Source organism: Phoenix dactylifera, chromosome 1 (assembly GCF_009389715.1).
Source record: "Phoenix dactylifera cultivar Barhee BC4 chromosome 1, palm_55x_up_171113_PBpolish2nd_filt_p, whole genome shotgun sequence".
Lineage (NCBI taxonomy): Eukaryota > Viridiplantae > Streptophyta > Magnoliopsida > Arecales > Arecaceae > Phoenix > Phoenix dactylifera.
Genome location: NC_052392.1, coordinates 1,751,789 through 1,807,300, shown reverse-complemented (window position 1 = coordinate 1,807,300; position 55,512 = coordinate 1,751,789). Strand labels below are relative to the sequence as shown.

General features: G+C 38.7%; 5 protein-coding genes across 9 annotated transcripts; all 5 read left to right on the top strand.

Annotated features, from left to right (window-relative positions):
- Positions 1-6,047: 6,047 nt before the first annotated feature.
- On the top strand, positions 6,048-7,027 carry LOC103695780 (heavy metal-associated isoprenylated plant protein 43-like). Its single transcript, XM_008777191.3, has 3 exons — positions 6,048-6,141; positions 6,261-6,339; positions 6,409-7,027. Exons 1-3 carry the CDS (start codon positions 6,139-6,141, stop codon positions 6,852-6,854), a joined length of 528 nt encoding a protein of 175 aa, XP_008775413.2. The 5' UTR covers positions 6,048-6,138; the 3' UTR covers positions 6,855-7,027.
- A 1,510-nt stretch (positions 7,028-8,537) lies between these two features.
- Positions 8,538-21,256, top strand: LOC103695782 (flap endonuclease 1). 4 transcript variants are annotated; one of them, XR_602293.4, is made up of 18 exons: positions 8,538-8,613; positions 8,719-8,835; positions 9,065-9,123; positions 9,255-9,314; positions 9,425-9,478; positions 9,575-9,623; positions 9,739-9,786; positions 10,996-11,061; positions 11,679-11,729; positions 11,809-11,928; positions 12,002-12,086; positions 12,959-13,040; positions 15,266-15,374; positions 15,462-15,518; positions 15,615-15,661; positions 15,741-15,794; positions 20,869-21,060; positions 21,145-21,256. XR_602293.4 is itself a non-coding variant. In XM_008777194.4 (17 exons), exons 1-16 carry the CDS (start codon positions 8,602-8,604, stop codon positions 15,766-15,768), a joined length of 1,044 nt encoding a protein of 347 aa, XP_008775416.2. In that variant the 5' UTR covers positions 8,538-8,601; the 3' UTR covers positions 15,769-15,794; positions 20,869-21,221. The 4 variants fall into 4 exon arrangements, 3 of the variants coding, with proteins under 3 accessions (XP_008775416.2, XP_008775414.2, XP_008775415.2); XM_008777194.4 differs by having other exon boundaries at positions 20,869-21,221; XM_008777192.4 differs by lacking the exons at positions 20,869-21,060; positions 21,145-21,256 and adding an exon at positions 18,119-18,489.
- Positions 21,257-23,409: 2,153 nt separating this feature from the next.
- Positions 23,410-26,106, top strand: LOC103695783. Of its 2 annotated transcripts, XM_008777195.3 has the most exons (8): positions 23,410-23,546; positions 24,018-24,078; positions 24,270-24,335; positions 24,572-24,669; positions 24,759-24,884; positions 25,100-25,450; positions 25,534-25,599; positions 25,829-26,106. In XM_008777195.3, exons 2-8 carry the CDS (start codon positions 24,033-24,035, stop codon positions 25,976-25,978), a joined length of 903 nt encoding a protein of 300 aa, XP_008775417.2. In that variant the 5' UTR covers positions 23,410-23,546; positions 24,018-24,032; the 3' UTR covers positions 25,979-26,106. The 2 variants fall into 2 exon arrangements, with proteins under 2 accessions (XP_008775417.2, XP_008775418.2); XM_008777196.4 differs by lacking the exon at positions 24,018-24,078 and having other exon boundaries at positions 23,499-23,546.
- Positions 26,107-28,151: 2,045 nt separating this feature from the next.
- LOC103695784 (pentatricopeptide repeat-containing protein At3g56550) lies at positions 28,152-30,668 on the top strand. The gene is made up of 2 exons (XM_039123502.1): positions 28,152-30,331; positions 30,455-30,668. Exon 1 carries the CDS (start codon positions 28,320-28,322, stop codon positions 30,069-30,071), a length of 1,752 nt encoding a protein of 583 aa, XP_038979430.1. The 5' UTR covers positions 28,152-28,319; the 3' UTR covers positions 30,072-30,331; positions 30,455-30,668.
- A 9,045-nt stretch (positions 30,669-39,713) lies between these two features.
- On the top strand, positions 39,714-43,061 carry LOC120109890 (nuclear pore complex protein NUP62-like). The gene is made up of 2 exons (XM_039123500.1): positions 39,714-39,940; positions 40,634-43,061. Exon 2 carries the CDS (start codon positions 41,048-41,050, stop codon positions 42,890-42,892), a length of 1,845 nt encoding a protein of 614 aa, XP_038979428.1. The 5' UTR covers positions 39,714-39,940; positions 40,634-41,047; the 3' UTR covers positions 42,893-43,061.
- The last annotated feature ends 12,451 nt before the right edge of the window (positions 43,062-55,512 follow it).

Genomic DNA, 55,512 nt, shown 5'->3' with positions numbered 1-55,512 from the left:
AAAATTGGACCCGATTCGGATCCGAACCCGACTCGGACCCGAGTCGGGTCTGGGAAGGGATTCTTCTGAAGTCAAATTTGTACTCAATGTGCATTTTATCTCTAATTTATGATAATCTGTGTCAAACCCAAATATAATATTAATCTAGTGAATTTATTATTATCGGTTAGCAATAACACTAATTTTAGTGACATGTAGGTCGCACTTTTGTGCTCTCATCAGAAAACATTAACACTTCTCAAACCCCTAGCCAAAAGAAAAATCTTCTCAATCATTTTTCGAAAAAAAAGGAACTATAGTCTCATTGATGAAGGAAGGACACAGACTGATGATGCGAATGTAAAGAAATGACAACTTCTTCTAAAGTCCAACCTCATTAATAAACAATTTGATGCAGGAGCAGGAGCCCGAGTCATCCTAGATGTGCGTCGTATTTGGATTGTCGCTTGGGTGTGCCCGAAACATAATGGGTCCAGTATTTTCAGCACATAGTTACATTGGGTCCTTTATTTAGGTTTGTAATTTGCTGATTTGTGTTTGATGATTGAGTCCATGTAATTGAGTATCAAGTGGCAATTAGATGGCGTAAAGATCAAAGCATGATGTAGAGACTTTGACTTGGTTGAAGTTGAGTTCTCCTAGGAGTCCTAGATTCTATCTATTGTCAAGAGATTAGGAGGCGTCAATAGTCCATGAAGAGAAGGACTTTTCCACGTCAAGGAAGTAAATTAATCTCCTCAACTGTGCAGGGAATATGCTGAGGAGTCCTTCTTAGAGAAGGATTTCCAATGATGCGTAGGAAAGAATTGCGTGAAGAATTTTGAAGAGAAGCCTTGGCGCATGAAGACTCCTTCCGCTAGGAGACCTTATGTTTGCTGATTTTTAGGATCCTTTGATGTGGCGCTATCCTTGAGGAATCCCATGTTGAAGGAGGACTCCTCAACGTCAATCCAAAAGGGTTTAATGCATGAAGTGCCAACGCATGGAATTACTTTGCGTGAAGGAGTTCCAACGCCTCAAATAAGTTTCAACGCCATCACATGGAGTTTACCCAACGGTGGAGAATTTTTGCTGATTCATTCATCACGTGAAGATATGAATTCCTTGCCACCATGGAGTGCTTTGAAGACCTTTTGATTTGCTTCAATAGGCGTGTGGAGTTTCTTTTGACTTGGTCCACTCCTACTTTGGTTACGAGTCTTATGTATTCATCTTGACTTAGTCAAATCCTACTTTGGTTAGGAGTCCTAATAAGTCCTTAGTATTTGAGTTTAGTCATAAGTCTAATATGAATTTTTGTCACGTTTTGAAGTCCCTAATTTGTGCCAATGCCACATCTATTTAAAGGGTGGACGTTGAAGAATAAAGCAGAAAACTATTTGGCTTTTACTTGCCCTTGAGATCTAGAGGCGTATGGCTTCTTCTTCCTCCTTTGGTAAGACTCCAAAGGCTCCTTCTTTCTCGGTGAGATGTTGGAAAAACCCTTTGGTTAGGATAAAGGTGAGACTTTTCTATTCATCCCATAGTTATCATATACTACCCAAACTGCAGCACCTTCCATTGATCATTCTTCCATCCGCCCACCTTCTTCACACGATAGCCCTAAATCCTTTGATGCTCTATTCATCACAAAGTTCTTTAGGTTTTAGATCTAAACAGCAGGTTTAAACTCTTCCTCCCACGTCCTAAACCAAATTAGCTTTGGGTCTAACCAATTTCAGCCGCCACCTCTAATTAAAGCCCAAACCATTCAATCGGCCACCACTCATTGAACCCAATTTGATTCAACTGGCAACCCTCCTCCTTTCCCCTCTCTTCCATCCACGTAGAACCCTAGCTGCAATTGCCAAAGAAAAAAGAGAAGAAAAATAAAAAGAAAACAGAGTTATCAACCGCCATCATCCTAAATTTTAGTAACCATTTCACCCCCATCTGCCTCACAATTCTTTCCACTCCTTCCATAATAATGATTTGTTAGGTGATGCCCGGTTGGTAAGGAGTAAGAAAGAACAATAAGCAAGCTAATGAATGTTGCACGGTCACTCATTTGCTCTCGAGATACAACCATTTAGGCATTCAGGAATTTTAGCAGCAGTACAAAAATCGTGTATATTTTTTTTCAGAAAAAGCATGACCGTCGCTTCTCTCCCCGCCGTCGCGCCGGTGTCCCCACTGCAGACCCAACGATACTCATGGCCTCCATCGGGACTGGCCCTCCCTCCGTCGGATCGTTGCTGAAAAAGGCCAATGTCGAGAAGATGATGACCGAGAAGACCTTCGGCACTGCCGACTTCCCACTGCGCTCCTCCGACTTTGGGTCACCATGGTGGGCTTTGGTGGCGATGTGGCGGCGGAGAGATTTGGGTTGCTGTGCCGCTATGTTTTGAGAGATTAGGGATGGATAGAAAATGAGTGGGACTTTCGCTGGGTGGGGCGGTTACGACGGTTTCATGAATTTTTTTTTATTCTTTTAACCATTGTTATCTATAATTAATTTTTCAAATAGTAGCAATTTAACTTGGCTGACATGGCCAACTTTTATTGGGCTAGTCCATGGCTGATGTGGTAGACTAAGTCTACCTGATAATTTCTCCAAGCTCAGTGCCACTCTTTGCATGTTGGCAGAGAAGAGAGTTGATCTCCCGCAATTATTTTCTTGAATGGAAAATAGGAAGGAAAGAAAAAAAGGAACAACTAGAATTTTCAACTGTGCAGCCGCCGCATCGGAGAATACTATGCATCTTGGATAGCCATCAAGATGGATGGCCATCAAACAATGTACATCTTGTATGATCCAATATATGCTCTGAACTATTTTATTTGATAGCCATCTATCTTATGGCTGTATAGCACTTTATTGTGTCGCCTGTCCGTCGTAGGAGATCCGTGCTCAAAGAGAAAACAAGAATCCATTTTATTTCCCACCATGAGATTAGTTTATTAAGCAACTTTTTGGGAGTATCATTTTCCACATCTACCACATGGTAGGGACCTTTAGGTACCAACTCCCCCACGAGCCTAGGATTTCTCCTCCCGGTAATAGTAAGATAATAAAGTTAGCACAATTTGGAAAACTAACAAAAACTGAAAAGTTATCTCTTGATTTTTCTTATCTAGATCAGTTTAGGAATACGAGTACAATTGAAACCGATACTCCGCTATGCCATTTATCAGCATATGATAGGCAGGTCATCATGCACCAAAAAAAAAAAAAACATACGTATGATTGTAGACAACTAACCCATTGTTTGATATTAATATCATCGTAATTAAATGGTTTCGAATGAAGCTTTGTCTCATGTGCTCTAACAACCCACTAATGATAATGCATGAGAGCCAACAATAAGGATAAAGCCGAGGTAGATGAGCTTGTCTTTATATATTTTATGGAATACATTAGGTGGTATTAAATTCCTATGGAATACCAAAAATATTACTTGTGAATACCTTGAAACATTGCCAGACATGGTGATCTTAAATTATCAAAAAAATACTAGAATAAGGATCACTGGTGATCTATAATTATCTCGGTAATCTCATTTGTGTCACCAAACGCCACTTTAATAAGTATTTTTCTTGGGTTCATAAAAATAGAGGAAAGATGAGAAACAAAAATTTACCAATCTGAGTTAGTCGTACCCAAGATCAACAAACATGAGATAAATCTAGAATATTGGCTCCATGGATCATTTCAGCTAGTCCATTTTATTCTGTAGTTTTTCCTTTTGTTTTTGTTCCAATTTCATTTCTATTTTTAAGAGCAAGTTCTAATTGTAACCGGAAGATAGTTTGTTTAATTGGCAAATTGAGACTGATGGACTCCAATAACAAGCTCGTTCCATCCTTAGAAGTACATCCTCAAACCAATTTATTCTTTTTGTTTCTTAACAAGTTAACATGCAAAGTATAGATGCATAAAAAATTCAACAACTAAAATCTGATATGGTGATCTGGAGATGAGGAGGACACTAATCAATCTGCTGCGGTGGAAGATGAAGTGCCAATCTGCATATAAAAAGAAAAGCAAAGACGATTGTTGGAGCTGATCCGATTGGAGGACCTTCGATGCTTAAGTTAGCAAGACTTTAGGAGATAATAGAAAAGAGAAAACAGAAGACTAGCAGAATAATTTGAGATGAATACCTCATATCTCGAGCATCTCTTTTAAAGATGGAGAATCCTTGTCCTACTAGGGTAGGACTCTTCAGAGTCCTAAAACAAGTGAAAAGTTATCTCTCGATTTTCTTATCTAGATCGGTTTGGGAATACGAGTAGAATCGAAATTGATCCTTTGCTATGCTATTTATCGGCATATGATAGCTAGGTCATCATGCACCCACAAAAAAAAACAAAACACACGTATGATTATAGACAACTAACCCATTGTTTGATATTAATATCATCATCATTAAATGATTTCGAATGAAGCTTTGTCTCATGTGCTCTAACGACACACTATTGATAATGCACAAAAGCCAACAACAAGGATAAAGCTGAGGTAGGTGAGCTCTGTCTTTATATATTTTATGGAATACATTAGGTGGCCTTGGATTCCTATGGAATACCAAAAATATTACTTGTGAATACCCTGAAACATAGCTAGACATGGTGATCTTAAATTATCAAAAAAATACTGGAATAAAGATCACCGGTGATCTATGATTACCTCGGTGATCCCATTTGTGTCACCAAACGCCACTTTAATAAATGTTTTTCTACGGTTCACAAAAACGGAGCAAAGATGAGAAACAAAAATTTACCAATCTGAGTTATTCATAACCAAGATCAACAAACATGAGATCAAACTAGCATATTGGCTCCATGGATTATTTCAGCTAGTTCATTTTATTCTATAGTTTTTCGTTTTTGTTTTTGTTCCAATTTCATTTCCGTTTCTAAGAGCAAGTTCTAATGGTTTTTTGTAACCGGAAGATAGTTTATTTAATTAACAAACTGAGACCGATGGACTCTAACAACAAGCTCATTCCATCCTTAGAAGTACATCCTCAAACCAATTTATTCTTTTTGTTTCTTAACGAGTTAACATGCAAAGTATAGATGCAAAAAAATTCAAGAGCTAAAATCTGATATGGTGATCTAGAGATGACAAGGACACTTATCAATATGCTGCGGTGGAAGATGAAGCACCGATCTACATATAAAGAGAAAAGCAAAGGAGATTGTTGGAGCTGATCCAGTTGGAGGGCCTCCGATGCTTAAGTTAGCAGGACTTTAGAAGATAGTAGAAAAAAGAAAACAGGAGAGTAGTGCACAATAATTTGAGATGAATACGTAATATCTTGAACATCTCTTTTATAGATGGAGAATCCATGCCCTACTAGGGTAGGATTATTCAGAGTCCTAAAACAAGTAAAAAGTTATCTCTCGGTTTTCTAATCTAGATCAGTTTAGGAATACAAGTACAATTGAAATCGATCCTTTGCTATGTTATTTATCAGCATATGATAGGCAGGTCATCATGCACCCAAAGCAAAAAGAAAAAACAAAACAAAACATACGTATGATTGTAGACAACTAACCCATTGTTCATTTGTTTGATACTAAAATTATTGTAATTAAATGGTTTTGAACGAAGCTGTGTCTCATGTGCTCTAATGACCCACTAATGGTAATGCAGGAGAGCCAACGGCAAGGATAAAGTTGAGGTAGATGAGCTGAGTCTTTATATACTCAATTAATAACAACTCAAATCTAGGACAAAATGAATTTTATCTCCATTCCTAAGAAAAAATCGTTGCTGTTTTTGGCCATCCGTCAAATCATCTACGCTCAACTTTCCATCCAACTGCCAAACCACCTTTATTCAATTGATAATATGTACACATATATCCAGCATGGCCAAAGGACGTGACCCGACACAGGAACATGGGGGGCATCCAAGAATCTCACATATATAAACATGTATCAAATTATTAATTGAGTATATAATTGAGTATAGGTGGTGTGACAGATGGCTTTTGTCCGCCTATCAAGCCACGTACACCCAATTCATTAATAATAGCGCGTGTGTATAAAAGTATGCATAACGCAAATCGTGGACAAGGTGAATTTTATCTCCACTGCTCGGAGCCTGCAGAGAAGTGGATCGGACCTCCATTGGTTCTCGTCTGTGCCGCCATGGTAGGCTCAGACCCTCCTTGCTCCCGTTCATCTAAAAGTTCGGAAAGAGCTGTATATGGATTCATACACATGAGCTCTAATTTATCTTGTATGTCTTTGTGGTTTTGCATGAAACCAAGGGCAAGAAGACGATCGTGTTAAAGGTCACCATGACGTGCAAGACAAGCTTCATGCTGAGGGCTGTCGGCAAGCTTGAAGGTAGGAGCTCTACGAGTTGGATTATATTTGCTTTACTCTCGTCCATTAAGCGAGCAGTATTTTTGGCAGGCATCGACGAGATGACGGTGGATATGGAGAAAGGCACGCTGACGGTGATCGGAATTGTCGACCCGGTGTGCATAGTGAGGGTGTTGAAGAAGATCAAGGTGGCCGTCAGCATCGAATCCGTTAACCCTTACAAGCCCCCGGCTCCCCCAAAACCCCCGGAGAAACCCAAAGAGAAACCTAAGCCGTGCCCGCCGCCGTGCCCACCGCCATGTCCGCCGCCCTGCCCGCCGCCGTGCCGGTCGGTGCCATGCTGCTGTGGCACGTGCCCACCACCATGCGCACCGCCATGTCCGCCGCCCTGGTGCCGGTCGGTGCCATGCCGCTGTGGCACGTGCCCACCACCATTCCCGCTGCCGTGCGGGTTGGTGCCATGCCGCTGTGGCACGTGCCTTTCCGGCTACCATTCCATGGGCTACGAAGACCCCAGTTGGTGCACCATCGTCTAAAACAGCAGTTCCCGATTGCTGTTTTGCTTTCTTTAATTTGCTCCTACACGAAAAGGAGAAGAAACCAGCTAGCTGTATCACTTCCTTTTGATTATTGGTTTGTTTAATATGTTTTTTGTTTCGGTACATGTGTGTTATTATATGTCTTCAAGAATCGCAGAATAGTTTCTTTCTCTCTCTCTCTCTTTCTCTAGCCATCATTAACTATAGAGAGAAAGACTGGCATATACTTCGCACAAAATATATATATCCTTCCGGCATTATTAACGTTTCGGGAAAGGAACATCACCAGGACGAGCACGGGCAGTGGTGCTTCAGGGAGAGAGAGCCAAACTTGCGAACAGAACGAAGGAGAACAAACAAGTCCCTTCTAACGTCCCTTCCACTTGCTAACAGAACGAAGGAGAAAAAACAAGTCCTCCATGAAAGTCCCCTCGAGTGTCTGCCCACTTGTACATGATATCTATAATATATGCATGTCATATTCATGATTAAAATAAGAAAGGAATGGGATGAGATTAAGTAAATTAGAGAAGCAAATATAAAACAAATATAGAGAGGAATATGATGATGGCGATATTGATAGACATGTGATCAAACCAGTTCCAAAATTTCATAATATTCTCGCACTAGAAGACCAATTAAAGGAACGATCTCCACACAATCATAGCTAGAATACATCTAGATATAGGAAATTTATTTACGGCACCAAACCTTTCCACAATTCAGCTTTAGAATGGAACCACTTCAATTCTTAGACTGGTCTTATCAAACAAACAATGCTTGCCTATACTACTCTCTTTTTCTCTCTCTCTGACGCGCAGGAGGAGGGAGGAATTTTACGTTTAAGATCGACGGCAATGAGTCTTGTTTAAACATTGATTAATTTGATGTTTTGACCATAGAAAAACACTTCCTTCTTGTTTTTAAAAAAAAACCAAATTTGAGGTAGAATGAATCAAAGTACATGCATTTTCTATGTATGTATGTATTCGGCTACTTTCATTGATGAGATATTTCTAATCAGACCAAACTAAAAACAGAAAGCAGCATACTATATATAATATATTGCATGGTCAGGAAATATTATTAAACTAAATAGTTGATAAATTTCTTATTGCATGGAAAGCCATGTGTATTAATAGCCCCATTATGCATCAACTTCGGGCTTCATCCATGAGTGCAAGAACTGTCAGTGTTCTTGTACTTCCCTTCATTTTCTTTTTGTTGACAGGAGCTGATGGCCGCTGCAACATTTTGTTCAATAGTAACCTCGTGGCAGATTCATGGCCTAATGAATCATTTGACTGGCAAAAAAGTTGTTGACACTTATGGGCCAAGGCTATCAGGACTATTTAGAGGTGAGAAACATGACGAAACTAGACGTTGTATGTGGCGACTCCGAGCACAGGCGAGAAAGTTAGAAGGCAGGGGGAAAAGGCAAAGACGCTGGCTTCGTCAAAAAATAGCTCGCATGGTGTTGATCGAAAGTTGATGGGCGCTGCACGTCCAGCCTATACTTTTGGGCCGGCCAAGCATACTGGGCCAAGGCTCCACATCGATAGCAACCAAGGCGGGCTGAACCCGTCCCTCGTCTATGGTGATCGGATCTCACTCCGGAGGCGGGAAAAGCGAGGAAGCCTCGCTCCCTTCTTGTCCTTTGCGTTGGAGACCCCTCTTTCTTTTCTTGCTACGAAAATCCCCCCCAAATCTCTTTCCGAGCTCCTCCGCCGTACTCCCCGCCGCCATGGGCATAAAGGTTAGGACTGTCGATCCATCGACCCCTCCTTCGAGGCTCAATGCCTCCTCCTCTCGCTCTGATGGTCTCTCTCTCTCTCTCTCTCTCTTCGCCACACTCTGCTAGGGTTTAACGAAGCTTCTCGCCGACAACGCCCCCAAGGCCATGACGGAGCAAAAGTTCGAGAGCTATTTCGGGAGGAAGATCGCCATCGACGCCAGCATGAGCATCTACCAGTTCCTCGTCCGTCAACAAGCCTCCTCCTTCTCTCTATCTGATCGGCAATCTAGTTTGCGGATTCAATTCTTTCTTCCCCTCCTTCTTTCCACATGTTTTTTTCAGAGTTTTGAGTCAAAATTTCTTTGATTTCGTCACTAGAAAAGAGTTGTCCCTTTGCTATATGAGTTGTAGGGTTTTGGGTTTCCAAAAAGGTTTCGATTTTTATGCTCCGCAACCTTTATCTTCTTGTTAGATTGTTGTGGGAAGGACAGGAATGGAAACCCTTACCAATGACGCTGGTGAAGTTACGAGGTGATTTTTCTTTTTCTTTTTTTTATAAAAAATCCATACTGAATTTTGGCTAGCAGTCTCTACTGCATGTCTCAATCTGTAGGACCTCTCTCTCTCTATCTCACGACACTTGATGTATTGGTACTTGGTAGTCACTTGCAAGGGATGTTCAACCGGACGATAAGATTGCTTGAGGCCGGAATAAAGCCTGTGTAACTTCCTCCCTTTTTCTTGAAGACCATGCATATCTCACAATTCCAATGGTTAATTTTTGTTATTCATAAAGGTAATTTCTTGCTGAAACTTGTAAACTATATGGCAGGTATGTTTTTGATGGTCATCCACCAGATTTGAAGAAACAAGAGCTTGCAAAGAGGTATAATTTAAGAAGTTTCCTTTGGATGACTTTGAAATATTTAAGTACGCTTCGAGGTTGCATGTGTAACATTCGGTAAGCTATTGCATTCTACAGGTTCTCAAAAAGGGAGGATGCCACCAAGGATTTGAGTATAGCAATAGAGGTAAGTGCTTTTCTCTTATTGACTACCGATTTAGAATGCTGTGCTCTACCCGTTTGATAGCTTTCTTTGTCCTATGTCAAGCAATTTCCATTTTATCCTTTTTATCCCTTTGCAGGCTGGAGATAAGGAGGGTATTGAAAAGTTTAGCAAAAGGACTGTAAAGGTAGTTTTCAGTGTCCTGCATTTACATCCCACATTTTGTTTTTCAAAGAAGACAGATCATGAATACTATTGCCTTATCCACGAGTGACCCAAAGATTCAAAATTCTGGAAGTATGGAAATTTTCCTCTATCCAAAAATCTAGTACTTCCCTAGACTTTGCTTTTTGACTTTTGAACATTGACACTCAACATGACAAATGCAGAATATTTTACCACAATGGCATGTTGTCGTCTTGTTGAATGATGGAAATTACTGTGAAGACAAAGCAGCAAGAATTATTTATTTTCATGATTGTATTGAATGTAACAATAAAAACCACTCTGCCATCAGAGGCAATGAAGCGGGATCATTTTATTCCCTAGTAGCAAGAGATGAGAATATTTCAGACAAAAGTTTCAAATACTGGTGGCACGGCAGGGCATCCCATCATCCTGAGTGTTGGTATGGAGTGCCGTCTCAAGTGTTGGAGAGGAACACGTCAGGAAATGGATTGGCATGGGACAAATATCCACCATTCTGAGTGTCGGGATATAGGGTGTCTCGTTCCATGGAAGAATTGGGACGATGCTTGTCCCACAGTATTTAAAACCTTCATCTAGACTTGATGTTTGGTGCTATGATAGAACTGAGGCCAAAGTTACATGTTTAATTGTTTCCAGCTCAACTGTATCCAACCTTACAAAACATCGTTACAAGTGAGGGTCTTTACCTTAGAACGGGCACTTAGATTGTCTGCTACATACAAGTTTGATTCATGATCTATGTGCAGCTTAGAGCTGCCGATTCTACTGAGTTTAAGTGTTGGTATTGGAAAAAGGTACCAACTTTGAGTACTTTCAACTTATGACATCTCAAACCACATTCAATGGTTCACATAGTGTATCTATTGGACTTGCCGCTGTCGTTGATGCTTGCTTCATAGTCAAAGTGTGGCTGAATATTCAGATTCTTAAGAAAATGCATGCCCTTGCCTTGAAGTTTGGTCCAAAGTAATATGCCATTTCATCCTGTGACTTTTCTTGTATATTATAGTGTCTCTCTTTGTGGGCCTTGTAGGTGAATCTCCAGTTTGATACTATAATACATGTATTGACTACATTTTGGTGCTTAAAACTCCTCACGGTTAATTTGATACATATGGGATACTTTTTTCCCTAAAGTTTAAATGATAAATTTCTGGGTTTTCCTGAAATTGTTTGTTTCTGGCAGGTTACAAAGCAACACAATCAAGACTGTCAACGACTTCTAAGATTGATGGGTGTGCCTGTCATTGAGGTGATATCAGAACTTGATCCATTTTGTTTATTTTTATTGAACTTGTTCATTCATGTATTTATCACTCAAAGAGCTACTTCAACATATCTTAGAAGACTTGAAGTTGGCATGACCAGACAGTAAATGTACTTGTCTTTTTCATATAAGACTCATTTGAACAAAATAACCACACTTATGAAAGTAAAATCCAATCATACAAGGATGACAGTGCTCACCTGTTGACTTGTGGCATAAACAGTGCATGACGAAAGACGTATGCTGCTCTTAGGGCATGTTTTGATATTCATATAGGATTGACCTGAAAATTCTATAGGATTAGGCTCAAAATTCTGTAGGATTAAAGGATTGGGCCGTCTATTTAAGCATGGCCCTGTATCAACCAAATACCACCTAGCTTAAATCTCGTGGGAAGAAATAAAAGATCTTTATAAGTCTTTTTTTCCTTTCTGTAGCCCAAAGGCTAGGATCTAGGCTGGGTTTGGACAGGCTCTCAGAAAATAAAAGATAGATGGGCCAACAAGCCTGATTTCTATAGGATTTTCAGCTCGATCCTATAGGAATTTTCAAGCAAGCCCTTAATCTAGAAATTTGCTTGACTTGCTTATTACATTCTACAGGCACCTTCTGAAGCAGAAGCGCAGTGTGCATCACTTTGCAAAAGTGATAAGGCATGAAAATGGTTTGATGGCTAGTGGTTACTATTTCAATATTTATAGTTTTTATTGTCATGATTATTTTAACCTCTAGGTACATGCTGTGGCATCCGAGGATATGGATTCACTAACTTTTGGGGCACCAAGGTTTCTTCGCCACTTAATGGATCCAACCTCCAAAAAAATCCCTGTGATGGAATTTGAAGTCTCAAAGGTGCCTTATATTGTAGACAGTGTTATGCTTGTTACTTCATCTTGAACTCTCTGATCTCATGTTTAAGTTTCAGGTACTGGAGGAGCTAGAACTCACCATGGACCAATTCATCGACTTGTGCATTCTTTGTGGATGTGACTACTGTGATAGTATCAAAGGTATGATGGCTTTGAGAATATAAGTAATTATGTATAAATACTAACCACAACTTGCACGACATGATATGTTCAAATATTTAATCTGCTGCTCCATCCTTCTCAGCTTAACACCTCTTTTGTTTTTCAAATGAAAAATGAAGTTTTAGTAACTAGAAATTTACAACCAATTGCCAATCTGGTGCAACCCACCAACTTATTTTGCCAATATCCCTAATTTAGGCCAACTAGAAGGCAAGTGTAATCACCCAAAAACACTGTGGGGTTGGGGGGATGGGTTGTGTTTCTAAAAGTTGTCATATAAATATAAATATAAATATAAATGAATACATAGAGATAAAGGGAAAAATGTTGGAAATAGAATAAATATTAATAGTGTTTGCTACTCAAACTTCAGCTGGAAACACTGCTTTTATCCTACTGATAACAGACTGTTACCCTCCTAAGTGATTTTTATGACTCTTTTAGCATTCAGTTATCCTTAACACATCAATTTCCATTATATTTTCTATAAGTGACATTAAGATTACTAATGACAAGTGAAGCTACAGGCTGAGTGTTGATTCTTGGTGTATGCATGTCATTTGTGTAGAGTCTGCATGCACATCCATTGTATTAACCACACTCTTTAATCTCTTTCTCTTAAGCAATGTTTTAGAAAATATTGTATAGTCCCATCTGTTGCTCTCTACCTTGCAGAGGAATTGCTTGTTAAAGGTGATTGATTCATTGCACTGTGAACAACCTGTTTTTGTTCTGTTGCTGTAAACTTATTATTATCATCATGCATTTTTTTTTTTAATATATCTTTTCACTTCACTTTGCACGCCGCAGAAACTGTATTATAATGCTGTTAATGCATGCCTTGGAAATAGGTATTGGGGGACAAACAGCGTTGAAGCTTATCTCTAAGCATGGTTGCATAGAAAACATATTGGAGAACATAAACAAAGAAAGGTGCATCTATCAACATGGTTACATTTTTTTTCTTTTATGTCTGAGACATATTTGCCCAATTCTTTTCTTTTTATTTTTTTTGGTAAAAGTTTCTTCCTTTTTTTTTGTCTGGTTTGTATAGAATTGTTGAGTAGAAACATGATGGGCCGCCAAGTTAGATAAACACGAGTTTGTTCAAGAGGCAATTGTCGTTATGAGTTCTTATTATCAATGATTACACAAATATATGTGCTACATAAGCTAATTTTTGATCTAATGGAATGTAACTTCAATATAAGACAGTTGTGATTCAGTGATTACGCTGCAAAAGCATTATTTATGCATGTTAACTGTATATCATATATGTGTGTGTGTTTGTGTTACGTATGTTACTGTAGATGTATAAAGTATCAGTCTTCTCAGGAGAATATTCTTCCTCTATTTACTTTTCAATATGATGATCACTTGGCCGATTTGCTGGTGGCTGCGCATCTGAAAAATCTATCAGAAGGTCATCACCAATGAACATGACCAGATATTTAGTTGTTCTTTTCTTTGTTCCATTTCACTTTTTGTCAAGCCGTGTTTCCCTTTTAAGAAATTGCTGCTTAAAACAAAGAAGGGTAATGATCCCCATTGACTAATGGCTATTGAAGCGAATCATAAATATCCACTCAAAGTGGATGTTTTGCTAGGATAAATTGGCTTCTGCTTATGACAGGTTTAGAAGTCACAAAACTTGCATAGACAATGGCTCCTTGTAATTCTTTTGTGGTCACTCCATGGCAGATGCCTACACAACTTCACATCACCACATCTTATTGAAGCCTCTATAAGTTGCCTTGGGTCTTCATTATATATCAAGTTGCTTCATAAGCAAACTTTTCTGAATTTCTACTGGTCTTTTTTTTTATAAAATACTGTATGCTAGCAATATGCTATTCATGGGCAATGTGTTGTAAAATTTGTGAAGCAAAAAGTTCAGTGATTTTTCTTTAGTACCTCAATCGAATTACTTATAATCAATTTTATCAAATTATGCTCTTGAATTGATTGCTAATCAAGGTTTTACAAACCTATACCAGCCTGGTACTGGTTTCTGGCTGAACTGGCACAGTGCCGGGCTATCCCATACCGACACGATATGGGTTATGGGTCATCATACCAGTACAATACCAGCATAGCTAGGAATCATTTTTTTTTTTGCCTAGGTTGTTGATAATTCATTACATAAACGGTTGAAAATGCTATGTGGTTTTCTTGTTGACACCACGTGGAACCAAATATCAATGAAATTGTGCCCATGTATATGGAAAATCTTTTTATTCTTACCATCTTTGTAGGTGATTTTAGAATAATATTCAGTCATTTTAGTTGATGCTGGGAAGTGATGACCTTAAAAAAGAATCTGGCATCTGGTGGCTTCAATTAAAGATTTATCTGCCTAGGTTGATGATATTTCATTCGGCGCACACTTCATAATGCTCTATGACATTGCAGATTGACTTGTATGGTTGAGGTTGAGAAGGATGAAATGTTTGGTGGCACATATCTACCTTGCAATAACTCTCCTTTTCAATCCTCGTGGAAAAAGAATTACCTTTTGTAAAATTGTCATTTTTCTATCTTGTATGTCATCTCTTGCTATTTCATATTTAGAAGGAAAACAATGTCCCGGAGCAAAATACTTTGTCATTTATAGAGTGGTCAGATGACCAGAATATCATTTGACCTTTTCCATTCTATGTGAATGAAGACAAGGGTTGTATTGGGCTTTCACTTCTTTATAAATACTCCAATAAACCTTATGTTTATCAACAACTCCTTTATAAATACTCAAATATACCTTTTGTTTATTGATAACTCTTTGTCTGAAGAGTGGACAAATGGGTAGATAGAGTAGCTTAAAGTGTTTTTATACTCGTTGCTTGACAGGATGAAATTGGAAGGCTAGGTTTTATTTGTTCATGTAGCCTGTTTAAATTGCCTGGGGTACATGCCTGGCACAGTCTTTCTGTCAATGGATTGAGGTTGCTTTCTGTAGAATCTCTGCCCCACATGCAAAAAAATGTGCGAGTGCATATGTGCACCTGTTGATGGCTCATGTAACATGGATTTCGTATTCATTGGCTTTGTTGTTTGAGTTTCTGAAAATGCAGGACTTCCATTAGTCGTGTAGTGACATTACAGAAATTCTGTGTCTCTTCTATGTTGTCAGAATTTTGTTTAAGGCATTTGTTTTGCAGGTATCAAATACCTGAGGACTGGCCATATCAAGAAGCTCGGCGCCTGTTTAAAGAGCCTACTGTGTCTCAAGAATTTGCAGAGCTCAAATGGACTGCTCCAGATGAGGAGGTATCTAGTGATATCCAAGTTAGCTCGTACAATACCTATTAGTTTGACTTCAAACAGATAACAAGATGCTTTCTTTTCCTCTTTTAGGGCATTGTGGACTTTCTGGTGAAAGACAATGGTTTCAACCATGACCGAGTAATAAAGGTATTCATTCATGCCATAAAGCAGTATTTCCTATGAGCCTATTTCCCTCAAAATCCTTGATACCAACCAGTTGTTTTTTTTGTAAATATTCAATAGGCAATAGAAAAGATTAAAGCAGCAAAGAATAAATCCTCCCAAGGGCGGTAAGCATTATAATGTCATTATTTATTTTTTTCCCCTTTTTTTTCGAGATAGTCTATGACTCCATTTAGAATTTTGTAGATTGGAATCCTTTTTAAGCCAGTTGTGAGTGCATCCATGCCTCTTAAACGGAAGGTATGTTTTACAAGCCTATTGCACCTTTCCTTATTTCTTTTTTGGGTTTTTTGCATGAATTCCTTCCTAAATATTGAATTTTGCATGAATACTCTGCCAAAATTGATATACCCGCGTCAAATGCTTGTTTTGCTATTTTACTCTTTTTTTTTATCCTTGATTTTGCATATGTGCCTATGCCATCTAACGTCGTTAAAAAATTAACGGTTTCAAATTAAAATGACTAAAATATCTTGAATGGGTAGATGTGCAAAAAGAAATATTTATAAGGTGATTGCGATGGGGCACAAAAAATTAATTTCAAAATTTTATTTTATTTTTAATTAAAATAAATGTGGTTTTTATTAATGGTGTTAAAAGAACCGTTATATTTGGGGCATTTGTACAAAAACAGTGTTTTATGAGGATACAAAAATAAATATAAATTTAAGAGGGTATTCACACAAATTTGAATTTTTAGAAGGGTATTCATGCAAAAAATCCTTCTTTTTTTTTCCTATCCTTTTGTCACCATAGCAAATGTGTTCGAGGATTTGCACCTTCTCTGCATTTAAAAGTTCTGCTGGGGTGATGTTTAAGTTTGACTTGGACATCTTTGAGACATCTGGAGCGTTAAAATTCGTCAGAACTATTTGTCTTTGACCATTGCTTTTGAATAGTATTACATTGAACACAAATAATTACGAGGCCCTTTTGTGACTTCTGTCTCATGCATCATGTGAAAATGTATAAGGGTCTTTGGATGCTTGATTCACAGCATACTTTTTTCTTTTGTCGGTACTAAGACATGGTTGTTACAAGCAGTAAATATTTATTTTTATTTTCCACTAACTAGAAAGGATTGTCACATTAACATAAAAAAAGAATTTTAGGCGACAGGCATTGTGAGCTATCTTTTTTAGGGGTTTATTTTGAAAAGCATTAATGTCAATGCTTCTACATATGGAAAGGAAAATGAAAAACTATGATTCAGATCAGATGGCTGTCGTGATATTCAAGTTTTCATTCACGTGTTTGTTCGCTTTTTATTTTTAAATTTAATTTAATTTTAGAAGTTGAATCCATTGCATCACAGTCCTTGATCTGCTGGATTTCTAGTACCATTTATTATCTGCAATTTCTTAATCACATATTACATTTCTGCATACATATGCAGCACATACAAATAAGTAATCATTATGTGCATCAATGATCATAGAAAAAAAATACCAGAATGAATTAGCTTTCTGAGAATTTATGCGTATAACTAGTTTGTAAACTAACTTCAATTTCATGACGTTTTAGTTATACATAACTTTTCCATTAATACATCGCTTTGGATGCTGACAAATAATTAACTTAAATTTTAAAAAACATGATTACTCATGGAAGTTGTAATATCAGCTTTATATAAGAAGCTCATGTTTCAATAATACTAGTATCAGGGTTAGTTCAAAATCTGTATGTATTGGTGTATGCACAGTGCCAAAGTTTAGCAGTTCTTAGTTTTTATAGGAGTCCAGCATAAAGTTTCGTCTTTCTCATCTCTTTTTTTCCTCCAAGCTGGCCAAACCTACAGGTGATCTATTACTTGAACCAGTGCTGCTAGGGGTGGGCTAACATTTGGTTAGTTGTTCTTGCCCTTCCAGCCCACGACATGGAGTCGTCTGAAAATAAAACATCAGTTTAGGGGATTTATGGGTTATCCCATCCAATGCACTTATAATAACAGCTTTTGACTTGTTAATCTATGAATATTTCCCTAGGCAATAAGGTTTTTGAATTATCTGACACTGAAGTTTGGTTCACATGACATGACCAAGCCCATTTGTGGATTGATTCAGCTTCAGGTTTTTTGAAGAACCACCATTTTGGTTTAATTAGTTCCTCTTGAACATTCTCTCATATCTTTCTATCTGCATCTATGGCTTGTTTTTCTTCTGAAACCAGCTGCATATAAAGAGAACCTAAGACTCCATCCGCTCTAATTTTTTCCCCCCATTATCACCTAAGTGCAATATTCTTCTTCATCTCTCTTTGCTTTCTTGTGAATAATGTTCATTAATTTGCAATAATTCTTTTCTTCTGAAGATAGCTTTAACGAAAGGGGCACAAAACTGTCACTAAAGGTTCATAAATTTATAACAATTTTCAAACTAAATCAATAGTGTTACTTTTCTTGAGGTAGCAATTTCTTGTTTTTACTAGCCTGAATATGTGGCCTTAGAAAAGTGCTTCGTTGGCTTACTAGGACATGTCTTATTATCAAGTTAAAGCTTCTTTTACAAATGAGTACGCAAGCTAGAACTGACCACTCCATGCTCTCCGTGATACCTGGGTAACAGAAAAACAAATGCACACTTGGCGCTCCCAGACCAGCACTCAAGTGTAGGATGTTCACTCTGCAAGTCTGTATGAGCTCGCGCACCAATATTGGCAGATTAAAACAGCCAATTTCAGGGATGCAATTCAGAAATTGTGAGCCGATATCGGGCATCTGTTTCAGCAAATGATGCCGACAAAATTCTAGTGATCCTTAGGAGTAACTGATGAATTGTTGGATCTTATATGTTAAGACTAAAATTTGTAAAGAACATCCTTGCATGGGAAATTCCTATAGCATCTTCTGCAGTACAAACATATGTAGCTAGTTGGATTATGTAATTATAATCTTTGTCACTCAAAGTGTGAGGGCTCGGTCTACTTGATCGGCCCAGTCTTTTGGCCCAAACAAAATAAAAAGAAAAAAAAATACAGAGAGGGAACGATGTTCCCTGTTTGAGTAGACCGATTTCGGCTCCTCTTCTACTCCGTCAGAGGCTAGGAAACTCTAGCCTTTATGTTTATTTAAGGGACCTCACTCCTTCGAGCCTTACCATTGATTATCGAGTCCGCCACCGATTTTGAGGAGATTTTTGAGTTTATTACCGTGGGATATACTTGGGAATTTTGCCGTTGATCTAGCCGGAAGAGCTTGTCGGAGGTAAGTTCTTGTTGTTGATCCCTCTCTTATCTTTCTTTTGGTTGTTGGGCCATCGTCTCTCCCTTGAATTTGGCCGGTGAATTGCTAGATTGATCGTAGACAAGCCTTCCATGTTTCGGTATTTTTCTTTCTTCCATTTTGGTTGGCCGTTGCCGGACGTGGCACACCGCCGGCACCGCATGGATCGTCGATCGTTGTGGGTTGCCGGCCACAAGCGGCCGCCACTGTCGAGCACCTCCCACCGCTCGAGAAGAAAAGAGAGCCTACAATTCTCTCTTCTGTTGTTTTCTCTTTCCTCTTTAGTTCCTCCCCTCTAAGGCCCTCCAAGATGGTGATCGCATCTTCTTCACTTTTTTTTCTCTTGCTTCGAAATTGCAGCTGCCATTCATTGTGCTCGCCGGAAATTGAGGTCGTCGGCGCCTTCGGAGCTGAGGAAACACTCCGATCTTTCTATCCTTTTCTTCTTCGGACGACTAAGATTCATGGCAGCCGGCCAAGAAATCGGCCGAAAACCGCTTTGGGAAAAGAATCCCCTATTTTGCTTTGTTTTTGCCCCTTCTCCTTTTTCCAAGCACCGCCGCCGTCGGTGTTTGTCGTCGAGGCCTCTCCAGACTCCCAGCCACCGACAAGCGGGCTGGGATTCGAGAACGATAGAACCAATAAACCCCCTTCTCGGCCCTCCATTTAGGTTGAATTTGGCCAGTCGGCTACCGCCGCCAACCTCCTTGTCGGCTGTCATTTTACCGGACCACCACGATCACAGCCACCAGCTGCCTCCCTTCTTCCTTTGTTTTGCCAAGAAAGAAGAAAAAAGAAGAAAAAAAGGAAGAAGAGAAGAGAGAAAACTATCCCTCATTTTTTTCTCTCTTCTTTCTCTCTCATCTCCATCTTTTTTCTCTAAAAGGACTCATGGATTCATGAACCGAGTCCCATCGACTTGATCTACGAACTTGAGTTGACCCCTGAAAAGAGGCCTTGATTTGTCTTGGTGTCCGGGCTGCCTAATGGGTCGATCACCTTGGCTTTATTGAATATCCCTGAAACCTCCATTAATGAACCATGTTGATTGATCTTGGCCCTGAATGAGTCCAATTCATTAAGTGAATTGTCTAGACCCGACCTACACGAAACCACCATATGCTCGATCTTGTCTTCTCGAATTTTTTTATTAAAGTTATCGAATGGGAATTAATGGATGATGAATTTAGATTTTTATTTATTATATTTTGTTCGAGAGGAATTTGGAAGTTGAATGAAACGTTTAGCTTCGTGTTATCGTGGGTTGTGCCTTTCGGTAGCACGACCATGTCATGCTCCGGATCGGGATGTGACACGAAGGGGCTTCATTGATTGGTCTACTGAGAAGGTGGAGAATCACTTTATCAATTGTATTGAAACTTCATAGGTTTGAACTTTGGAGGAGAAAGAAAAATACCTTTTTTGGTATTGTTATATTTGGGCAAGTACTTCCTTCGCATATGAAAAAAAATAAAAGAGTGGCATCCTCTTGAACTTATCGGTGCATACAGATCTTGAAGAATGAGCTGATTCTCATCCTTTTAGCTGATGCATGACATAATTGTCATCATAATCTTCTTTTTCTCGAGAAGATTTGATATATATTATGACTTTTATTACTAGTGCGTAAGGGGATCCATGCTTATTTTCTCTCTCACTCGCTTGATTGCTCTCTTGCTCTCGTGCAGGCATGTAAGAATTATTGTTCTTATTATTAAACTGCTAGGTTGGATTGGAAATACCAAAATTGATAACATGTAAATGAGACATGGAATTCTGTAATCAGGAATAAAGAAATTAGATGGGCAGGCTTCTTGTCGTGAAATATAGGCTTCACCTTGGTTCCATATACATGTGATTTGCTTTGCTTTTGACTAAATATTATTTTTTGCTTTTCTAAGATGATATGACAGCTCTCTGTCTTGTCGTTATTTTTTTTTGGTACGCTCTATAATGTCTTCAGTTGTTTGAAAGAGCAATAGCGCAATCTGTTGCTAAATTAGCTGCTTCAATTACTTGTATATTGAAATGGGATTTTGCATTGCTTTTGCCAATCCTTTATAATATTCGCTCTTCTGATTTGTTAAATACCAGGAAACAGCAGAGAAGGTAGCAAAAGAAACAAGAAACAAGAAGTCTAAGGCTAGAGGCGGGAAGAAATAGTAGTTTGAAGTGCAGTCAAGATATGAAAGTAGAATAGCAAGTTCCACTGGGCAGATCAGAAACACTAGTACTTGCCTGTGTTTCTTGTTTTTCTGAGTATAGCATCGCAATCATCATGCGACCGTATGTATATTTTGGCACTCTTGCTGTTCATATTTAAAAATTTTTCCTGTTAGTACCGCACTTATGTTAGGATTTGCAAATTAGAAATTCCGACAACAATTGAGATACCTGCGTAGCTGTAGGGATGGAACGTCTCATTATTCAAGGGCACCATTTGCTAACCTTGCCCTTCTAGGGGTTTAGGGTATGAGCTGCACCTATCTTTTGAGTTCTCTGATCGTCGTACTTTACCCAGTAACTTTTGTACTCTTATCATCTTCCTTCTATTGCCACTAATCAATATAATTTGTTAGGTAATATCTTGAATCACCATAGTTTTGCGCCTCTGGAGTAGTTCTGAGAAGCGAAAATGTTGCCTTTGCCGGAAGCTGCCCAACAACTGAAACACTAGCAGGGCTCTACAGGGATATGGCGACGTGGAATGCCATCCATGAAGTGGCGTGAAAGCTGGGTGGTAGTCCTTGTTAAGGAGGCCATATGTCTCTAAATGTAATAGCCCGGACTGAGGAGGTCAGGCCCATTTTTTTTGTGACTGCGGTCGACCATGGTCGTCCGATCGTGGGAGGTGGAGAAAAAACCTCCCCAGTTGTGCCGAGCTTCGTGGTGGACGTCTGGAGCGCCCAGGTGGTGCTTTACATAATGCTGGCTGGGGTCCTGCCCTTTTTGGGAGACATAGCGGTCGAGATCTTGGAGGAATACGAGATCGGACGGGGGAGGTTTGGCATTGTGTATCGGTGCATCTTGACGGAGATCGGCCAGGCGTTCACCGTCAAGTCCATCGAGAAGGCCCTCCTCTCCGACGTTGTCGACCGCGAGTGCGTCGAGTGGGAGGCTGATAAAAACCTTCCAAAACCACGGCCATGGCGCTCAGTCAAGCGAGGTCTAAGCAACACTGAGGGACCAAATCGGACAACTAATGAGCCTAAACTGCCCAAGCCTTAGGCGGCCAAAATGGCGTAGGATCAGCAGCAGCGTGCAGGACCAGCCCGCGTGCCAGAATTCGCCCCATCTGAGTTGACCCAATATCAATCTGTTTATAAACAGATGGTGTGGAGCTTGGACCACTCAGGATGATCTGGTTGGAAACCAATTACCTCCTAGATTGAAAATAGTCGATATGTATAGTAATTTCTTTATATAGTTCTTAATTAACTTAAAAAAAGAGAGAAGGTTATGGTGAATGATGGACAGGGTGGCTCATATGATTTTAGGATATATTGTTGTATTTTAGCTAGTTTTAGCCCTAATTACTTCATCACTATCATGTATCCTAAATTTCAAAGTTAGTTATGATTATGATAATATATTTTAAAAATTCTATAAGTTTTGTTGATTGTGATCTTGATTTCTATTAAGTTTTTTTCACTTTTTAGTTGTACATGAATTTAAGGAGAAACCTTGGATGGGTTGGTAGGCAGGGATGGGTTTATATAAAATAAATAGGTTGATTTCTAACCGGACTATAAATTGTCTGTGCATAGGTGGAGAATTTTTTGACCCGAACTTGATTCGAGTTGACCCGAAGCCGACCAACCCAGCCCATTGCCACCTTAGCTAAATAACTCGATTGATTAATTCTAAAGTACATTGAAAAGTGGAGTATTCCAATTCACATGGACATCTCCGTCTTCAATAATTCAAGGATCGCTCGCACAACAGTCCACCATCCATGTCGATTTGTTCTACCAGGAATGGATCCAATGGAAAAGAATATGTTAAAAGATATACCTTTTTTTTGGTATATAAAAGATATACCGAGTCGATCCATCTCCTGATGCCTATCAACCAGCTCATGCTCTCTCTCTAATCCAAGGAATAATTCTCATCTTCCACCAACTTTCACATTTGCTGCTACGTCGGCAACTCTCCACTGTCATATACTTTTATGACATGCTATCTTATTGGAATCTAAACACGTGGAAATCAAAGCGGTAGCCAGAAACATAATTTGTTCAAAATTCAAACATGGTATCTTGTGTGTGTGAGAGAGAGGAATTGGATAGATAGTGGAAGGCTCAGGTAAGCATATTGATCATGGCATGCATTTGGAATCTAAATACAAGAGAATATAAGCCAGTGGCCATCTGTCACTCATGCAATCTACAAAGAAAGCAAAAGAGATCGGAGTAAATATTATGGTATCTTGCTTGTGAGTCTGGGAGGGGGAAGAGAGGATAAAATCCATGCTCTTTTTGCCTGGGAATTATGAATCTATTCTATTCTTGGTTTCGGTCTTTATGACAGAGATTCTAATTTGTAATGAAAGAGAGAAGACACGGAAAAAGGGAATGAATGGATTGTTCGGACTAATGGAAGATATTCTCCTCCATCACCCACTGAGAAAATTGGATGCGCAACATGTGTTGCTTCTCCAATACGACCTTTCGGTTCTTTTAAATAGACCTCTTAATGGATCAGCTTAAATCATCATTCCATCACGAGTACTTAGCCATTGTTCTTTCAAACTCGAGTGCTTTTCTTCAGAGGTAACCTTATTCTCATATTCTGTCCAAAGTCATATTTTTGAGACACTGGACTGATTGTAGACCCTTGCTCTGCTCCCTCTTCTCCTCTTGTTGTGGTCATAATAGTTCTTACTTTGTTCTGGTTGTCTATGAACTGTTCAGATGACTTGCTTATTGGAATTTTATAAGTTGTTTTATGCTGATCTCCATTTTTAATTGTTCATGAGTTGTTGAACCTTGGACTAATTTAATACCGTTCTGGCATTCCGAGGGCATCGGTTACATCCGTATATACCTGTTGCTATAAAAAATTACAAATTATTTAGTACTAAGATGTTTAAATTTGGAAGCACTATCTGAAAAATTTATGACTTCACAGGTGCTTTACATCTCCTGTTCATGGAATTGCTTGCTTAAATGTCATTTCCCTTTCTGATGGGAATATGAAAACTGACCATAATTCTTCATTATTTCACTTATGGACTCTTTCAGGTTTGATTTTTACAAATGGATTCTATTTCAGGCGAAGTAAAATATGAGTGCTTGCTCTTTGGTAGGTGTAATGTCTACCCTTTTTTCAAATAAAAGATTATCTGATAATTTAGTTTACATTTCACCAAGATTGCAAGCAGTATTTTATTTCTTACATAATAAACAGAGCAAATATCTTTTTTTTGATAGTTAATCTTTATATGACTGGTTATGTGATGCATTTGCCATCTTTCGGTGTACTATGTATCTCAGACATGGATGATACCTTGTATCCGTCGAGCTCAGGCATCAACTTAGCTTGCAGGAAGAATATACAAGGTAAGCTTAACAGTTCCAAAATGGTTAATTAATTCATGATGTCTTCCAAGTTCAGGCCTTTGTTATGTTAATGAAGATAGAAAGCATAATCGCTCCTAAATTTTAACTGGGGCATCTAAAATAGGAGCACCATGGTTAATGCACACCATTGTTTGGCCATTTGTTATTAAATTCAATAGACTTAAATATGCATCTGTACATAGACAGAAAGGTTACTGATTTTTGTCAAATTTTAGACTACATGTTGCATCATCTTCGAATCGAAAAAAGCCAAGTTCCACGCATGTGCTTGGATTTGTATAAAGAGTATGGAACAACGATGGCCGGTCTAAAGGTAGAGGCACTAGTTTTCTGAAGAGCTTTTGAGAGATTAGTTTGTTAATAAAGTTTTGGCTTTTCTAATCTACTGTGATTCCTATGCAGGCACTCGGTTTTGAGTTTGACAATGATGAATTCCATGCTTATGTTCATGGAAAACTGCCATATGGAATTTTAAAACCTGATCCATTTTTAAGGGGGCTACTCCTTTCAATGCCACAAAGAAAAATAGTATGTTGATCTTAGAAGTCCCCAGAAATAATAGTTTCATTTTTTATCATGTAGATAAGTGCAACCAACCAAATATGAGGATATATTATTGCTCACGCTCATCAGAAAAATGCTAAACTATTCGATCTCATAATCGAACCTAATTTATTTGTTGCTAGTTTCTCAAGAGAATTATTTTCTCATCACAAGTTTTAAATTTACGTCACTCTCTACAGATATTCACAAATGCTGATAAAGCCCATGCAGCAGAAGTCCTCAAAAGACTGGGCTTGGAAGATTGTTTTGAGGGTGTCATATGCTTCGAAACACTGAATCCACCAGTTCTACCCAGCGATAGCGATGAAAAGATCGATATCAATCGCTCAGATGAGTTTGAAGATCACATACTGATTCAAGCAAAACAATCCAAAGGTGAATCAGATACTGATTCAAGCAAAAGTGAATCGGATACTGGTTCAAGCAAAGCAGATGGCTCAAAAGCCGGGTCACCACGTATTCTTTGTAAACCTTCCATTGAAGCCATCAAAACAGCTATTCAGATTGCAAATATTGATCCTCAGAAAACAGTAAGACACATACTGATTTTTAGAACTTTCAGTATTTCATTATTTTAAGCAAGAGTTGGAAGCTAAAACTTTTCTATTTTCAGATCTTTTTTGATGATAGTGCTCGAAATATAGCAGCGGGAAAGGCAGCAGGCCTTACCACCGTCATCGTAAGCCAACACCTGCTCTGTATCAATTTAACTATGCCATAGTTTCTCTATATTAAGACAAATTCTTACCTATAGAAATGAAGAAACTATGATTATCTTAATTGGAAAATATGCAATTGGCTAACTGAAGTGCTTGGACCAACATACATAAAGAAATCAATGCTATCCATAGCTCTTAAATTAGTCTCTGCTGTCACTTCTGTCTAAAGCTTGGAAGAATGGAATGCAGGTTGGGAGCTCGGAGCTGGTTTCAGGGGCAGACCATGCCCTCAATAGCATCCACAACATCAAGGAAGCACTTCCTGAGATATGGAAAGGCTGGGATCCGTTGGAACCGGTCCTTCCATCCACTGCAGTTGAAACAGTAGTCCTCGCTTAGCACTTCATTATGAGAAGACCTACCTACAAAGATATCAAACTAAAGGGATTGTAATATGTATCAGTTAAGGAAATGAAGAGAAAACATGCTGCTATAGAACTTCATGACTAATATATCTTCGATGTTTCCAAGTTCTCTCTATTTTCTTAAACATTTGCACTGTCTTGCAATCTAAGAGAGGAGCTTCGGTACTAGCTATATTTTAATTTGGAGAAGAAAAAGCTTCTTAATTGCTCGAACTGCTTCATAGATTCTATCTAGATTGGTCAAGGATGCAATGAAGCATGCAGTATTAATAAAGAGAATTTATCAAAAATATTAATAAAGAGATGAGACACCAGGTCATCAAATAAGGGAATCTACTGTAATTCTTCAATTTTAATAAAGGACAATAACTTTTTTGTAATTTTGGCCGCTGAAGTAGGACTATATAAAATCGAGTCTTCTAATCACTCCAACCTTATAAACATTCCAGTGTAGTACCTGTTTGCAGACTAAAAATAAAAATAAAATAAAGAGATAGTCAAAATAAATTTCAGCTTAATTGCCACTCGCAGATTGAAAATAAAAAAAATATAATCAAGGAGCTCTACTATAATGCTCCAATGAAGATGAAGGACAAGGACATTTTTTTTAATGTCACTGGGGAGTAGAATATAAAATTTTTCTTTTTGTGGAAAACAGAGGTATAACCACCCAGGAGAAGTTGAGATTTTTCTAAATCATTCTAATGTGAACAAAATTGCATTGCAATACCTGTTTGCATATTTAAAATAATAAAATAAATGAAGAATAAACTAAAATTCAGCCTGGTGGCCATATGCAGATTGAAAATGAAAATAAAATTAAGGAGTTCTATTGTAATGCTTTAATGTTAATAAAGGACAAATATTTTCTTTTCTTTGTTTTCAAGGTGTATTATATAAAGTTGAGTTTCTTCTAAATCAGTCCAACCTAAAAAACATTTCAACGTATTACCTATTTGCAGACCAAAAATAAAAATACAATAAAGAAACAATAAAATAAATTTTTAGTCTATAAGTAGAAAAAACAGACAATTAAATATATTTCAGCCTCATAGACATTTTTTTTGGGTACATCGGTGACTCACACATAACGGGTGTGGGTATAGTATAAAGTCAAAAAAAAGAGGAGATAGTGCAACAGAGAAGGGGCAGACACGTGGTTCTCCGAGATAAATCCTCTAGAGTGACAAGCTGTATAGGAGGCCACCTAGTTCGTAGCATTATTCGCTTCTCTATAGACATGTGTAGCTTGATGAGAGACACTCACTCAAAAGTCTGCGGATGTCATGGCGTAACCACATCCCGTCGGCAGCACACCTCCGACTTTGAACCCACTCGATTACCGTGGCGGAGTCTCCTTTAAGAAGAATACAACCCGCAGCCAAAACACGTTTTGTATGGATGATACCCTTCCATGCAGTTTTGAGCTCGGCACCGACGATAGACGAATCAAAGATCCGCCGAGCCCCGGTTGCCACAAATCTGATATCATGATTTTTGATAACAAACCTCACACTACTATTGCTGCTCCTCATAGGCATTTGTAGATGGAAAATGAAAGTAACATTTGGATTGAAGCTAAAATTAAGTAGATTTCAATACCTTTTATCAGGTGCTCTACCATTGAGCCATGGAACCCTACAGTCTTAAAGAAAATAAGTTTTCTAAAACATATATAAGTTTATATAATGCAGCCTCCAAGTTTCCAAAAAGGGCAATAAGTCTAAGATTATCATCAATCAAAGGTTTCATCCATATATCAGGGCACGTGATAACTAGTTTTAAAATATTTGATTTTTCGTTAATGTACTGGTCCATTTGCGAACCACGCGTAGTATTTAGTTGAAGGGATTAGTGCAGAGGAATAAGTAGAGAGAATAAGATGCATGTTATGAGCATTACACTTTATGATGGTTTGGATTGCACTACAAAGATCAAACTGCCCTCTCATTTTGTTGGTGTTCATGGAGTGAATAAGGATAAAACAGTTAGCCGTGGGAACAAGGACAAGTCCATTTCACAGCATAAGCCATGGAAGACCTTTGACCAACAATTAAAATTTATATCAGAGGAGAATATAAATAAATATCAGCAAGGAAGGGATGTTATAGTACTGTGCATGAGCCATGGAGGATCTTTCCAAAAAAAAGAAGAAAAATAAGAAGAAGAAGATCCATGTTCCTTGACGACACCATCACTCTTTACCTCTCTTCTTTTGGTAGTAGATTTATGAGGCGCATTGATTCCTTCGGCTACGCCTGTGTGTATTAATTTTGGAGCGCCAAGGTTGATTTACATGGGCTCGAAGACTCGCAATGTGCCGGGCCGCCAGCCTCGTCACCCTCCTCCAGGGCTGCAACAGCATGCGACGCCTCCGAAGAATCCACGCTCAGGTCATCGTCAGCGGCCTCCTCCGCAACCCCACCGTCTCCGCCAAGCTCCTCGCATTCTGCGCCACCTCCACCGCCGGCGACCTCTCCTACGCCCGCCTCCTCTTCTCCCACCTCCCTCCCCCTCTCCACCTCGACCACTGGAACTCCCTCATCCGCGGCTCCTCCCGCGGCCCCGCCCCTCTCGACTCCCTCCACCTCTACAACGCCGTGGCCCGGAGCTCCTCTGTTTCTCGCCCCGATGCCGTCACCTTCTCCTTCCTCCTCAAGGCCTGCGAGCGCTCCAAGGCCGCCGCCAAGTGCCGCGAGGCCCACGGCTCGATCGTCCGGATCGGCTTCTCTTCTAGCGTCATTGTCTGCACCAATTTGACCCGTTGCTATGCCGGGAACGGGCTCATAGGCGACGCGAGGAAGGTGTTCGATGAAATTCCCGAGAGGGACCTGGTGTCCTGGAATTCGATGATCGCCTGCTATTGCCGTGCTGGTTTGCATGAAGGGGCGTTGAAGATATATGACGAAATGAGGGTTCTGGGTGTTGGACTCGATGAATTCACCACCGTCGGGCTGCTTTCATCTTGCGCTCATGTTGGCGCATTGAATTTCGGTATCCAGGTTCAAGAATTCGCTGAGAAGAATGGTTTCTTGGAAAGGAATATCTATGTGGGCAATGCGCTGGTTGACATGCATGCAAAATGTGGTAGCTTGGATGGAGCTCGCCGGGTTTTCGGTAGAATGCGGAGGCGGGACGTCTTCACGTGGAACTCGATGATCGTTGGTTTGGGAGTTCACGGTCACGGCGATGAGTCGATCTCGTTCTTCCAAAGGATGCTGATGGCCGGAATTCGGCCGAACTCGGTCTCGTTTCTTGGATTGCTTATGGGATGCAGCCACCAAGGCCTAGTTGGTGAGGGTATCAAATATTTTCAACTTATGCATTCCGAGTTCAATTTACAGCCAGACCTCAAGCATTATGGATGCATGGTGGACATGTTTGGCCGAGCGGGCGAGCTTGATAGGGCTCTCCAAGTCATAAGGAGTTCACCCTGCAGCGATGATCCTGTCCTGTGGCGTACGTTGTTAAGTGCTTGCAAGATCCACAAGAATGTTGAGATGGGCGAGATTGCCTTTAAAAATCTTGCACACTTGTCAGCTCAGAATGCCGGGGACTGTGCTCTTCTTGCTGGAATCTATGCCAGTGTAGGAGATAGTCAAGGTGTTGCTAGGATGAGGAAAATGGTCAAGGATCAGGGTATTAAGACAACGCCGGGATGGACCTGGATCGAAGTCAATGGTGAGGTGAGGAAATTTGTCGTTGGTGACACTTCGCACCCTGATACTAAAGAAATCTATGAAAAGCTGAAGGAGATGGTTAGCCGAGCAGCTCCTCTGTGTTCTGCACCGGTCTCTTCAAAAGAAGATGCCGCTGTAGAGGCGTTGGAGGAGCTGTCTGAGAATGGTGGGGACTGTCATAGCGAGATGCTAGCAATTGCTTGTGGGCTGATGAAAACTTCTGAAGGGACGAGTCTTCGAATTGTGAAGAATTTAAGGGTATGTAAGGATTGCCATTCGCTTACGAAGATGGTGTCGAGAGTTTATGGTCGGGAAATCATGGTAAGGGACCGGGTGCGGTTTCATCATTTCAAGGATGGGTCCTGTTCTTGTAGTGATTATTGGTGAAAATTTGTTGCGGTTATAATTATGCAGTTTTTCCAGAAATCAATCGCAGCTTAGTGATGAGAGTTGGAAGGCCCCATGAACAACCAAGGGGCACATGCAGTAACATTTCATACACCTTGTCACAATGTAAAAGACAAAGGAGAGCCTTTCTCACTCAAAGACTTCAGCTACTTAAAAATCTCTGATATCATCACCAGAGGTTGGACTACCTTGAAAGGATCTTTCCAAGAGTGGGTTGATTGTGTCAAAGGGGCGATAAGGTGATGAGAACTAACAATTTCTTTCTTGAATTAAGTTATACAATGTTTTCTGAACAATGTCTACAGCTCCAGTTGTGGCAAATTTCTGATGTTTGCCCTTTGGTGCTTGTTTGTCAACCTCAGGAGCTTCAGACTGCTGAATGGTTCGCTACTTGAGAGATAAAGTGCAGATTCATCAATTGGTTGTTTGTTCTTTTTGAATACCGTTCAATAATGCTCATCTTGTAACAAGATTGTAACTTTATGGATATTTGATGTTCCAGAAAACAAAATGAATATTTCATGACTTTTCCTTATGACAATTTTGCCAAAGAAGATTCTGATATTACAATTTTATGATATTTTTTTTTCTTCATCTTTTTGGAGAAATATGGTGGTGTCCCCACTGTCCCAGACCAAATTTGGAATCTCTGACCTGAGCCTTGTTGGCAATTATGTTATATGAATTTTAAAAATTATGATATAAATATTGGGACATCTAATGAAACTATTACTAAACTAATCTTGAAAGTTGAACACATATGGCCAATTCAACCCCCCCTCCTGCCCCCAGTATCTTCATTTATTCATAGTTGATGACAGTTTGGTATTTGTTGTATTTGTTTATTTACTAACTACTTCTGATTCTCACCTGAGTCTATGATCTTTTCTTTTTTTCTTTGGACCAAGACACACATCTATAACAAATAAACCTCCTTTATCTGACCTTTTCAATAATCCGGGTTCTTTATGTTAAAGTAGCATAACTGGTAACGTGCCAACATACTTCAGCCAAGACTTTTGCATTAAGTAACAAGTTGAGACTAGATTGAGGGCCAAGAATAAAGTTTCAAACCATGATGAATGACATGACGTGACATGAAACTTGCTTTGTCTAAGCTCTGCTTTAATGTGATTTTGCTCATCAGTAAGGAAAAGAGATTACTAATCCATGCAAACTGCTCCTTTGCGCAGGCCGGTCCTTCTGCGAATAGGAGCGGGTATTAACCTTAGCCCCCTTTCCCTTTCTTTTAGTTTTCCTCTTCTCCCTGACCAAGTTATCTATCAAATGTCGAATGGAGATGACAACTCGGAGCAATTCAAGCCCACAGTTACGGGTTTTGAATGGTTCTATACTGAATTCTAAAAAACACGTTACTTCTCTGTCTAAGAACTAATTTTTCTAATCAAAATGGAGGGAAAAGTAGGTAATCCTTTTATCCTTAGAATCCTTGGATCTCTTTGAGGAGTACCACAATCACTTGGGACTACAGAGCACCAAAGAATGTGAGAAAAGCGGAAAACTGAGCACCTTAGAGAGAGAGAGAAGGGGGGAGGGGGAAGGAGTGGTTGGGTCCCAACTCGAGGAAAGGGGAAGCAGTGGTGTGGTGTTGCTGAGAAGAGAAGGAAGCGGCATGGAGCAAAGATGGATTTTTTTTTTTTTTGGTATAAGGGTTTGCAAGCAACGAAGGAGGTCACTCTTTTTCAAAGAGCTCTAGTCACTCTTCTTGTCTTTTTAGTCCAACTGCCAAGTACTTTATGTGAGGATCCGTATGGGCGTGTGTTTAGTTCCACATCAGTTATTCGCAGAATCAAGAAACCCAAACAATACCTTCTGGCTAGTCATTTTGGGTGAGGTCCTGGGTTGTTACAAATGGTATCAGAGCGGACCCAGCCCATAACTTATATGGACTAGGGGACACTGCAACACGAATTCATTGAGATTGACCACGGACCGATCGTGGTGTTTGTGATTAGATTTGAATAGATTTGAATCTTTAGGTTGATGAGGACGTCAGGACTTGAACGGGAGGAGTATGTGAGGACCCGTGCGGGCGTGTGTTTAGTCCCACATCAGTTATTCGCTGGGTAGATCTTGAGTACTTATACATAATCAAAGAATCTAAACAATACCTTCCGACTAGTCATTTTGGATGAGGTCCTGGGTTGTTACACTTTATCAGCTTGATAAGCTGGCTCTGGCTCTCTCTCCCTTGTTGGAGAGTTAAGGAGACTTGGGCAAGCCCATCCAAAAACTGGGCAGAGTTATGAAACAAGCACCATTAGAGAAATAAACACAAAATTCTGTTTAAATCTAGTTAACTTAAGGAACCTAAAGCAATAAGCTACAAGCTTGTAGGTATTAGTACATAAATCTAGAAAATACGAGCGTTAATAAGCAAATATGAAATATAGCAAGAATTAATTTGCAAAAATTAAAAAAAAGAAAAGGTGGTATATACTGTCACACCTCGAACCCAGCACCCGAGTTTGAACACATAACACAGCCGCACATTCTCTAAGGTAAGGCCCTAGAAAATATACAAAGTCTAAAATTTTTTTACAACATCAATATCCATAATAAAAAATGATCTTGATTTATAACGAATTAATAAAACTAATCCAATTACAAAATTTAATGATTCAACCAGAGTGGTGCTCAATTTATTCATCCCTTTCTATGTGATCTCAATCATAGCCAAGCAACCATAACTAGAATACTAAGCAACCTGCAACCTACAACTCTGAAAAGAAAAGAAAAAGAGGGTTGTGAGCTTTATAACCCAGTAAGAATCCCGAATCGTTGTACCATAAGTAATAAGAAAATAATCAATTAGCAATACCAGATAAAATGAATATCGTATCTATACTTGAAAAACTCATTTAAATAATATGCATATAATATCTTTTCAAAGAAACATATATATATATATATATATATATATATATATATATATATATATATACATATACATACATACACACACACATACATACACACACACACACACACATATATAAACATATATCTCAAATGTATCCAATTGTTCAACAACAATTTCTTATGTCATGTCATCTGTTTCTCATTAACTTGATTTACAGATTTTATATCAATTATCTTCCGACTTTGGACTAACCAAGATCATGACTCAGTTCAAGACTGATAATTTCATGCGTAAGCCCATGGAGGCTATATCCATGCGTTAAGCTCGTAGAGGCTATTCTATGACGATGTTAGTCCAAACTATATCTTATTTATCTGATTTACATGTTACTCTTGTCAAATTAGTTTTTACTTATGCAATCAATTTCTCTCAAATTCAAGGTATCCTTATTCACATAATCATATTTTCAATATCTGATACATATAATAACCATACGAATATATTTGTACTGAAAATCATATAAAATATGCCATCATATGCTAAACAAAATTTATCGATGTTTCTCATGATATAAATCTAACAGTACAACCCAATAAACGCACACACAGATATATAAATATATATATATAATTGGTGACCGAGTATAAGAGTTCTTACCTCTATTGCAATCCAACGCAGCTATAATGCTACCAATCCACACGTAATATGTCCAGTCAATTTAATATTAATATAATGCCAACTTATCCCTCATCAATCACTTGCTAGATTAATGAATCAATTATTCAGTAATTACTTAATTTTAGAGTTATTATATTTCAATTACCTATATTCTCTATTTTTAAATTAAAAATTAAATATAAATAAAAGGTCAGGGTCTTACCTCGATTTGAAAACTAGAGTATAAGATCTTATTGTCGACCCAACTCATGATTTGTGTTAACTTTCAATGGAAATGACAAGATTATATTCTAATTCACAAATATTTGTCCTATCAAAATCTGAATAGTTCTAATGGTCCAAGCTAATTGCAAAGGCATTTTTACCCAAATAAAAGAAAGGATATGTGTCAAAAAAAAAAGAGAAAAAAAGAAACAAATCACTAGGATGAAGGAACATCTGTTCCCATGCTATCATAATTAGTCGATTTGCTCGGCGAATTCAGATTCATAACTCAAAAATTCATTATCTATCAATAAACTTAATTAAGTAGCAACAGGATTGGAGAATACATCTCCAACATATTGTAGTAGGAATCCTATTTCATTCTAAAACCGAAATAAGAGTAACAAAATCCTTTATCACTAATAAAGTGTATCATTCCATAAAAAATTTAGTCAATGCATCAATCAACTTTTTATATATTTGTTATATACTTTGCTTTTCAAATAGATTTGATTTATTTATTTATTTATTTTGATATAAAATTTAAATTTTTATTTAGACACTATAGGAAAGCATCCTCCCCATTTTCAGCTTATCCTACTCTTATTTCTCCTACTCTTGGCCATTCCTCCCTTCTCTGAGTTGTGTGCAGAGATAGAGCCGTAGAGGAGTCCATTGATCATGTGTTGTTTGAATGCCCAGTTCAACGATAGATCTGGAGTAGGATGTTTAGTTGCCTCTTCCCCAGGATCAGGCATTGGAACCTTGAGATCTTCTTGCATCATGCAAAGGAGGGGAGGCACAGAGATGCTGGGGGTCGGGGCCTAGGTTTTTTTTGTTTTGCTACATTGCCTATCATATTTGGGGGGCAGGAACATGAGACTGTTTGAGAGCATGATCGAGATTCCCTTGATGAATGCAACAAGAGCCATCACCGATGCTTCTGATTTTATTCAGGCCACACTTGCAACTTCTATGTCTAGTGTGGTTCTTTTTACTTGGCAACCTTTACTCTTTGGGCTTCCTCAAGATCAATTTTGATGGAAATAGGAAAAATAAGGAGGAACTGGCTTTGTTATTCATGATCACATATTGTCTTTGGTCACGGCAGGTGGATGTCCATTGTATGACATGTCGGTCCTACTCGCCAAGTTGATAACTACGTGGAAAGGCTTGACATATGCCATTCTTGTTCTAGGAGCTGGCAGGTTCTTTTCTTCTTTTCTTTTTTTTTTATTTATGTAAAGGGAGGCAAAAGGAGCCATCCGATTTTTATTAAAAATTAATCGTATTTACAATAGAGATGAGGGGCAGAGATGAGTTATATTGTCAAGAAAGGAGAGGAACAGATGCGAGAAAAAGAAGCTAAATGGCTCTAAACTAAATGTCTAACAGCTTTGTTCTACAAGGTGATTCAAGAACAGCCATTTGGTGGATGAGAGTAGAGATGGAGTATCAAGACTTGAGCATCCTTTTGTTGGACACGCGAAGATTCATCTTTAGCTATACTTCTTGTGCCATCAAACACATCTATAGAAAATATAATAATATGGTTGATCGGATAGCATCTATGGGAGATGGAGGTATTGTTACCTCAAAAGCTAAAAGGCCCACTGATTGCCACGTAATAGTCTACATGGACCCTCTTCTCTTTATGTTTCTGCTAATGTCTCTGTTCTATTTGTTAGAACCCATTGATTGATTGATTATACCAAACTTAATCGGCTTTACCAAACTTCACCATTGATTGTGCCAAATATAGTTGGCCTTCATAAAGACTGGTTGTGCCAAACTCAGTCAGCCTTACCAAACTTCACCTTGATTGATTTGTGATTGATTGTGCCAAACTTAATCGATCTTACTAAATTTCATCAGCCTCCTAGTCTATATAAAGGCTGCTCATGTACATTGTAACAGACAGGCAGAAATACAATTTTTTTTCTTTCATTCTCCTCTTTCAACATGATATAAGAGCCGGGGCTTCGACCTCAGCAACTTTCACGGTCTCACTCCAAACCTCAGCAGCAGCGCATCAAACCCTACCATCAGAAACTTGGCGAAAGTAAACTTGGAAGGCGCGGTCTCGCTCCAAACTCTTGCAGCTCCTACTACTCTTGATTTAGTACATCAGTTTTTTTGTACATTCGTGATACAGTTTTCACGGTTGATCAACTTGCGGACGTCTTCACCAAAGCCCATCCTCCTAGCATCTTTCGATCTCTTGTTTTCAAACTCAAGTTGGTGTCTACTTTGCCGCCTTGAGTTTGAGGGTGGATGTTAGAATCCGTTGATTGATTGATTATGCCTAACTTAGTCGGCTTTACCAAACTTCACCATTGATTGTGCCAAATATAATTAGCCTCCATAAAGGCTGATTGTGTCAAATTTAGTCGGCCCTACCAAACTTCACCATGATTGATTTGTGATTGATTGTGCCAAACTTAGTCGGTCTTACTAAATTTCGTCAACCTCCTAGTTTATATAAAGGCTGCTCCTCTATATTGTAACAGACACGCAGAAATAAAATTTTTCTTTTTTTTTTTCCTAATATGGTATCAGAGCCACTGATCACGTAACCTATTGCTATCCTCTCTTCCGCTTTTCTATGGTCGCCGTCGTCGCTCGCAGATCCTTTGTTTATTTTGCCTCATTTGGGGATAGCCGGAGCTCCAGCCTCGGCGGCTTTCAAAGCTCCTTCTTCTCATCAAGATCCTGATAAAATTATAGCCTTCTTTTTTCTTCTTTTTCTCTTTAATTGTTTGACTTTCAATTAAAAAATGTTGGGCTGTCGTGGGTGTTTTTCTTCACATGAAGGGTGGGGGGGATTTGGGTGTGTTTCTTCCCAGGTGCTTCACGTGAGGCGCTCAATAGGTTTGGGTGTTTGCTCTCCCAAGCCGAAAACACAACTATTCTTCTCACACTTTTTTCTTTTTTCTGTTCCTCCATGGAGGCGGCTGTGACATGTGTCAAAAACATGATGAAAGTAAATTTGGCAGGCGCAATCTCGCTTCAAACTTTAGTAGCAGCGCATCAAACCGTGTTATCAGAAGCTTGGCGAGTAAACTTGGCAGGCGTGGTTTCACTTCAAACTCCAGCAACAACGCGTCAAACCGTACCGTTAGAAGCTTGGCGGGTAAACTTGGCAGGTGCGGTCTCGCTCCAAACCCCAGCAGCAGCACGTCAAACCATACCGTCAGAAACTTGGCAGATAAACTTGGTAGATGCAGTCTCACTCCAAACTCCAGTAACAACGCTTCAAACCGTGTCGTCAGAAGCTTGGCGGATAAACTTGGCAGGCGTGTCTCGCTCCAAACTTCAGCAGCAGCGCGTCAAACTGTACCTTTAGAAGCTTGACGCGTAAACTTCGTAGGTGTAGTCTCGCTTCAAACTCCAGCATCAGCACATCAAACCGTACCATTAGAAGCTTAGCGAGTAAACTTGGTAGGTTTGGTCTCGCTTCAAACTCCAGCAGTAGCGCGTCAAACCGTACCATCAGAAGTTTGGCGAGTAAACTTGGCAGGCGCGGTCTTCCTCCAAACCCCAGCAGCAACGCATTAAACTGTACCGTCAGAAGCTTGACGAAAGTAAACTTGGCAGGCGCGGTCTCGCTCCAAACTCCAGCAACTCCTACTCCTACTCTTGATCTAGTACGTCAGTATTTCAGTACATTCGTGATCTTGTTTCCATGGCTGATCAACTTGCGGACGTCTTCATCAAAGCTCATCCTCCTAGCATCTTTCGATCTCTTGTTTCCAAACTCAAGTTGGTGTCTATTTAGCACCTTGAGTTTGAAGGAGGATGTTAGAATCCATTGATTGATTGATTATGCCCAGCTTAGTCGGCCTTACCAAACTTCACCATTGATCGTACCAAATATAGTTGGCCTCCATATAAGCTGGTTATGCCAAATTAGTCGGTCTTACCAAATTTCATCTTGATTGATTTGTGATTGATTGTGCCAAACTTAATCAGCCTAACTAAATTTTGTCAGCCTCCTAGTCTACATAAAAGGTGCCTCTCTATATTGTAATAGATAGGTATATATATATATATATATATATATATATATATATATATATATATATTCAACGCTACTGTTATTGAAAGAGGATTATCTCCTCCTAAAATATTTTAGTTAATTATCTATTTCTATTTTCTTGATAGGACCCGGGCGGTGCTGCTTTATTTCCTATAGGGGGCGTTTGCTATGGGGTGATCGTTCCAGAATCAAGGATGATGTGGGTGGAGGTGATGAGATCACCGCGTTTGGTTGCACCACGGTGATCCTACGTGGTGGTGATCCTAAATCACCTCCACTCCTCCCATCACCGCCCAACTCGGTGATGGGATACCCGATCTTGAGGTCGGAAATCCAAGATCACCCCAGGGCAGTGATTCTAAATTGACAATTAAAGACAAAAATACCCCTCAATATACCATCAATATATTATGTCAATGCTATATATATATATATATAATATTATATTGATATTATATATTATATTAATGATATATTATATTATAATATATTACTAATCATATTATTATCTTATTATTATTGAAGGATAATTTTAAATTATAGTAGAAAAATATTATTATATTTTATATTTATATAATGAAAATATTTAATATATTATTCCTATTTATCTTATTTTTCTAATCAAAATAATTATTAGTATTAAAAAATCTATTATAATTATAAATAAAAATATTAATTCCATAATGAAAAATAAGATATTTTTTTAAGATTAATAATTTATAGGAGTAATAAATATATATTTTTATAGAATATATTAATAATTAATATATTGATATATATATATAAATTTTATTATAATATATTTTATATAATTAATAAATATATGATAAAAGCTACTAAAAGTAGAATATGTGACAAAATTATGACGCTATTATAGAAATTAGCATATTGACTTGCATTTTTGATTCATGAGAATTAAAAACACATAAAAAATCTATCTAAAATATATCAGGGATATTTGTGGTATTATATGGTCGGTGATTTTGGATCTCCATACCATATCAAATAAGTTATTTATGGATACCCAGAAATTTTTAATTACAGGATTATTACCTACCAAACACATTGATTTCAGATTACTGGGATCAAATCACCTCAGTATTCAAATCACCGGGGATCTTAAATCACCATGATGATTCTGTTGGGGTTACCAAACGCCCCCAATAGTTTTCAGAAAAAGCACTAGCGTTCGTTTTAAGCAGTCAGTGCTTCTAAGTATTTCAATTATTTTCCCCGGCTCAGATCTTTTTTCTCCGCGCGATGGTAGAGTGCCCGCCCGTAGCCACGGCTCGCTCCACGGATGCTACAGACTCTCCCTTTCTCTTTCGGTTCGTATTCTTCTAATTCTTGCCTCTTTTTTCTCCCATCTCTCTATCAGTGGAATTTGGCCTCGGGAACACAAAATCTGTCCTTTCATATGGCTCTCAGCTGGGTGGTCTACTCACTGCATTTAATGACTATGGTTATCTTTAATTTGCCGGTGGCCAAGGTTATCTGCCTGATATATTTGGATGTTTGGGTTCCTTCGTTCAGAAGGAACCATTATACTCTGTGATACTCTTTTGTTTCTTTTTTTTTTTTTTTTTTTTTGGTACATCAGTGACACTATTTTGTTTGGAATCTCGCTTTAAGCTCCGCTTTTTATCAAAAAAAAAAGAAGAGGACAACAACTAGATATTGCGTCCAGTAGTTGTTTTTTATGGTGAGAAAGATTGGCATGAATTTTCTGGTGAGTAATCTCACCGGGTAGGAGGACAACAACTAAGCTACAAGATGATTCGGATCAGGTACGAGGTCCCGACACCGATAGTTAAGTAACAGAACTCCCACTGCTTGCCACGTGACGACCAGTTGGATTTTATATTTTATTTTAATTCAATTCAGCGTTCTTTTATTGTAAAGCTGAGACCCTTGGTCTGCCTCATATATATAGCTGAAGACTTGTCACGAAATTAATCGATCGGTACGTTTATTGTCGCAGATCGAAATCCTCCCATCTCAGCCATCGAAGAGAGTTCGCAGCCATGTTCGGCATCACCAACCGTCTGCTCTCTCTCCCGTTCTTTTTCCTTTCTTCTTTTTTTTTTATTCTTGTTTTTTATGGGTTCTAGATATGTTTTTGGATCCTATCAGTGAGAGTATTAGATCGGTTTGTGGATTTTCTTAGTTTGTTTCGATTCTTTTGGTTTGGCTTATTTTATGCTCTCGTGGCGACTTTTTTCGGAAGGTTTGGATTCGGGATTTTGTTTCCTGTTTGCTTCTTGGGAGATCTTCTAGGCTTTGATTCTGTGGGTTTGATTTCGTTGGTATGCTGAGCCGCTTGCATGTCTGTATTCAAGCAGCAGAAATCTTGGTAGATTGTTTTGTTTCTCGACGTTCGACTTGGTAAAAAGATTTGAAGGATTGAAGTCTCTTTATCAGTCTTGATGGGAATTCGAGGTAGCTTTTCTTCATCTTTCTTCCTTTTCCAGTAGTTAGTCGCCGCCAGTTCGCATGCTATGACTGAAATTTCTCCTGCTAGATGGCTTATCTTACCTTTTTTCAGCTTGATTTTTCCTCCACATATGAGTATGATATTTGCTGCTGACGAGCAGCATTAGCTATTTTACTAATCGCTTTGCTCTGCAGCATAGTAACAAATTTTCGTAGCATGCCATATGCTCAGGTTTTCTCGGCTTGTGGATTGTCTCATTTCACCTCTTCTCTACTTCTGATGGCTGCTATTCTGCTGTACAGCATTTGGGCAGTCTTCGAGTAGCCCATTTGGTTCCTAGTCTGTCTCGGCAGCAGCCAAGCAGCTCTAGCACTAATCCGTTTGGGTCATCACCTAGCCAATCAAGTCCATTTGGTGGCACATTTCAGCTATCACAATCACCAGCATTTGGCAGCAATCCTTTTGGTTCCTCCACACCATTTGGTGCATCAAGTCGACCAGCCTTTGGCTCTACAAGCACCCCTGCTTTTGGTGCCACAACCAATCCCTCCTTTGGCTCTACATCTTCTCTGGCCTTTGGTGCCACAACTACGCCAGCATTTGGTTGGACAACCGCCCCAGCATTTAGTTTGACACCCACGAGTACCCAGACTTTTTGTTCTATAAGCACACCAGCCTTTGCTACTCCAAGTACCTTAGTGTTTGGTTCTTCGGGCATGCCAACATTTGGTGCATCAAGTCAACCAGCCTTTGGCTCTACAAGCAGCCCTGCTTTTGGTGCCACAACCACTCCGGCCGTTGGTGCTACATCTTCTTCGAGCTTTGGTGCCACAACTACGCCAGCATTTGGTTCGACAACCGCCCCAGCATTTAGTTCGACACCCACGAGTACCCAGGTTTTTGGTTCTACAAGCACACCAGCCTTTGACTCTACAAGCACCCCTGCTTTTGGTGCCAGAGCCACTCCGGCCGTTGGTGCTACATCTTCTCCGGGCTTTGGTGCCACAACTACGCCAGCCTTTGGTTCGACAACCGCCCCAGCATTTAGTTCGACACCCATGAGTACCCAGGCTTTTGGTTCTATAAGCACACCAGCCTTTGGCTCTACAAGCACCCCTACTTTTGGTGCTAGAGCCACTCCGGCCTCTGGTGCTATATTTTCTTCGGGCATTGGTGCCACATTTGGTTCCACAACTGCCCCAGCATTTAGTTCAACACCCACGAGTACCCAAGCTTTTGGTTCTATAAGCACCCTAGCCTTTGGCTCTAGAAGCACCCCTGCTTTTGGTGCCAGAGCCACTCCGGCCTCTGGTGCTACATTTTCTTCGGGCATTGGTGCCACATTTGGTTCGACAACTGCCCCAGCATTTAGTTCAACACCCAAGAGTACCCAGGCTTTTGGTTCTATAAGAACACTAGCCTTTGGCCCTACAAGCACCCCTGCTTTTGGTGCCAGAGCCACTCCGGCCTCTGGTGCTACATTTTCTTCGGGCATTGGTGCCACATTTGGTTCGACAACTGCCCCAGCATTTAGTTCAACACCCACGAGTACCCAGGCTTTTGCTTCTATAAGCACACTAGCCTTTGGCTCTACAAGCACCCCTGCCTTTGGTGCCAGAGTCACTCCGGCCTCTGGTGCTACATTTTCTTCCTGCATTGGTGCCACATTTGGTTCGACAACTGCCCCAGCATTTAGTTCAACACCCACGAGTACCCAGGCTTTTGGTTCTATAAGCACACCAGCCTTTGGCTCTACAAGCACCCCTGCTTTTGGTGCCACAGCCACTCCGGCTTTTGGTGCTACATCTTCTCCGAGCTTTGGTGCCACAACTATGCCAGCATTTGGTTCGACAACCGCCCCAGCATTTAGTTCGACAACCGCCCCATGCCCGGCCTTGACAAAGCAAGTAGTGGCATGGGCTCACCTTAAGGGGGATGTCGACACTATTAAGAAAATGTTTGAGGAGCAGCCTGTGCCAACTGACTATGTTGAGGAGCTATTACAAAACATGATAGCTGAAGAGAATTTATCAGGGTATTGCTTCAAGGATTTTCGGGACTCTGTGTCACAAATTCTAAATGAAATAAAGTGGCAGCAGTCAATGACTCTAGGCTCAGTAGTGGAAGAATTGACTGCGGCCAAAAGCAAGGAACTCTCCAACATACGACAGTCTGTCAACCGGCACAAGTCTTTGATGCGAGACTATGAGAAGGAACTGGTGACTGAGATCAGTCGCAAAGCAAAGCTTGTCAAGAACAGAGGAGAAATAATGACCCGGATGACCACCTTGGAGCAAGAACTTGAACAAGCTAAGACTGAATTGGCTGAAAATGAGGCACAAATTCAGAAACAAGATGAAGCAATTAGTAAAGCAATAGCATCCATGACTTCTATTTCCTGGGAGCTTCAAAAAGCTAAAGAAGAATCCAGACAAGTAGTGGAGTCACTTCGAGCTGGAGAAGAGGCAGAATCAAAGATGAAGCAGCTGGGGGGGCTGCAGTCTTCAATAGCAGTGCTGCTTAAGTTTGAAATGCCGCAATGTCTCCCCAGGACTTCTTGAATTTGCATTTATTCTGTGTATTTTCTTTCTTCTTTTTTTTTGACGAATCACGAACCTGAGTTATTTTTCCTATCAGTGAAACTTTGATCTTCTTTACAACTCTGATGGTTTGTTCATATTACTTTTCTATCATATTACATTCAAGGTTTCCAGTTCTGGTTTGTTTCTCGATTACCAGCAGATTTGAATGGACTATCATAAATGACACTTTTTTATAAGTTGTCACCTTGTTGGACATTTGATGTTTCCAAAAATAAAGAAGATTTTTTGATTAGTCATTGTCCTGCAATATTTCGTAATCTCCCCCCCCCCCCCCCCCCCCCCCCCCCCCCCATGTTGCAGGGTATTGTAAAATATTAGCTGAGCATCATGATGCATGAAAATTTTGATAAACTGATCCTTTACATGACATGCTTGATTTCACCCAAACCAAAGTGTTGCTGGAAACTGGAACCGGGGGCGGCCGTCGGCTGAGAAGGAGGAGCTCTGGTGGGATCGACGGGCTGCCGGTGGCGGCGGTCCGTCGGCGGACGGCGTCCTCTAGGATATCTGCAAAAAGCCGGTGGCCGGGATTTCTGGCGCCGGCCCTCCGATGCTTAAGTCAGAGGGGGAATATATGAGTAGAGGAAGAATGACTGGAGTTTTTCTTTTCTTTTCTCTCTCTCCCCTTTTTTACGATAGAGGGGCTCTCATTTTATAATGGGGTGTTGGATTACCTGTGATGCGACGGGACCAGATCGCCGTACGACTGAGTACGTCGCGTGAGTTGGTGGGTGATCACATGAATTAATGCCTTGCTGTAGAGGATGAGGTCGGAATCAAGGAGTTGTCGCGGCGGACTGGACGTAGCCGAACTGATCTGCTATGGGGAACTGGAGGTCAGCAAACGGCAGGAACCATGCGCATTAATTGTTGAGTAAGCCGGAGGTCATAAGCATTAATTGTTGAGTAGGCCGGAGGTCTGCGGAGATCATGCTCATTAATTGTTGAGTAAGCCGGAGGTCTGCGGAGACCATGCTCATTAATTGTTGAGTAAGCCGGAGGTCATAAGCATTAATTGTTGAGTAGGCCGGAGGTCTGCGGAGATCATGCTCATTAATTGTTGAGTAAGCCGGCTAAGGCGTGGTTCCGAGCTGGGCCGTAGATGGACGTGGCAGTAGCGGACGGTTGGCGAGGTTTGACTTCTAGGGATCGGATGCCTTTCGAGGTCGGACGTTCTGAGGTCGAGAACCCAGAGTTGGGCGCCTGATCTGGCGCCAAGCCGTCCGGCATCGGTCGTCTAAGGTCGGGCGTCAGGTTGGTCGTCCTAAGGTCGGGTACTTCCGACCATATGTTTTAGGGTGACTTGTATTTCCCTCAATACTACCCCCCGTGTTGCCCAGTAGATACAACCCAAGAGGGGGGGTGAATTGGGTCTTTTAAAACTTTTAACCTACTTCTGAAAGTTTTTGATTAATTATGCTAAGTTGTATGGATGCACAGTGAAAGTCAAACTTAGCAACAGTTTGATGTATAGAATGTGACTTGATTGAATATGCTTGCAACTAAAGGATGTGCGGATAACAGTTAAGCAAGCAATCTATCTAAGTAAGTAAGTGTGTTAGTTAGACAATGACAAGAGGCATTACAAACACAACAAACATATAGTGGTTCGGTGCACCCCAGCACCTACATCCACTCCCCAAGACCTCTTGGGAATTTCACTATAATCCTACAGATTACAGCCGGTTGTTTTACAAGCTCACAACCCAACTTGTTGTTTTACGAGCGCACAACGAACTCGGTCGGTTTTCCCAGGCTCACCGACTAGAACCACCCCGATTGTTTTTCCGGGATCACAATCAAACCCTTACACCGTTGGTTTCAACCTAGGCTCACCAACAAACCTCTCACCGTTGGTTTTCTCTTTGGCTCACCAACAAACCTTAACCCCTTGATTCAATCCCTTGATTGAATCAAGTTACAAGATATTAAAAACAAAGTTTAAAACAAATCAAAGCTTCTTAAACAAGCAAATATAACAATATAAACAAAATAGTGTAAAGAGAAGCCCTCAACCGAGTTTTGAAGATGAAGGAGCTCGGCTTCTTCTTTACTTGACCCTCTTCTGATTTGGCACGAAGTAGAGGATCACCGAGGCAGCACACGGATGGAGAGGAAGCTTTGGGATTCACTTGGATGCTCTTCTTCTCTCTATTTCGCTTTGGATGTCCCTTTTGTGCTTATGGGAGATTTCCCTTGTTATCTCTTTGGAATCTCTTTCCTAAATGTTCTCTCCCACTTTCCATGCCTTCTCCCCTAGCTCTCCTCTTGTTTTTATAGCTTTAGATGGCGTGGAAACAAGAATCTAGCCGTTAGAGACAAAAATAGAGCCGTTGGACACAGTCTGCACTTCCTGACAATATTACCGTTGGGATCGGAGTCGACTCGCGCGATCAGGAGTCGACTCGTCTGTTGCAGGAGTCGACTCGTGCTTTACTGGAGACGACTCGGCCACTGTTCCAAATTTGAATTATTGTGCATCCTCGACTGGGAGTCGACTCGTCTTAACCCGGAGTCGACTCGCCAACATCTGGAGCTGACTTGGCATCTTCGGAGTCGGCTCATCCCATGAATTCAGAGGACATACTTTCTGATTTTCTTCCTCGAGTCGACTCGGATTCTCTTGGAGTCGACTCGGCTCTCAGAGCCCGAAAACTGATCCTCTGCATTTTTGGCTTGTCTGGTCTTGGAGTCGACTCAAACTGTTCCGGAGTCGACTCGGCTCTCAGTTTCCGAAACACAGCCTTCTGCCATTTTGGTGTAGCGCTGCCTTGGAGTCGACTCGAGTTGTCTGGGAGTCGACTCGGATCTCAGAGTCCGAAAACTGCTCTCTGACTTTTTCCTTGTGTTCCACTGAGAGTCGACTCTCGCTTTCTTTGGAGTCGACCTGCAAACCATTGGAGTCGACTCGCGTTCCACAGGAGTCGACTCGAATCTCAGAGTCGAAAATCGCTCTCTGACTTTTGCCTTGTTTTCCTTAGGAGTTGACTTGCCAGCTATTGGAGTCGACTCGAGTTCTTCAGGAGTCGACTCGCCTCTCAGGGTCCAAAATAGCTTCTCTGTCTTTCTGTCTGTTACTCCCTGGAGTCGACTCGTTCTACTCTGGAGTCGACTCGAAGACTATTCTTTTGATTTTTTCTTTGAATTTGCTCCTCCAATTTGAATCCTTTGAACTTTAAACTTGGGCCAATAAATTGTAGCTTTCTTCCAACTTTTCTTGAGAGCTTTGGAGGCCTTCTTGTGTTCTTCCAACTTGCTATGTTCCTTGCAAAATAAATATCTTTCTCCTTGCAACATAAACATTAGTATCTATACTTCAAGGTTTTGTGATCATCAAAATCAATCTTTGAATCAATCTTTGGGTCATCAGTCTCCCTCTTTTTGATGATGACAAAACTTGGAGTATATGCAATATAAAAGATATTGTTTTCTAGGAGTAATACATGGCTAAGTTGCATGAAGTAGAAAACATGTATATTTAATATTTAAAACATACTTCATGATAATGTTTTAGATTTAATCAGCTTAACACAATCAACCTATTTCAATTTAAGCTGAGTTGGTGTTCAATACAAAACACAAAGCATTATGAGCATATACTTAGATATTTCTCCCCCTTTTTGATAACATCAAAAAGATAGTGAAACATTAAGCACAAAGATAAGAATACTCAAACATTTCTTTTCCTTATTGTACTCTGATTTGCATGTCAAATTATTGCAAGGATATGAATCATAAAACTCAAGGCAATAATATTAGAATCAGATTAATGAGCATAGATCAGAGCCAATTAAGATAATTTCAGAGCAGAACACATCGAATGTGATTTCAAGAAGTTTTCTAATTTGATACCACAGATAGTTTTCTAATCAAGTATAGGTGGAATCTTCCTTAGGTTAATACAAGAAGTACCACAAATGATATTCAAGGAAACACATGAGTGGAAATCTAACCTCTCTTTAATAAGTATGAAAGCTTGTTCATTTAAGACCTTTTGCCCAATCTATTAAGTATTTTATCAACATGAGAGCAATTTAATTGATTTTCAGAGTAAAAGATCAAAATTTATATATTTGAAAGACATATCATCATGTTGGATCATTAATTCTTAATGACTTCAAGGTTCTTTTATGATAATAAGAGCATTGGGGCACAAATACCAAAATATGAATTCATGCAATTTATGATTCATCTCAGAGCTCTTTTAAAGACTTTCTTTTGTTCTTTTAGAAAATAAGCACAATTTGATACATAAAAAATATGAATTGGCACACAATTTAAGTTCTAAAGAGCAAGCCAATTTGGACTCATTAGTGAATTTCAAAATAGATTTTCTAAGAGATACTCAAAAAAATTCAACACGTTATTCTCCCCCTTTTTCATTAAGTTAGAGGCTCTTAAGATCAACTGTTTGACTTGCAATTTGGTTCATGATGTATGCATAAGAAATATTAACCAAATAACAATCCTCAAGGTGTATCATAAAGATTTTTGCGATTAAGTTCCATAATACCTCTCCTTCTGAAATTTTCTTTCTCCCCCTCAATTGATTATTCCATTTAACAGTTTAGAGTTTGAAGATAATGTTCAATAAAATTGTCAATCTCAAAAATATGTTTTCCATAAGTTTCAGCTTATTTTCATAAGACTCAAGGTATGAGATAAGACAACCTTTATAGAACTCTTCTCAAGGCATAAACTTATAATTAAAGCAAGTATTGCATTATAAGGAGGTTCATCAAAATCAATCCATAAAAATCAAGGTATGCTTCAAATTGAAGTAACTTTAGGATAAGATATCTAAAGCTCCCCCTCAAAAGATGCATACTTCTTTAATCATTCTTTTCTTTTGTTGAATTTTAGATTTTAATGTTAAACGTGAATAAACCTGAAACTTTATGATATCAAGAATGTAGAGTGATCTAGAATTATTCAAAATTTATAGTAATCACTCTTTCTAATCCTTTAAGAACAAGTTATGCTTTCTCCTAATCTTAGAGAAAAATGTATAGAAATATTAATCAGAAAATGATTCATTTGAAGCTCAGTTTCTTTCAAAGGCATTTACATTTTCTTTCTTTTAGAATCATTCGAGTGAGCTGAAATATTTCTTGCTTTAAGATCATTCACTCTATTCTGTCTTTAATAATGTAGGAGAGAAAAACATATAGATGATCATTGAGATATATATATTTATAGAACTCAATTTCTTAATCATATATATATTTATAGATGTCTTAATCTCTTAAATAAAATCATATATTTAAAAATATTTACTTGCAATCAAGATCATTGAAAGCCACATCATTTATACCAATATTAGTATACTTTGAAGATAAGAAATGATATATTTCGGATGCGTATCGGAGCAATCAACCAAAGGCATCAAAATTAATTCTGTTTTTCTTTCATTAAGATTTTATTTAGAAATCATATGGAGTTTAAGCTTTTATACAAAATCAGATTCTGAATTACATAGAATTTTCAATTGAGGCTTTCAAAATCATAATTTGAGATATGTATCTTCCAGATTGTAGCTCATCTTAAATCATTACGTTTGAAAACACATATTTCAAACATGTAAGAGCATATTCAGAGTATTTGTATTTATGTTGAGTTTTGGTATGAGTTAGAACATTATATACCAAAGTTAATCAAGTTGAAGGATAAAAACAACTCAATTCATTTTGCCTAAATAGAGATATCCTTCTCTTCTCCTTTTTACAAATTTATTCAACTTTCAGGTTTTAACGATGATTGTTAACGACAAATCTGAAAATTTCTTTTCAATAATACCAAACAAAAGATGTTATGTAGCATTTCAAACATTCAATCAAATTGTCCAAGTATGAAGCATTACAAAATATTGAGAACCCATAATTCAAGACATCATGCCACATGCAAGATATATTATGTGTTAAGTCATGCATTAAAATAATAAGAACAAGCATATCAAGGATCAAAATCAATTCTTTTCAAATAAACTCCCCCTGTTTAAGTATTATCTTGCAATGATTTCATCCTTAAAGTGTGTTTTCAAGTGATTAATAACTTTGACTTGATTCTTCTTATATAATTTCATTAACTTTGTCTTTCATTTTTACTTTCTTATGCTCTATACTCTACTTGCTCCCTATCCGGTGGAGTTGGGAAGGGGCACGAGGTACTACCACTAGCCTCCCTCTTGTGCCGTCCCTAATATGCCCTACACCGAATAGTTGGGTCAAATAGTGCCGGGTACTACCACTAGCCTCCCCATTGGCACCATCCCTATGATGAGCAATATAGAAAGGTTAAAATGTTTACTTCAAATTCTCCCTGTTTAAGTGTAATTAATTATGGATTTTATTCCTTCCAAATGTGCCGAATATATTATGCTTGTTTTGCTTTTCCTTAAGATTGAAGTATTTGCCTTTTACTTAGATCTTTACTTCTCTTGAATAATGTTCATTTTCTTTTCTTTATCTCTCTTTCATTTTGTTATTCTCAAGTAATTTACATGAAAGAGCAGAATAAAGAAATAATCAAATGTATCATATAGATGTATATCATGCAAACAACATTTTCACTGTGCTCAAGGATTCATAATTTCTCACAAGTTATTTTAAATCAAAATTTTAAGCATAAACTTGTGTATTTCATGGTTATGACATTGGCAAAGATATATTTTAGTTTGGGCAAACCATGAAACAATTTCTAAAAGCATAAGTCAATCAATACATATATATAGACATGATATCAAGGAATTAATAATTAAAGATTTTAACCATGCCATACTAAGATTTAAGTTATTGACTTTGCTCAATTAATTTATGAGAGAGGTATCTAGAATTACCAATCCATTCTGCATTCTTCAGTCAAATACCTACTAGATTTCTTATGTATGAACTTTTGGCTGAAGAATGTCCTCTCTCTTGTTTGCATGAGAATGTTTATTGTATCTTACGTGGAGATATCCTTCAAGTTGAAATCTCTCATTTTCTTGCTCAAGGATCCTGCATTATTAACAAAATTCTTTTCTTTCTTGAAAGAAAGTTATTAGTTTCTTCAAGATACAAAACATTCATATAGCATATTTCTTAACTAGGTAACTCAACCTAAGATATGATAATCATTGAATGTTGAGTCACTTTACTCAAGAGATTGCCTAAATATAAGCAAACATATGACACTTGAACTAAAGAGATAGTTTCATTAACCAAGACTGTTCAAGGACAAGCATGTGAAGCAATAGGAAGATTCATCAAGGTCAAATTAATTTCTTATTTTCAACATCAATTTAGCTTAGATTCTATTTGCTTAAGATAATTATCAATAAGGCATGCTAGCTAAGTTTTGATCGAATTGCCTTAAACAATTGTTTCTATCAAAATTCAGATTATGATTCATTTGTTATCAATAAATTATGATTCATTAGAGTTAGATTGAAGTCTTACACAAGGGCACATAATGATCACACAGTCTGATCTATTAAATAATTATTCTAACATGCTTTTGATGCTTGTTCCAAATCACAAATTGCTTTATCATATATGTAATGTGTAATCTTTAAATATGGTGGTTATTTTACATAGATCTCCTTTTTTAATGAAATAACCACATAGGAGTGAATTCTACACATTCATTTGACAGAATATAAAGCTCATAAAGCAAGCAGATGATAATGGTGATCTTTACTTCTAATCATGCAAGAATTTCATCAAAATCTATTTCATCTTTTCTTGATTTAGTCTTTTAGTAGTTATCAATTTTTCTTTATTGAGTGCATTTCTGAAAAACTCAATTTGGTTCTAATTATTAACAAGTTTTCAGATTGTTATATGTAAAAGATTAACCATATACATATATAATCTAATTTTAGTATCTTGATAATAAATCATTAGTCTCATAGAGAATAAAATGACATGATATTTTTGTAACTAAAAACTTTTCATTGAATATTCTATATGCATTGCTTGATGAATGATATCCAAGGATAGACATATCTCTATCAGATTTGGCATTATTTTCATAAGAGCATATCAAGCATAACATGTACGACTGAAAAATATGAAAGATATGCAATGGCTCATTTTTCATTTTTCAGAAGATCAAAATTTTCATCAAAAATAGATCTAATAGAAATCATATGTATGACAAGCAGTGATGATAGTCTTTTAAAAATTATTTAAGTAGATGACTATCATACATAATTGTCTTTTTCATTTCTTCAAGAATTCTATTAACCCTATTTTACTTATGATGTCCTTGGAGCTGAAATAATTGAATTTAATATTATTTTCTGTATAACCTTAATCAGGATTTTGGTTTTCAACACTGTGCCATGATCTTCACAGTTTGGAAACCTTTTTCATTTGAAACGCTTTTACAAGATTTAGTAAATACAGAAAAATACTTCAGTTTTATTTTCCAAGAACAAATCCAATGTAAGCTTTTGAAAACTTAGAGATGGAAACAACATCTTTAGATTTAGAAATGATTTTTGTTTGTTTCCTTAGTTAGCATGCATAGCAAAACTTTGACCTTTAAGTAGATAATCTAAGTAAGCCTATGGCAAGGTCTTTTGAGATTAAGTACATACTAGCATGAGTTGATTCTATGTGCCAAGGATGGTTTCTTTAATCTTGGTATTCATAGTGCATATATTCAAAAGCATACCAAGTACACATTATCATATCTATGATCAATAAACAATAATGCCATGGATAAAAAACTCTCAATCAAGCATATAGAGAATTCATAGAATTAATCTTAATAATGATTAATCATTTAGCAACTTTATCCAATGGTGAGTAAAGTATCCTATAAAATGAAGTGATTTGATTATATTTCCAAAAGTATTTTCTATATCACAAAATTGATCAACACATGCAATTCATACTTTAATCAAATACTAAAACAAAAATAATGATGAGATGCAAGGATTACTGATTTCATTATTATTATTATTTAAAATTACTTTTCATAAGTATATTTTAAGTTTCAATGTGTCTAGAACACCCATTTGTATGAATCTATTTGTTTCATGGGTATCTTGGCACATCTATGTCTACATCCTCATATTTTCATTTTGGGTACCCAAGCTTGCTTGGGTCCTTGAGAGTTAGGACATATGGTTCCTTTTGGAATCCAAATCTGTTTGATAGTAATAACTTTACCATTTGATTTAATTGTGTTAGAACGATAGGTAAAGTTGTTATGCCCATTCTTTTCATTTTTGAAATAAGTTATCTTATTTAATGGTTTGCTTGGTGAATTGATAACCTTTTTTCCTAGAGATTTATGACTAAGTGAAGGAGTCAAGCTAAATTTTGATTTATCAAAATCAGCATGTTGGCTTTCAAACATCATTTTTAATCTTTCTGAACTTACAGTGAATTTGTTAATAAAAGATCTTAATTGATTGATTTCTTTACTTAAGTTTTGATTTTCTTTAATTAAATTCTGATTTTTCTGAATTAATTGTTCTGAATTTGACCTTAAGATTTCATTTTCAGAATTTAGTTTATCTTGTATTTCATCATTAGAATTTCTTTCTTTTGAAATTTTCAAATTTAGTTTCTTAAGATTTTTATTCTTCACAGCCAATTTTCTACATTCACCATACAAATCATGAAAAGCATTTAATAATTCATCATTAGATAATTCTTCTTGAAAAACATTGGATGTAAGAGAGGATTCAGTTTTTACCTTGTCTTCTTGTGCCATAAAGCACAAGTTAGTTACCTCTTGTAGTTTCTTGGAGCTAATATCATCATTGTTGCTCCTAACTTTTATTTTCTTGCTTGACTCTTTCTTGGTCAAGGCTTTCTTCCTTTTTATCTCTTTCTTCCTTTCTTCTTGCTTCCTCTTCTTCTTTGTCTTTAGGAAGCTGATTTGCCTCGGAGTCGACTCGAACCTTATTGGAGTCGACTCGGTTAACTTAAGGGTCGACTCTGGAATACTTGGAGTCGACTCGACTGAGGTGGGAGATTCAACACCTTTTTCTGCAGTCTCATTGTTAGTAGGTAATTGAAGCACATGTAAGCTAATCTGAGATTTATCATAAATATTTTTTAAAGTATCCCAGATCTCCTTAGCAGATAAGCATGCAGAAATTTCATTAAACTTCGTTTCTTGAATAGCACAATATAATATGTTCATAGCATTAGCATTCAATTGTGCTAAGTCCTTATCATTAATAGTTTGAGAGAGTGTGTGAAGGTCATTTATTATAATTTTTCATAAATAATAGTTTTGTGATTGAATAAAAATGCGCATGCGTATTTTCCAATGTGTATAGTTTATGCCATTAAATAGTGGAGGTGTATCAATTGATTGTCCTTCTCCTAGAAAACTATCAATTTGAGTTGTCATGATCTTTGGCTCTAGTCGGTTAAGACTACAAATAATATTTGAGCACCTGCTCTGATACCACTTGTTGCCCAGTAGATACAACCCAAGAGGGGGGGTGAATTGGGTCTTTTAAAACTTTTAACCTACTTCTGAAAGTTTTTGATTAATTATGCTAAGTTGTATGGATGCACAGTGAAAGTCAAACTTAGCAACAGTTTGATGTATAGAATGTGACTTGATTGAATATGCTTGCAACTAAAGGATGTGCGGATAACAGTTAAGCAAGCAATCTATCTAAGTAAGTAAGTGTGTTAGTTAGACAATGACAAGAGGCATTACAAACACAACAAACATATAGTGGTTCGGTGCACCCCAGCACCTACATCCACTCCCCAAGACCTCTTGGGAATTTCACTATAATCCTACAGATTACAGCCGGTTGTTTTACAAGCTCACAACCCAACTTGTTGTTTTACGAGCGCACAACGAACTCGGTCGGTTTTCCCAGGCTCACCGACTAGAACCACCCTGATTGTTTTTTCGGAATCACAATCAAACCCTTACACCGTTGGTTTCAACCTAGGCTCACCAACAAACCTCTCACCGTTGGTTTTCTCTTTGGCTCACCAACAAACCTTAATCCCTTGATTCAATCCCTTGATTGAATCAAGTTACAAGATATTAAAAACAAAGTTTAAAACAAATCAAAGCTTCTTAAACAAGCAAATATAACAATATAAACAAAATAGTGTAAAGAGAAGCCCTCAACCGAGTTTTGAAGATGAAGGAGCTCGGCTTCTTCTTTACTTGACCCTCTTCTGATTTGGCACGAAGTAGAGGATCACCGAGGCAGCACACGGATGGAGAGGAAGCTTTGGGATTCACTTGGATGCTCTTCTTCTCTCTATTTCGCTTTGGATGTCCCTTTTGTGCTTATGAGAGATTTCCCTTGTTATCTCTTTGGAATCTCTTTTCTAAATGTTCTCTCCCACTTTCCATGCCTTCTCCCCTAGCTCTCCTCTTGTTTTTATAGCTTTAGATGGCGTGGAAACAAGAATCTAGCCGTTAGAGACAAAAATAGAGCCGTTGGACACAGTCTGCACTTCCTGACAATATTACCGTTGGGATCGGAGTCGACTCGCGCGATCAGGAGTCGACTCGTCTGTTGCAGGAGTCGACTCGTGCTTTACTGGAGACGACTCGGCCACTGTTCCAAATTTGAATTATTATGCATCCTCGACTGGGAGTCGACTCGTCTTAACCCGGAGTCGACTCGCCAACATCTGGAGCTGACTTGGCATCTTCGGAGTCGGCTCATCCCATGAATTCAGAGGACATACTTTCTGATTTTCTTCCTCGAGTCGACTCGGATTCTCTTGGAGTCGACTCGGCTCTCAGAGCCCGAAAACTGATCCTCTGCATTTTTGGCTTGTCTGGTCTTGGAGTCGACTCAAACTGTTCCGGAGTCGACTCGGCTCTCAGTTTCCGAAACACAGCCTTCTGCCATTTTGGTGTAGCGCTGCCTTGGAGTCGACTCGAGTTGTCTGAGAGTCGACTCGGATCTCAGAGTCCGAAAACTGCTCTCTGACTTTTTCCTTGTGTTCCACTGAGAGTCGACTCTCGCTTTCTTTGGAGTCGACCTGCAAACCATTGGAGTCGACTCGCGTTCCACAGGAGTCGACTCGAATCTCAGGGTCGAAAATTGCTCTCTGACTTTTGTCTTGTTTTCCTTAGGAGTTGACTTGCCAGCTATTGGAGTCGACTCGAGTTCTTCAGGAGTCGACTCGCCTCTCAGAGTCCAAAATAGCTTCTCTGTCTTTCTGTCTGTTACTCCCTGGAGTCGACTCGTTCTACTCTGGAGTCGACTCGAAGACTATTCTTTTGAATTTTCCTTTGAATTTGCTCCTCCAATTTGAATCCTTTGAACTTTAAACTTGGGCCAATAAATTGTAGCTTTCTTCCAACTTTTCTTGAGAGCTTTGGAGGCCTTCTTGTGTTCTTCCAACTTGCTATGTTCCTTGCAAAATAAATATCTTTCTCCTTACAACATAAACATTAGTATCTATACTTCAAGGTTTTGTGATCATCAAAATCAATCTTTGGGTCATCACCCCGACTTCCGAGTCCAAGCTGTTGGCGAGCTGGGACGTGGGAAGTAATTGCTTTTATTGCAGCGGTGGGGGTTAGGGAGGTTTAAATTATGCCGGCATTTCGCGCGCCTCGGGGCATTTTTAATGAAGGGA

What these genes read in the sequence shown, in the direction of transcription:
- LOC103695782 (XM_008777194.4), top strand. An exon ending in GAGAACATAAACAAAGAAAG is followed by an intron (nt 13,041 to 15,265) that starts GTGCATCTATCA and finishes TTTGTTTTGCAG; the next exon opens with GTATCAAATACCTGAGGACT. An exon ending in GGACTGCTCCAGATGAGGAG is followed by an intron (nt 15,375 to 15,461) that starts GTATCTAGTGAT and finishes TTCCTCTTTTAG; the next exon opens with GGCATTGTGGACTTTCTGGT.
- LOC120109890 (XM_039123500.1), top strand. Translation starts at nt 41,048, where the DNA reads ATGCCAACATTTGGTGCATCAAGTCAACCAGCCTTTGGCTCTACAAGC.
- LOC103695783 (XM_008777195.3), top strand. Translation starts at nt 24,033, where the DNA reads ATGGATTCTATTTCAGGCGAAGTAAAATATGAGTGCTTGCTCTTTG. An exon ending in ATATGAGTGCTTGCTCTTTG is followed by an intron (nt 24,079 to 24,269) that starts GTAGGTGTAATG and finishes TATGTATCTCAG; the next exon opens with ACATGGATGATACCTTGTAT. An exon ending in CAACGATGGCCGGTCTAAAG is followed by an intron (nt 24,670 to 24,758) that starts GTAGAGGCACTA and finishes ATTCCTATGCAG; the next exon opens with GCACTCGGTTTTGAGTTTGA.
- LOC103695784 (XM_039123502.1), top strand. Translation starts at nt 28,320, where the DNA reads ATGTGCCGGGCCGCCAGCCTCGTCACCCTCCTCCAGGGCTGCAACAGC.
- LOC103695780 (XM_008777191.3), top strand. An exon ending in GGCTGTCGGCAAGCTTGAAG is followed by an intron (nt 6,340 to 6,408) that starts GTAGGAGCTCTA and finishes TATTTTTGGCAG; the next exon opens with GCATCGACGAGATGACGGTG.